This window comes from Oncorhynchus masou, chromosome 23 (assembly GCF_036934945.1).
Source record: "Oncorhynchus masou masou isolate Uvic2021 chromosome 23, UVic_Omas_1.1, whole genome shotgun sequence".
Lineage (NCBI taxonomy): Eukaryota > Metazoa > Chordata > Actinopteri > Salmoniformes > Salmonidae > Oncorhynchus > Oncorhynchus masou.
This window is the reverse complement of record NC_088234.1, coordinates 44,852,813-44,924,901: the sequence shown is the minus strand read 5'-3', so window position 1 is coordinate 44,924,901 and position 72,089 is coordinate 44,852,813. Positions and strand designations below refer to the sequence as shown.

At 42.7% G+C, this 72,089-nt stretch overlaps 2 protein-coding genes, 2 long non-coding RNA genes and 1 other non-coding gene across 5 annotated transcripts; 3 read left to right on the top strand and 2 right to left on the bottom strand.

Moving 5' to 3' along the window:
• Positions 1–14,829: 14,829 nt before the first annotated feature.
• On the bottom strand, positions 14,830–17,435 carry hcar1-3 (hydroxycarboxylic acid receptor 1-3). The gene is made up of 2 exons (XM_064932204.1): positions 17,287–17,435; positions 14,830–16,541 (listed from the first exon to the last, which is right to left on the bottom strand). The coding sequence occupies exon 2, from the start codon at positions 16,435–16,437 to the stop codon at positions 15,430–15,432; it is 1,008 nt and encodes a 335-aa protein (XP_064788276.1). The 5' UTR covers positions 16,438–16,541; positions 17,287–17,435; the 3' UTR covers positions 14,830–15,429.
• Positions 17,436–23,120: 5,685 nt separating this feature from the next.
• On the top strand, positions 23,121–33,850 carry LOC135510891 (transmembrane protein 229B-like). The gene is made up of 2 exons (XM_064932203.1): positions 23,121–23,250; positions 32,384–33,850. The coding sequence occupies exons 1-2, from the start codon at positions 23,127–23,129 to the stop codon at positions 32,866–32,868; spliced, it is 609 nt and encodes a 202-aa protein (XP_064788275.1). The 5' UTR covers positions 23,121–23,126; the 3' UTR covers positions 32,869–33,850.
• Positions 33,851–42,100: 8,250 nt separating this feature from the next.
• Positions 42,101–44,492, top strand: LOC135509990 (uncharacterized). The gene is made up of 3 exons (XR_010451037.1): positions 42,101–42,465; positions 43,028–43,064; positions 44,175–44,492. It is a non-coding gene; the product is annotated as an uncharacterized LOC135509990 (long non-coding RNA).
• On the top strand, positions 42,239–42,332 carry trnai-uau (transfer RNA isoleucine (anticodon UAU)). The gene is made up of 2 exons: positions 42,239–42,276; positions 42,297–42,332. It is a non-coding gene; the product is annotated as a tRNA-Ile (tRNA).
• A 211-nt stretch (positions 44,493–44,703) lies between the features above and the next one.
• On the bottom strand, positions 44,704–50,355 carry LOC135510890 (uncharacterized). Its single transcript, XR_010451174.1, has 4 exons — positions 49,940–50,355; positions 49,401–49,469; positions 47,407–47,965; positions 44,704–45,189 (listed from the first exon to the last, which is right to left on the bottom strand). It is a non-coding gene; the product is annotated as an uncharacterized LOC135510890 (long non-coding RNA).
• Positions 50,356–72,089: the final 21,734 nt, after the last annotated feature.

Below are 72,089 nucleotides of genomic sequence, written 5' to 3'. Positions count from 1 at the left end.
AATCAGTTAAAAAGGACAGAGGAACTTTTTTCAGTCACATTCCTGCATCCCAAGAAGCAAACACTTAGCTTCCTAGTTCGTATGGAAATGAAAAAAGTTTAGGAATTACCTTTTGAAGGGATACTGTCAAAATTATTTATAATTTTTGTTTCTTTTAAATGACATCGATATCAGGCGCATGGACCCCCAGAGCTCTTGGGCCCCACCACCTTATGGGAGCTGCAGGAGAGTCCAGTATACCAGTGGCAAAAGCATTCAGAATAATTGAATTTTAAACTTTTCTACACCAACGTGTGCTATAAAGAGTCAACTATTTATGTATTGCTCAGTTTGCAAAATTCTAGATAAATAATTGCCTCCTTATAAAGCATATTGTTAAAGAAAAGTTTCAAATTAAATCACACTGCAAGGTTCTAATGAGGTTTAAGGTATTTTTTTGCACTTTGGACTGCTGAAATATTGCTATGACATATGAATGAATCTCTTCTCGGATGCCTACACTACATGACCAAAATGATGTGGACACCTGCTCATCGAACGTCTCATTACAAAATCATGGGCATTATTTTGGAGTTGGTCCTCCCCACTCTACTGGGAAGGCTTTCCCCTATATGTGGGAACATTGCTGAGGGAACTTGCTTCCATTCAGCCACAAGACCATTAATGAGGTTGGGCACTGATGTTAGGCGATTAGGCCTGGAATGCAATCGGCATTCCATTTCATCCCAAGGGTGTTCGATGGGGTTGAGGTCAGGGATCTGGGCAGGCCAGTCAAGTTCTTCCACACCGATCTTGACAAACTATTTCTGTATGGACCTCACTTTGTGCACAGGTGCATTGTCATACTGAAACAGGAAAGGGCCTTCCTCAAACTGTTGGCACAAAGTTGGAAGCACAGAAACGTCTAGAATGTCATTGTATGCTGTAGTATTAAGATTTCCATTAATTGGAAATAAGGGGCCTGGCCCAAACCATGAAAAACAGCCCCAGACCATTATTCCTCCTTCACCAAACTTTACAGTTGGCACTATGCATTGGGGCAGGTGGGGTTCTCCTGGCATCGGCCAAACCCAGATTCATCCGTCGGATTGCCAGATGGTGAAGTGCGATTCATCACGCCAGTGAACGCATTTCCACTGCTTCAGAGTCCAATGGCGGTGAGCTTTACAACACTCCAGCCGACGTTTGGCATTTCGTATGGTGACCTTAGGCTTTTGTACGGCTGCTTGGCCATGGGAAACCAATTTTATGAAGCTCCTGACGAAAAGTTCTTGTGCTGACTTTGCTTCCAGAGGCAGTTTGAACTCGGCAGTGAGTGTTGCAACCAAATACAGACTAACACTGAGCCAATGTCGCTCCTAGACGTTTCCACTTCACAATAACAACACTTATAGTTGACCAGGGAAGCTGTAGCAGGGCAGACATTTGGCAAACTGAATTGTTGGAAAGGTAGCATTCTATAACGGTACCACATTGATAGTCACTGAGCTCTTCAATAAGGCCATTCTACTGGCAATGTTTGTCTATGGAGATTGCATGGCTGTGTCCTCGATTTTATACTCCTGTCAGCAACAGGTGTGGCTGAAATAGCCGAATCCACTAATTTGAAAGGGTGTCCACATACTTCGTATATCTGGTATCTAGATCTTTGGAACAGTCAACTTCAAAATTCCACAAAATGTGTTATGTTCCCAAGTTGTTCATTCATTCCCAAAGCCTGTGCATAGACAGGGGTGAAGAGGATCAAAGTCAATTAAATAAAATTACGATTTTTAAATCCCGCTATAGATCATATGGAAATACGTAGGAGTGAAATGATATCAAAATAACTTGTCTTTCATATGTCACACGTTGTCACGCCCTGACCTTAGTTATCTTTGTTTTCTTTATTATTTGTGTTAGGTCAGGGTGTGACAAGGGTGGTTTGTTTAGTTTTTGTATTGTTTTTTGTATGTCTAGGTTGCAAAGATTGGTTCTCAATCAGAGGCAGCTGTTTTTCATTGTCTCTCATTGGGGACCATTTTTAGGTAGCCATATTCCTTCGTTATTATGTGGGTTATTGTCTATGGAGAGTTGCCTGTGTCAGCACTCGTTGTTCATAGCTTCATGTTCGTTTTGTTGTTTTGTATATATTTTAAATGTTTTAAATTGTATCTGTTATTTTACCAGGTAAGTTGACTGAGAACACTGGTTCTCATTTGCAGCAACGACCTGGGGAATAGTTACAGGGGAGAGGAGGGGGATGAATGAGCCAATTGTAAACTGGGGATTATTAGGTGACCGTGATGGTTTGAGGGCCAGATTGGGAATTTTATCCAGGACACCAGGGTTAACACCCCTACTATTACGATAAGTGCCATGGGATCTTTAATGACCTCAGAGAGTCAGGACACACGTTTAAAGTCCCATCCGAAAGACGGCACTGGGATATTTTTTTTAGACCAGAGGAAAGAGTGCCTCCTACTGGCCCTCCAACACCACTTCCAGCAGCATCTAGTCCCATCCAGGAACTGACTAGGACCAACCCTACTTAGCTTCAGAAGCAAGCCAGCAGTGGTATGCAGGGTGGTATGCTGCTGGCAAAGTTTGTTTAGTGTTCTGCGTTTATTAAAAGAAGAATGTATTCTCATCACGCTGCGCCTTGGCCTCCTCCTTACGACGAACGTGACAGAATAACCCACCAAACCAGGACCAAGCAGCGTGAAAAGGAGGAACAGCGATTAATGAGGAAATGGACGTGGGAGGAGGTATTAGATGGAGCAGGACCCTGGACACAGCCGGGAGAGTATCGCCGTCCTAAAGAGGAGTTAGAGGCAGCAAAAGCGGAACGGCGATCTACGCGGAGAAATATAGGAGAATAGAGGAACAGCGACGATATGAAGGTACACGGCTAGCACGGAAGCCCGAAAGACAGCCCCAGGGGTGCACACAAGGAGATTGGCTGAGTCAGGCAGGAGACCTGAGCCAACTCCTCGTGCTTTCCATGGGGAGCATGTAACTGGTCAGGCACCGTTTTATGCAGAGATGGGCAAGGTGTCTCCAGTGCGCTATTCTAGTCCGGTGCGCTCTATTCCAGCTCCCCGCATTTGCTGGGCTAGAATGGGCATCCAGTACGCCCTGTTCCTGCTCCTCCGGAACCTCCAACGACGGGCCACAGTCCGGAACCTCCCACGACGGTCCCCAGCGACGATCCCCAGCCCGTGCCTCCGGTGATGATCCATGCAGTGATGGTCCCCAGCCCGGGGTCTCCAGTGATGGTCACCAGCCCAGGGTCTCCAGCGACGGTCCCCAGTCCGGGGTCGCCAGCGATGATCCACAGTAATGAGTCTCCGGAAATGATCCACGGGTCAGTGCTACAAGAGCGGAGGGCTCAATGTAAAGAAGGGGGGCGGCGTCCAGAGCCAGAGCCGCCACCAAAGTTAGATGCCCACCCAGACCCTCCCATATATGTTTAGGTTTTTGGCCAGGAGTCTGCACCTTTGGGGGGGGTACTGTCATGCCCTGACCTTAGTTATCTTTATTTTCTTTATTATTTGTGTTAGGTCAGGGTGTGACAAGGGTGGTTTGTTTAGTTTTTGAATTGTCTAGGGGTTTTGTATGTCTATGGTTGCCTAGATCGGTTCTCAATCAGAGGCAGCTGTTTTTCATTGTCTCTGATTCGGGACCATATTTAGGTAGCCATATTCATTGGGTAATTTGTGGGTTATTGTCTATGTATAGTTGCCTGTGTCAGCACTCATTGTGCGTCACGTTCGTTTTGTTGTTTTGTATAGTTTGTTTAGTGTTCTTCGTTTATTAAAAGAAGAATGTATTGTCATCACGCTGCGCCTTGGTCTCCCTCCTTACGACAAACGTGACACATGTTTGCAAAAGTTTTTTTTACTGTGGTTTGTATACGACGTGTTAATCTGATGTTATTAACCCTTTGTGGGTAAGTGAGCCCAAATCATGTTAGGTTGCCTCTGATTACCTGAACGGGTGCACATGCTTCGCTGCTCTTATAATGAGAGATGGGCGGAAGCGCCTTCCACTGACCAAGTGAGTGAAGCGAAACGGTGGGTGGTGGTTGGAAGAGCGAGTCTGTTTGAGCTAGAAAAGTGTTGCGGTAGCTGTATAGTGTTTGTGGGCGGTGCACCCATTGCATATAAAACACATGAACCATTACAACTATTAATATTGGAGTAATGTTCTTTTTCAGCAGGGTTTGCATGATTGAGTTGAGCACACTTGGCAAACAGCTGGCAGAGCTCACCAAAGCAGGGTCAGGGTCTTGTGGCATTTTGTACCCAGTCAACACACTAGGCTCAGGCCTATTCCGTTTGAGACCCTGTGGATTTGGCCTGGACTGTGACTCAGGGTGGGCTTCATGCAGGCCGAGCTCTTCCCAAATCCGTCAGAATCATAATACTATGGGCTCCGGCTAATGTTACTCGGTGTCACGCCTTGATCTTAGTATTTTGTGTTTTAGTTTATTAGTTGGTCAGGCCAGGGTGTGACATGGGTTTATTGTTTGTTGTAATTCTTAGTGGGGTTTTTTAGTTATTGGGATTGTAGCTGATTAGGGGTGTGTGTTACATAGGTTTGGCTGCCTGAGGCGGTTCTCAATCAGAGTCAGGTGATTCTCGTTGTCTCTGATTGGGAACCGTATTTAGGTAGCCTGGGTTTCACTTTGTATTTCGTGGGTGATTGTTCCTGTCTCTGTGTTAGTGTTCACCAGACAGGCTGTTTAGGTTTTTCACGTTCCGTTTGTCGTTTTTTGTTATTTCATGTATCGTCATTTGTCTATTAAAAACATGAGTAACCAACACTGTGCATTTCGGTCCGACTCTCTTTCGACAAACGAAGAACGTCGTAACACTTCAGCTTATCCGGGCCGATTCACTTTTTCAGGAGTCGTAACATTTTGAGGTTTTCATTCGGCAGGTGATGAAATGGCAATTTCTTTTAAACAAAGAAATATGATATATTTCACCTCCAAGTGAATTTGCTAGTTCATTAAAAGCTCAAATTTGTGATATTCTGTGGTCCTATAGCTATCAGATATGGTCCCTAATTTAGAGAATGCTATAAATTCAATGCTATAAATGCTTGTGTTTTCACTACAGGCTATGGCAGTGTGTTTTTCGTAGTTGCAGTCCACCCAATTGAAAAGTGCACATTCACTTTCATAACATTCATTCTAGGCTACCAGCATGTGAGTTAAACATGCACAATAATACAGGATACCCTTACAAAATGCAGTAAAACTGCAGTATAATGGTTTAATTAATGATATCTGGATTGCTTGCACTGTTGGCTTCTAATGGCAATCCTTTGTCTGTTAGCAATTGCAATGTTAATTGTGCTGCACATTTCCTTCTGTTCCACTAAATACTGTTTTGATGTTCTATTTTCACTAAATGTATCAAGTAACACAGGCCTGTCATTTATTTCAATATCCTACTACAATCCACCAATTTTTTCGCATTTATTTACATAAATAAATAGTACAATTATTGCACCTCAATTTGACCCTGAAAATATGACACTTGTTCCTTAAAGCCTTTAAGCAATTAACATAATGCATGCAGAAATTATATTTACATTTCAGTAGCTAAATAAGGAGGTAGAGTTGTTGCTCTTATTTGTGACTTCTGTAACCATAAAGGCATTGGTTTCATGCATGTTAACATTAGAAGCCTAATCCCTAAGTTTGCTTTATTCACTGCTTTAGCACATTCTGCCAACCCGGATGTCTTAGCTGTGTCTGAATCCTGGCTTAGGAAAACCACTAAAAACCCTGAAATTTCTATCCCTAACTATAACATTTTCCGCTTAGATAGAACTGCCAAAGTGGGCGGTTTTGAAATCTACTGCAGAGATAGCCTGCAGAGTTCTGTCTTACTATCCAGGTCTGTACCAAAACAATTCGAACTTCTACTTCTAAAAATTCACCTTTGCAGAAACAAGTCTCTCACCGTTGCTGCTTGCTATAGACCAGCCTCTGCCCCCAGCTGTGCTCTGGACACCATATGTGAATTGATAGCCCCCATCTATCTTCTGAGCCTGTGCTGCAAGATGACCTAAACTGGGATATGCTTAAAACACCCCGGCCATCCTACAATCAAACCTTGATGCCCTCACACAAATTATCAATGAACCTACCAGGTACAACCCCAAATCCATAAACACGGGCACCCTCATTGATATCATTCTAACTAACACGCCCACCAAATACACCTCTGCTGTTTTCAACCAAGATCTCAGCGATCACTGCCTCATTGCCTGCATCTGTAATGGGTCTGCGGTCAAACGACCACCCCTCATCACTGTCAAACACTCCCTAAAATACTTCAGCGAACAGGCCTTTCGATTTGACCTGGCTGGGGTATCCTGGAATGACAATGACATCATCAGGTCAATAGAGGATGCCTGGTTATTCTTTAAAAGTGCCTTCCTCACCATCTTACATAAGCATGCTCCATTCAATTTTTTTTTAACCAGGAATAGATATAGCCCTTGGTTCACTCCAGACCTGTCTGCCCTTGACCAGCATAAAAACATCTTGTGGCGTTCTGCATTAGCATCGAATAGCCCCCGTGACATGCAACTTTTCAGGGAAGTTAGGAACCAATATACACAGGCAGTTAGGAAAGCTAAGGCTAGCTTTTTCAAACAGAAATGTGCATTCTGTAGAACAAACTCCAAAATGTTCTGGGACACTGTAAAGTCCATGGAGAATAAGAGCACCTCCCAGCTGCCCACTGCACTGAGGCTAGGAAACACTGTCACCACCGATAAATCCACGATAATTGAGAATATCAAAAAGCATTTTTCTACAGCTGGCCATGCTTTCCACCTGGCTTCCCCTACCCCGGTCAACAGCCCTGCGCTCCCCAAAGCAACTCGCCCAAACCTCCCCCACTTCTCCTTCACCCAAATCCAGATAGCTGATGTTCTGAAAGAGCTGCAAAATCTGGACCCCTACAAATCAGCCGGGCTAGACAATCTGGACCCTCTCTTTCTAAAATGATCTGCCGAAATGGTTGCAACCCCTATTTCTAGCCTCTCTTTCGTATCGTCTGAGATTCCCATAGATTGGAAAGCTGCCGCGGTCATCCCCCTCTTCAAAGGGGGAGACACTCTAGACCCTAACTGCTACAGACCTATATCTATTCTACCCTGCCTTTCTAAGGTCTTGAAAGCCAAGTTAACAAACAGATTACCGACCATTTCAAATCTCACCATACCTTCTCCGCTATGCAATCTGGTTTCAGAGCTGGTCATGGGTGCACCTCAGCCACGCTCAAGGTCCTAAACGATATCATAACCACCATCGATAAGAGACATTACTGTGCAGCCGTTTTCATCAACCTGGCTAAAGCTTTCGACTCTGTCAGTCATAACATTCTCAATGGCAGACTCAACAGCCTTGGTTTCTCAAATGATTGCCACGCTTGGTTCACCAACTACTTCTCTGATAGAGTTCAGTATGTCAAATCGGAGGGCCTGTTGTCTGGACCTCTGGCAGTCTTTATGGAGGTGCCACAGGGTTCAATTCACGGGCCGAATCTCTTCTCTGTATACATCAATGATGTCGCTCTCGCTGCTGGTGATACTTTGATCCACCTCTACGCAGATGGCACCATTCTGTATATCTCTGGCCCTTCCTTGGACACTATGTTAAATAACCCCCAGATGAGCTTCAATGCCATACAACTCTCCTTCCGTGGCCTCCAACTGCTCTTAAATGCAAGTAAAACTAAATGCATGCTCTTCAACCGTTTGCTGCCTGCACCTGCCCGCCTGTCCAGCATCACTACTCTGGACGGTTATGACTTAGAATATGTGGACAACTACAAATAACTAGGTGTCTGGTTAGACTGTAAACTCTCCTTCCAGACTCACATTAAACATCTCCAATCCAAAATTAAATCTAGAATCGGCTTCCTATTTCGCAACAAAGCATTTTTCACTCATGCTGCCAAACATACCCTCGTAAAACTGACCATCCTACCAATCTTATCTCAGCTCACTGGTCACCATAACAGCACCCACCCATAGCACGCGCTCCAGCAAGTATATCTCACTGGTCACCCCCAAAGCCAATTCTTCCTTTGGTCACCTCTCCTTCCAGTTCTCTGCTGCCAATGACTGGAACAAACTGCAAAAATCTCTGAAGCTGGAGACTCTTACCTCCCTCACTGGCTTTAAGCACCAGCTGTCAGAGCAGCTCACACATCACTGCACCTGTACATAACTCATCTGTCAATAGCCCATCCAATCTACCTCATCCCCATACTGTATGTATTTTTGAAATCTAGCTCCTTTGCACCCCAGTGTCTCTACTTGCACACTCATCTTCTGCACACCCTACCATTCCAGTGTTTAAATTGCTATATTGCAATTAATTCTCCACCATTGCCTATTTATTGCTAACTCTCTTATCCTACCTCATTTGCACATGATGTTTATAGGTTTTCTACTGTAACGTTGATTGTATGTTTGTTTATTCCATGTGTAACTATGTGTTGTTGTATGTGTCGAACTGCTTTGCTTTATCTTGGCCGGGTCGCAGTTGTAAATGAGAACTTGTTCTCAACTAGCCTACCTGGTTAAATAAAGGTGAAATAAAAAAAGGTAGGCAAATCAGTTCCAGCTAAAGCTAAATATGTTTTGTTTCACTACCCCGTACAGTAGGTGGCAGCAGTAAGCCAATAGATGTAGTCTGCCATAAAACCTTACAGAAGCAGAAGTTCCTGCTAACACTTCAATTGGAATCTGTGCCTCATGCACAGCTATAGATCTCTGCGCTTAGGCAGCCTGCTCAAGAGCATCTGTCAACATTCCATATGAAAGTTGTATGGGATTATAATGATACCCAGCAGTTCAAGCAGACCACCATAGTCCCTGTGCCCAAGAACAATAAGGTAACCTGCCTAAATGACTACCGACCCATAGCACACACGTCTGTAGCCATGAAGTGCTATGAAAGGCTGGTCATGGCTCACATCGACACCATCATCCCAGAAACCCTAGACACACTCACGTCTGTAGCCATGAAGTGCTATGAAAGGCTGGTCATGGTTCACATAAACACCATTATCCCAGAAACCCTAGAGCCACTCCAATTTGCATACCGCCCTAACAGATCCACAGATGATGCAATCTCTATTGTACTCCACATTGCCCTTTCCCACCTGGACAAAAGGAACACCTATGTGAGAATGCTATTCATTCACTACAGCTCAGCTTTCAACACTGTAGTGCCCTCAGAGCTCATCACTAAGCTAAGGGCCCTGGGACTAAACATCTCCCTCTGCAATTGGATCCCGGACTTCCTGATGGGCCGCCCCCAGGAGGTAGGTGTAGGTAACAACACATCCTCAACACAGGGGCCCTTCAGGAGTGCGTGCTCAGTCCTCTCCTGTACTCCCTTTTCACTCTTGACTGCATGGCCAGGCACAACTCCAACACCATCATTAAGTTTGCTGATGACACAACAGTGGTAGCCACAACGACAAGACAGCCTATAGGGAGGAGCTCAGAGACCTGGCAGTGTGGTGCCAGGTCAACAACCTCTCCCTCAACATGATCAAGACAAAGGAGATGATAGTGGAATACAGGAAAAGGAGGGCCGAGCATGCCCCCATTCTCATCAACGGTGCTGTAGTGGAGCAGGTTGAGAGCTTCAAGTTCCTTGGTGTCCACATCACCAACAAACTATCATGGTCCAAGCACATCAAGACAGTCGTGAAGAGGGCATGACAAAACCTATTCCCCCTCAGAATACTGAAAAGATTTGTCATGAGTCCTCAGATCCTCAAAAGGTTCTACAGCTGCACCATCGAGAGCATGGTTGCATCACTGCCTGATATGGTTGCATCACTGCCTCCGACCGCAAGGCGTTACAGAGGGTAGTGTGTACGGGCCAAGCTTCCTGCCATCCATGACCTCTATACCAGCATTCCTCAAAGATTCCAACCACCTTAGTCATAGACTGTTCTCTCTGCTACCGCACTGCAAGCGGTACTGGAGTGCCAAGTCTAGGTCGAAGAGGCTTCTAAACAGCCTCTACCCCCAAGCCATAAGACTCCTGAACATCTAATCAAATAGCTAATATTTGCATGTTCCCCCCCCTTCTTACGCTGCTGCTACTCTCTGTTATTACCTATGCATAGTCACTTTAATAATTCTACCTACATATACACTTACTTTCAAATGTTTGAGGTCACTTAGAAATGTCCTTGATTTTGAAAGAAAAGCAAAAACAGTTGTCCATTAAAATAACATCAAATTGATCAGAAATACAGTGTAGACATTGTTAATGTTGTAAATCACTATTGTAGCTGGAAACAGCTGATTTTTAATGGAATATCTACAGAGGCGTACAGAGGCCCATTATCAGCAACCATCACTCCTGTGTTACAATAGCGCGTTGTGTTAGCTAATCCAAGTTTATCATTTTAAAAGGATAATTGATCATTAGAAAACCCTTTTGCAATTATGTTAACACAGCTGAATATGGTTATGCTGATTAAAGAAGCAATAAAACTGGCCTTTAGACTAGTTGAGTATCTGGAGCATCAGCATTTGTGGGTTCGATTACAGGCACAAAATGGCCTCTAAAAAGCACTTTTTTTAATGAAACTCGTCAGTCTATTCTTGTACTGAGAAATGAAGGCTATTCCATGCAATAAATTGAGATTTGGCTATTTCTTTGAAACTCTGCAAGGTCTACCTGTTGTCTTCGGCGTATGTGACAAATACAATTTGATTTGATTTTGATTTAATGATAGACCCAAAACTTTTGAACAAAATACTATTTGACCTCTTTTTTGCCTAATACAGTTGAAGTCGGAAATGTACATACACTTAGTTCAGAGTCATTAAAACTCGTTTTTTAACCACTCCTCAAATTTCTTGTTAACCAACTAGAGTTTTGGCAAGTCGGTTAGGACATCTACTTTGTGCATGACACAAGTAATTTGTTTGACACCAACAATTGTTTACAGACAGATTATTTCACTTATAATTTACTGTATCACAATTCCAGTGGGTCAGACACTAAGTTGACTGTTCCTTTAAACAGCTTGGGAAATTCCAGAACATGATGTCATGGCTTTAGAAGCTTCTGATAGGCTAATTGACATCATTTGAGTCAATTGGAGGTGTACATGTGGATGTATTTTAAGGCCTACCTTCAAGCTCAGTGCCTCTTTGCTTGACATCATGGGAAAAACAAAGGAAATCAGCCAAGACCTCAGAAAAACAATTGTAGAGCTCCACAAGTCTGGTTCATCCTTGGGAGCAATTTCCAAATGCCTGAAGGTACCATGTTCATCTGTACAAACAATAGTACGCAAGTATAAACACCATGGGACCACGCAGCTATCATATCGCTCAGGAAGGAGACACGTTCTGTCTCCAAGAGATGAACGTACTTTGGTTCGAAAAGTGCAAATATATCCCAGAACAACAACAAAGGATCTTGTGAAGATGCTGGAGGAAACAGGTACAAAAGTATCTATATCTACTGTAAAACGAGACCTATATCGACATAACCTGAAAGGCCGCTCAGCAAGGAAGAAGCCATTGCTCCAAAACCGCCATAAAAAAGCCAGAATACGGTTTGCAACTGCATATGGAGACAGAGATCGTACTGTTTGGAGAAATGTCCTCTGGTCTGATGAAACAAAAATATAACTGTTTTGCCATAACTGACCATCGTTATGTTTGGAGGAATAAAGGGGAGGCTTGCAAGCCGAAGAACACCATCTCAACCGTGAAGCATGGGGGTGGCAGTATCATGTTGTGAGGGTGCTTTGCTGCAGGAGGGACTGGTGCACTTCACAAAATAGATGGCATCATGTAGAAGGAAAATGATGTGGATATATTGAAGCAACATCTCAAGACATCAGTCAGGAAATTAAAGCTTGGTCACAAATGGGTCTTCCAAATGGACAAGCATACTTCCAAAATTGTGCAAAATGGCATAAGGACAACAAAGTCAAGGTATTGGAATGGCCATCACAAAGCCCTGACCTCAAACCTATAGAAAATGTTTGGGCAGAACTGAAAAAGCGTGTGTGAGCAAGAAGTGTTTTCAATTATTTTTATTTAACCTTTAACTAGGCAAATCAGTAAAGAACAAATTCTTATTTACAATCTGGACGATGCTGGGGTAATTGTGCGTCAGGAGCCCAAAGTGTATTTTATGTTGACTTTGACATGTTGTGGCTTTCGAGTGCCTTATTTGCCATTCATATAGATATTTCATTAGGGATTATAAACTCAGCAAAAAAGAAATGTCCCTTTTTCACTACCCTGTCTTTCAAAGATAATTAGAAAAAATCCAAATAACTTCACAGATCTTCATTGTAATGGGTGTAAACACTGTTTCCCATGCTTGTTCAATGAACCATAAACAATTAATGAACATGCACCTGTGGAACGGTTGTTAAGACACTAACAGTTTACAGACGGTAGGCAATTAAGGTCACAGTTATGAAAACTAAAGAGGCCTTTCTACTGACTCTACTGACTCTGAAGAACACCAAAAGAAAGATGCCCAGGGTGCCTGCTCAGCTGTGTGAACGTGCCTTAGGCATGCTGCAAAGAGAATGAGGACTGCAGATGTGGCCAGGGTAATAAATTGCAATGTCCGTACTGTGAGACGCCTAAGACAGCGCTACAGGGAGACAGGACAGACAGCTGATCGTCCTCGCAGTGGCAGACCACGTGTGACTACACCTGCACAGGATCGGTACATCCGAACATCACACCTGCGGGACAGGTACAGGTTGGCAACAACAACTGCCCGAGTTACACCAGGAACGCACAATCCCTCCATCAGTGCTCAGACTGTCCGCAATAGGCTGGGAGAGGCTGGACGGAGGGCTTGTATGCCTGTTGTAAGGCAGGTCCTCACCAGACATCACAGGCAGCAACTTCGCCTATGGGCACAAACCCACCGTTGGTGGACCAGACAGGACTGGCAAAAAGTGGTCTTCACTGATGAGTCGCGGTTTTGTCTCACCAGGTGTGACGGTCGGATTCGCGTTTATCGTCAAAAGAATGAGCGTTACACCGAGGCCTGTACTCTGGAGCGGGATCGATTTGGATGTGGAGGGTCCGTCATGGTCTGGGGCTGTGTGTCTCGGCATCATTTGACTGAGCTTGTTGTCATTGCAGGAAATCTCAATGCTGTGCGTTGCAGAGAAGACATCCTCCTCCCTCATGTGGTACCCTTCCTGCAGATTCATCCTGACATGACCCTCCAGCATGACATGCCACCAGCCATACTGCTCCTTCTGTGCATGATTTCCTGCAAGACAGGAATGTCAGTGTTGTGCTATGGTCAGCGAAGAGCCCGGATCTCAATCCCATTGAGCACCTGTTGGGACCTGTTGGATCTGAGGGTGAGGGCTAGTGCAATTCCTATCAGAAATGTCCGGGAACTTGCAGGTGCCTTGGTGGAAGAGTGGAGTAACATCTCACAGCAAGAACTGAAACATCTGGTGCAGTCCATGAGGAGGAGATGCACTGCAGTACTTAATGCAGCTGGTGGCCACACCAGATACTGACTGTTGCTTTTGATTTTAACCTCCCCCTTTTGCTCAGGGACACATTATTCCATTTCTGTTAGTGCCATGTCTTTGGAAATTGTTTGGTTTATGTCTCAGTTGTTAAATCTTATGTTCACACAAATATTTATACATTAAGTTTGCTGAAAATAAACACAGTTGACAGTGAGAGGACGTTTCTTTTTTTGCTGAGTTTATATACATAAATATATAGCATTCAAAGAAAATATTTCAAAAATCTCTCAAATGAATACTAAACAACCATTCAGCTGCGTTAGCTCGGATTTACAATATAAAATATAAATATAAATACTGGTATTTCACTTACCAGTCTAAAGGAGCTTCCCCTCCTTTAGCTGTTGTCTAAACTATATTCACTGAGTCCGTGACACTTTCCCGGTAGATTTCTGTTGGAATATCATCCAAAATCTGTATACCTGGACTTTGATTTACCTTTTCCAGAATGAGTAGCCATTTATGTTCAAAACGGGTTTCACTCAACGGGTTCCCACCTACTCACGTAAAGCACAGGTCATTGGCTATCTAGCTAGCTTGGTTTCAAAACGATCGTTTGGACAAAGATACAGTCAATCAAGTGAACACCGCCCATGTCAATGACGCGTCATATCTTCCTGGCTAAAATGGGCTTTCCAGTGGATATACTGAATGCAGAATGATATAGCAAAGGCTGGTTACTTTGTAGAGTGTCTGAGGAATAAATACAAACATAATTTGACTGGTTGAAACAACGTTTAGCATTCAATTTGCACAGATTTTTTTTGGGAAGTTCAACTTGTGGAAATACAAAATTCGTGCATACTAAATGGATGTTTTTAGGATATGAAAAAGGATTTTTATCAAACCACACTACATTTTTATCTCTGGGTCCCTTAGGATGACAAATCAGAGCAAGATTTCAGAATGTAATTCAATTATTTACCTTCAAACGTGAATGTATCAAACCTGTCACTGTGATACAAGTGTTTTGTTGTGCACTCAAACAATAGCATGTTATTTTTGCGATGTACTAGCTACGGTAAATTGGACAATGCAATTACATGAACAAGAATTGAAGCATCATGCCCATATAAGACACTTCTATGTACCAAATGTTTGGTTTTGTTTAAAACAATATTTTAGTCACATTATGCATATTGAGCATCAACTGTCCAGTTGACGGAACACCGATCCATAGCAACATTATTATACATCTGAACTTATTTAGGCTTGCCACAACAAAGGGGTTGAATACTTATTGACTCAAGACATTTCAGCTTTGCGTTTATTCATTTGTACAAAAAAAAACAAACAAAAAAAAACAATTCCAGTGACATAAAAAATGTAAATTGCTTTAACACAAAATGTGTAAAAAGTCAAGTGGTGGGAATACTTTCTGAAGGCATTGTATGGCATAATAAGCAACTAATTCTAAAACACTGATAAATATTAAAATGTAATCAATTACAAATTGCATGACCCTCCCCTGGACTGGATTTAGAAAATACTAAATCCTCCTCGACTGAAATAGAAAGCATGTCCCTCCCCCATTCTCCTCCTGGTCCCCGTTCTGTACCTTTTGAAACATCCCTTAACACTGCATCTGGTAAAAATGGTGTATTTGATAGACACGACTAAATCAAGACAAAAACATGTCACTCTACATCATTCGGTTCTAAAAAATAACCATTCAGTAGAATGAAGGCTTTCTTTTTCCTGTCTTTTTTTCACATACATATACACACATACACACATACTCAGTCCTTTCAAGTATGTATCCCACATAGCTACAGAATCGGATCGGATCCTCGAGCTGACAAGGTAAAAATCTGCCGTTCTGCCCCTGAACAAGGGCAGGCCTCGCTCTTCACCCATCGCTGGTCATGCTTCCCCGTCGACTCAGCCTCATCTCCACCAGGCCCAGCTTATTGATGGAGCTCTTGAGGGAGTTTCGGAACATGGAACTGGAAAAACAGTAGATGACTGGGTCCAGAGCACTGTTAAGGTAGGTAAATCCAATGGACAGGCTGAAGAGCTGCGCAGCCATGTTGTAAGACACACAGTCCCTGGGTCTGACCTTCTTGATATAAACCGTACTCAGGCCTGTGGCGATGCCGGGAAAGAAACACAGCACAAACACAGCCACGATCAGCCCAACCACCCGGATGGCCCGCCGAACCTTCTGCTCCTTGTCCAGTTGCCGTTGGCGTAAGATGCAGGCAATCCTGGCTGAGCAGAAGAGCAAGAGCAGCAGGGGCAGGAAGAACTCTCCGACATACACCATGTTGTGTATCTCGATTGCCAGGGGAGTCACAGTGTAGGAGCTGAAGCTGCGACACAGGGACATGTTGCCACCCTGCCTGAGGAGGTTGGTGGTCAGCAGGGGGAGCCGCAGGGAGATCACCACTGCCCAGATGCCTCCCGCCACCCATCCTGCCTGGGTAGATGTCATGTGGTTGACACGGTGGTGTGGGTGGACCACCTTGAAGTAGCGGTCGAAGGCCACGGTAGTCATGAAGGCGATGCTGGCCGAGCGGTTGACAGCGAGCATGAAGAGGTTGATCCGGCACCAAGCTTCGCCAAACACCCAGTGTTCCCCACGGAACAGGTTGTCAATGCGGAAGGGCAGGCAGATGAGCAGTAGGAAGTCAGCCAGGACCAAGTTAAAGAGGAACAGGGTGTTGGCCCTCCAAGTCTTCAGACGGCAGGTGAAGATCCACAGGGCCATTACGTTGCCTGGCAAGCCCACTAGGAGCTCTATAATCAGGACAGGAGGCAGTATGTCGGCCACCAGATTCTGAGTGGCCAGGCAGTGGAAGGGCTGGTTCAGTCTTCCGGTAGAGTTACTGTGCACTACTGTTGCTTCATCAACCATTGTTAGATTGAGTATGTTTTTGCTTCCAGGAAACCTCAGATGTTGGTGTTTTTCACACAATCTGCCTCTTCTTCTTCCTCTTTTCAGAGCATCTCAGAGGATATCTGCACAAACAAGGCAAATGTGAGAAAATAACATCAAATTTGCCAGGGTTATTTATTCAAGACAGATGAAGAGCTGTTTTCTACAAATAGTCTGTTCATATGCCTACCTCTTTGTAAATAAAAAGGAAGCTTATTGGAGGTTCGTCTATTACAGGGCTTTGGAAAGAGCTCAGCAAAACTGCTTTCAGTCAGGCTGTGTTCCTTTGACCTCATGGTTTGGTTTTTGCTCTGACATGCACTGTCAACAGTGAGATCTTATATAGACAGGCGTGTGCCTTTCTAAATCATGTCCAATCAATTTACCACAGGTGGACTCCAAGTTGCAAAAATACAATTAAACTGGATGCACCTGAGGTCAATTTCAAGTCTCATAGCAATACTTATGAATACTTCTGTAAAATTTGGGAATAAACTGTAATAAAACAATATATTTTCTATGCTCAAAATTGACTCCTCCCTCAGTGCATGTTCAATGAAAATGCTTGCCATGTTCGCCTTACACAATTGATGAGAAACATGAAACAAATATGACATTTTTTCAAAACGACATAAACACACACAATTCCAGGCATGCTGTCATGTATGTTTTTGATTCCAGGAAACCTCAGATGTTGGTGTTTTCTGGATTTTCTGGAATATTTCTTTTCATTTTGTCTGTCATAGTTGAAGTGTGCCTATGCTGAAAATTACACTGTATATATATATATATATATATAAGATAACTTTTCGCATATTCACTACTCACCAGTTGAGCGTTTGGGGTCAATGACTGCATTTGGGGTTGAAGAGCAGTTTAGAATCCTGTAGGTGACTTTGAATGTCCTCAACAGATCTCCTCTCTTGTGTTTCCACTGTTCAGGATTTTCTGTTTTTTTTTTAGAGAGGCGTCTTGACATACACTTTAAGACTGACTTCCTCTGAGGGCTGGCCAGAGCCAACATGACATCACACGTGTGATCTCTGAGCTAATTCAGGGAGTTTGCAATCACAACCAAACCCTCATTTGAGTGTCATCTGGTTCAGCCATGTCTGCATATACAGTGCCTTCAGAAAGTATTCACACCCCTTGACTTATTCCACATTTTGTTGTTTTACAGTCTGAATTCAAAATTGATTCAATCAATTTGTTTTCTCACCCATCTACACACAATACCCCATAATGGAAAAGGGAAAACAGCTTTGTCAAAATGTTTGCTAATTTATTACAATTAAACAGAAATACCTTATTTACATAATTATTAACACCCCTTCGCTATGACACTCCAAATTGAGCTCAGGTGCATCCATTTTCCTTTGATCATCCTTCAGATGTCACTCCAACTTGATTGGAGTCCACCTGTGGCCAACTAAATTGTTTGGACATGATTTAAAAACAAACACACCTGTCTATATAAGTCCCACAGTTGACATCACATGTCAGAGCAGAAACTATACCATGAAGTCCAAGGAATTGTCCGTAGATCTCAGAGATAGGATTTTTTTTAAATTTTACCTTTATTTTACTAGGCAAGTCAGTTAAGAACAAATTCTTATTTTCAATGACGGCCTAGGAACAGCGGGTTAACTGCCTGTTCAGGGGCAGAACGACAGATTTTGTATCTTGTCAGCTCAGGGATTTGAACTTGCAACCTTGCGGTTACTAGTCCAATGCTCTAACCACTAGGCTACCCTGCCGCCCCGGTGTAGCCTAGTGAGGTGTATATCCGGGGAAGGGTATAAAACCATTTCTAGAGTGTTGAAAGATTCAAAAAGCACAGAGGTCTCCATCATTGGGAAATTGAAAAGCTATGGAACTACCCAGACTCTGCCTAGAGCTTACCATCCTATCAAATTGAACAACCGAGCAAGAAGGACCTTGGTCAAGGAAGTGACCAAGAACCCAATTACCACTCTGACAGAACTACAGAGTTCCTTGGCTGAGATGGGAGAACCTGCCAGAAGGACAGCAGTCTCAACAGCACCTCACCAATCTGGGCTTTATGGGAGTGTGGCCAGACGGAAGCCACTCCTGAGAAAAAGGCACATGACAGCATGCCTGGAATTGGCTAAAAGGCACATGACAGCATGCCTGGAATTGGCTAAAAGGCACATGACAGCATGCCTGGAATTGGCTAAAAGGCACATGACAGCATGCCTGGAATTGGCTAAAAGGCACATGACAGCATGCCTGGAATTGGCTAAAAGACATGACAGCATGCCTGGAATTGGCTAAAAGGCACATGACAGCATGCCTGGAATTGGCTAAAAGGCACATGACAGCATGCCTGGAATTGGCTAAAAGGCACATGACAGCATGCCTGGAATTGGCACATGACAGCATGCCTGGAATTGGCACATGACAGCATGCCTGGAATTGGACAGCATGCCTGGAATTGGCTAAAAGGCACATGACAGCATGCCTGGAATTGGCTAAAAGGCACATGACAGCATGCCTGGAATTGGCAAAGCATGACAGCATGCCTGAATTGGCTAAAAGGCACATGACAGCATGCCTGGAATTGGCTAAAAGGCACATGACAGCATGCCTGGAATTGGCTAAAAGGCACATGACAGCATGCCTGGAATTGGCTAAAAGGCACATGACAGCATGCCTGGAATTGGCTAAAAGGCACATGACAGCATGCCTGGAATTGGCTAAAAGGCACATGACAGCATGCCTGGAATTGGCTAAAAGGCACATGACAGCATGCCTGGAATTGGCTAAAAGGCACATGACAGCATGCCTGGAATTGGCTAAAAGGCACATGACAGCATGCCTGGAATTGGCTAAAAGGCACATGACAGCATGCCTGGAATTGGCAAAAAGGCACATGACAGCATGCCTGGAATTGGCTAAAAGGCACATGACAGCATGCCTGGAATTGGCTAAAAGGCACATGACAGCATGCCTGGAATTGGCTAAAAGGCACATGACAGCATGCCTGGAATTGGCTAAAAGGCACATGACAGCATGCCTGGAATTGGCTAAAAGGCACATGACAGCATGCCTGGAATTGGCTAAAAGGCACATGACAGCATGCCTGGAATTGGCTAAAAGGCACATGACAGCATGCCTGGAATTGGCTAAAAGGCACATGACAGCATGCCTGGAATTGGCTAAAAGGCACATGACAGCATGCCTGGAATTGGCTAAAAGGCACATGACAGCATGCCTGGAATTGGCAAAAAGGCACATGACAGCATGCCTGGAATTGGCTAAAAGGCACATGACAGCATGCCTGGAATTGGCTAAAAGGCACATGACAGCATGCCTGGAATTGGCTAAAAGGCACATGACAGCATGCCTGGAATTGGCAAAAAGGCACGTGAAAGACTGAGAGCATAAGGTAAATGAGTCTGTGGTCTGAGACAACAATTGAACTCTTTGGCCTGAAAGCAAAGCATTATGTCTGAAGAAAACCAGGCATCACCTGTCTAATACCATCCCTACCGTAAAGCATGGTGTTTGCAGCATCATGCTATGGGGATGCTTTTCAGCGGCAGGGACTGGGAGACTGGTAAGGATAGTGGGAACAATGAATACAGACAAATAAAGGCAAATCATTGATGAGAACCTGTATCAGCGTGCAAATGACCTCAGACGAGGGTGAAAATTTACGTTCCAACAGGACAATGACCCCAGGTATACAGTCAAATCAATGCTGGAATGGCTTCAGTCCAAGAATGTGAAAGTCCTTGAGTGGCCCAGCCAAAGCCCAGACTTGAATCCCATTGAAAGTCTGTGGAAACACTTGAAGATTGCTGTTCACCACCACTCCCCATCTAACTTAACAGCGCTTGAGAAAATCTGCAAGGACGAATGGGAGAAAATCCCCAAATCCAGATGTGCAAAGCTGATACTGACACACCCAAGACAACGCAACGCTGTAATCGGCACCGAAGTTGCTTCTACAAAGTATTGCCTTAGCACCTATTTTTCTAAGTGTGTATCTACAACAATCCTTTATTTAGATGTCACCATAGGAGAACCGTTTTGAGTTCCATGTACAACCCTTTACACAGAGGGTTTTACATGAAAGCCAAAATAGTTTACCTGGAACCAAAAAGGGTTCTACATGGAACCATGTTTCTCCTATGGGTACAGCTGAATAACACTTTGGAACCCCTTTTTTTCTACAAGTGTGGTGGTGTGAATACTGTTGTAAATGAGATTTCTGTATTTACTTTTCAATACATTTGCAAACATTTCTAAAAACACGTTTTCACTTTGTCATTATTGCGTGTAGATGGGCGAGGAGAAAATATTTCATCATTTTTTTTAGAATTCAGGCTGTAACAGAAAATGTGTAATAAGTCAAGGGGTATGAATACTTTCTGGAGGCACTGTACTTCTGCATGACTGGGGGTCTTTGCTCAATCTGAGGTATCATTGTGGTTATTTTAACATGCAACTGTTTGTTCACAGCAATAGGGGATGTTGGTCAAAATACAAGTGAGTCAAGATATAGACATATTATGAGGAATAAGAGAAGGTCAAATGTGGCATAGAAATGGGGGAATACTTTTTCCGGAAGCATACAGTTCCACTATTCCCCATGAGTCATGACATATGAGCAACATATACTGTATCAACTCAGAAGCTCCTTTTCAACCTAATTCCCCCTGGATCCCGCTATACTGTAGTCTATGAACCAGTCCATGGATTGCACCTGGCTGAGAACAGTGATTAAGCTCGTAGCAGCGATAGAGGACTACTTCAATTTTTCAAGAATGAGTTTGGGTGTCTTAAAGGAGCATTCTGGGATTGCTACATCCGTTTTAAGACTTTTAAATGAATGATATATAGCCATTGATTCTTGAAGAAGAAAAAAAGAAAAGAAGAAAAATTGTCTGCTCTATGAATAATGTTTATAGCATTAACGTCATAATATAACCATATATCTCAAGGTAAAAAATCCCCTAGTATGTGACAACAGACGGTGTCACTCTGAACAAAGTCCAGTACTCTGATCAAAGTCCATAGGAAATGATGGATGACAGCACTATCTGTCAGCGTTGTCTCAAGTCCTCTGTCATCAGTCATTTTGAGGTTGCCAGTCTCACTAGCTCTATTTCACAAAGCACAGAACAGAAGTAGCACATTGCAAAAAATAAATAGGGCACACAACCGCACCCACTGACTTTCACACTTTCAAAGCAACACTTCTCCATGCACAAATACTCTGCAATACATTAGTGTATCGGTGTTGATAGGCAGATGTTAACCCTATGGTGGTGCCACTTTTACGGCCTCTGTTTGTTTTGTGTGTGGTGTAATAAAGTAGGAAAATAAGAGACCAGAGTTCAGCTTGCACACACACACGCACGCACGCACGCACACACACACACGCACGCACGCACGCACACACACACACACACACACACACACACACACACACACACACACACACACACACACACACACACACACACACACACACACACACACACACACACACACACACACACACACACACACACACACACACACGCAGCAGCAGGCAGCAGGCAGCAAACACTGTGTGAGGCCGAGGAGGTGGACCACACTCACAGTGTGGGAGTCAATTACCACTAAGTCATTCCCCTCTGTCTGTGAATGACTGTAAAAGTAGTTGAATCGTAATGTTTTGAGAACCTTCCGAGGGGAAGCGATGTGGTTTGTGAAAAGGACCTGTGCTAGATAACCTATGACATTTCTGGCACAGAACGGAAAGATATTATGCAAACTGTCTCGAAAGTGTACTTCCATTAGCTTTTTAAAACTCACAAATGTAAATTGTTAGATATTGGACAGATCAGCTTTGTATCAATATCTTGGTCACTGTGTAAACAGAGTACAGTGTACTACACTCTTAGAAAAAAGGGTTCCAAAATGGTTCTTTAGCCGTCCCCATAGGAGAACCCTTTTGGGTTCCAGGTAGAACCCTCTGTGGAAAAGGGTTCTACATGGAACCCAAAAGGGTTCTTCAAAGGCTTATCCTATGGGGACAGCCAACAAACACTTTTAGGTTCTAGAAGATAGCACCTTTTTTTGCTAAGAGTGTCGGCCCTACTTGCATGTTAGACATCCCACATTAACACATACCCACAATTCTCCCATCCCATGTAAATGTACACATCACACATTAAACCAGCCTGGGAGGCAGACAATGATGATCCTCTCTGTAATTCCAGAGGACCTAGATGTAATATCAGGGCTAGCCCATCCTTATCAGTGTCCCATAAGGTCATGTCCCTCACTCCCTTCGCCTGTCCTCAACTGATAAGCCTCACGCAGCCTGCTCTGAGACAGTAGAGAAAGGACCCCCAAAGCCTTAGTAAAGTTTACTTTGGCGACAGTGACACACACACACACACACACACACACACACACACACACACACACACACACACACACACACACACACACACACACACACACACACACACACACACACACACACACACACACACTGTTTGTCACTGATGGCCCAGGTGAGTGGGCCCACCGCCTCCGCACTCCACCCTGACCTTAGACTGGAGAAGAGATGTCGCTCTGTACGTCTGATAGCATGGACTGGCTTAATGTTTAGCCTAGGGTCTAAACACACACACACACACACACACATGGACACAACGAGGCGGACCGGGAAGCAGTATAAAAGGCAACGTAACCACAGAGACATACACGGCTCAGGGATGGAATCAGGAACACTACACGTAAGGAGGGCACTAGGCGGTAAAACTTTGGGTGAGTCATTGAGTCATTTTTTGGGGAGTTGGTTTTATAGGATTGCATTTTTATCACAAATAATTTCAGATAACAATCATGACTATCAGCTAATCAATTTGTTACAGTGGACCTACAGCCATAAATGTTTCTATGCTGAAATAAAACTTGTTCTTTCCTAAGCTGAGTCTTTTACAGTAACAGCCTGATCCATAACAATCACAGATAAGTCAATTGTTTGTCTGTTAAATTGAGAACAATAGACTCTATAGACCATAACAATGCTGACATAGTATAAGCACATTTCTTAAACTTTGCATGGAATACCATAGAGACTTTTTAATAGGAAAGCATGTAGTGATATCGTCTGTGTTTCCCCCGTGAGTCAATAGAAGACAAAGGTTATTGACTTGCACTCCCCTCCCCAACGTCAAAAATATTTTCACATGACACTCCCCTTTGTACGGTAAAAAAAGTAAAAAATGAAACCAAGGTAAAAACAGTTTCAAGTTGGATATTCAACGGATATTCGCTCTTTCAAACCTCAATAGCTTTCAAACTATTTGAGCCACAGACTCCAAATAATTGTCATGATGTTGGAAAAATTGCGCACAACATTGCACAGGTCTTATTTTCACGATTTGGACATTCATTTGCTTTCCAAAGCTAATAAACATGTGGAAATGTGAGCAGCATTTTGAATTCCTCATTGAATTAGGAAGTACAAACTTTGTTTACATTTGAATTTCAATAGCTCCTTGGTCATGTGACCTACTGACTTCAAACAAGGTGCAGAATGTACACCGACTACCCTTCTATATTGCACACTTCTTGGTTGTATACTGTAAAATCATGCGGTGTAACGTACATTTTTCATAGTTTTAAATTGCAATAGCTTCTTGGTCATGTTAATTACACACCTAAGAAGCATACAGTGGATATACACCCATATTGCATAACCTCTAGTTATGTATCTTCTACATTGTTGTACATTAATATTAGTTTGACAATTAGGGGGTTCAGTCCAGGGTTGTGTTTACCATTTTCTTTAAAATTTATCTATAATAATTGGTAGTTCTAAGTACTTATTTTCCGTGTTTTTTTATTTTGCCACAGTATGTAACAGCGGTACACAATAGGAGAGAGACAGATAATATCTCCTTTCGTCGTTAATATCAACCATAAAGGAAAAGGGCAAAGTACGAGAGTCATGCTATTAATTGTCCAAAGCAGGGATGGGGAGGGAGCTTGTGAGGTAGGCTGCAGTGGGCTTGTTGGTTAATACATATACTGAACATGTAACCATAGTAATGGTGGCCAGTAAACCAATGAATCAAAAATGTATATTGACAAATTAAACAGAAATTGTAGATCTTTAATATTTTCCAACATGTCAACAGAGACTTTACTTCAATTAAGTACGAAACATTTCACCGTGTTAACTTTCTCTTTATCCCTGGTTGATGTACATTTCAGAGCCTCGTCAGTGTGGATGGGGTATAGCATACATTTTCAACAACAAAGACAGCACTTCCAGTTTGTGTTCTTTACTCTGTTGAACTCTTTTTGTCTTCATTCCTCGGCACAGCACATGGAACCACCGTTAACACGCAAAACATTCAATCTAAAACAAAACAAAGCTTAACACGTTGTAAATAATATCAAATATCAATGCAGTATGACGAATTAACCATCCATTGTGTTACATCATAAATTGTCTTACATGTTACTAAGCCAGGCAGTCTTTGGGCCACATCCAGGTTCTTTATCAGTGGCCCACATGAAGCAGTTGTTGAACTCTGAATCATAGGTATGACCTGAACATATGGCTGTCCCACACAACAACATAAAAATATACATAACATAAAAAAATATTTACATTTACTTTGAATTAAATGTCATTTTACATACCAGACATTTTTTAGTATAACCTCAAGCCATTTCTTTTCGCAGTTGCTCCATGTGTTTTTGAAGGTTCAATATCAATTTGGGAGGGGATGTTGGGGAAGTTCTGTGCAACTTCCTTGGCCATCTACACCAAAAATAAAATTGAGTTTTTGACCTAATTGTCACATAACAGCTAAACATCCCTTATTGAAAATATAACTCTCAACCATGCATTATAAAGACCCCACAGCTGAAGGTGTCCTGCTGCGTGGTGGGAGTTATTTCCCCTCCTTTCCACTTTGTCCACCCAGCTGTCTTTTCCATGGCAGGATCTTCTCATTTTGAGGTAATTCTCTTTTTTATTTAAACATAATGGGATTCTGATTAATATAGGCATATTAATACACAGGCCAAAAATGTATGCTGTTTTCATTATCACTGTAATTTAGTAGAGGTATATATTCCTTTATGCCCCATTCTACACACAGCCTAAATTATAGGCACTGAACCATTTACAGGACAATAATAAAAGTAGCATATAGGATCCAACCCTATCACAGAGTGAATAAATGTAGAGCGTTTGTAGACTTTATGGAAAAAAATTATTAAGGGACAGTTTCATCAGTACGTGCTTAAAGAAAGTCATATCACAAAGATCACAAATGACAGTGCCCACCAAATCTATGACAATGGAGAATGAATTGTAAGCACCAAAGTGTGTTAAAGTGTGTTTGTCAAAATAATATCTGAAAATGTCAGTTTTTGAACATAATACCTCTATTTGCAATAACAATTTATGATATATACAGATGAGGAATATTCCATGTACCAACATGAAATGTAGGACAGACATAAGACATTCCCACATACAGTAAACACGTACATAGAGGCATTTTTCAGCTCTGATTTTACCACTCGGAATCCAGAATGAATACGACAATGGGGCCAGCACAGGACGTAATACACCCTTACAACAATCTACTTTTTGATCTTCTTGACTTCTTATCTGGTAAACTGCTACTGGGGGTCAAGAAAAGAGCCCCAATTAGGGGTTAGTGTACTCCAGTTAAAAGGTCTGGTTTAGATGAAAAACTATTGCCCTGTGTCCCCATTCATAGGGGCATGAGAGACTAGTCAGTGGTAGAATTGAGTTGCCACTTTATTGGCCCAAACATCCACAGACCCACAAGGTTGAGGTTACTCATTGCCAGTAATTAGTAATATAGATGTTTTTGCATTGTGTCTTCTAACTGTCCAAGAATAGGATCCAAAGCGATAGAAAACATTTGTTCCCATAAATACAATGGAGGATGTCTCTCCTCATACCTCTGGCACTTTAGTCAGACTGCCAGACTGTGTAAAAACTTAATGATGGGGCCAGCAACGGAGATCCCATTGACTAAGCACCACGGAGACCAATCAGGAGAGAATACACAGGTCAAGGGTGCCAATTGAAAGTCAAGGCATGTGTCTGTGCCTTTTGGATTACTCTCTCTTTACAGAGAAACCTTGTGGTTCAAGTCAAGAGCTACCCATCCCCTTTCAGTCTGCTCTGCGCATGTCTGAAAGTGACAGAGCTAGCAGCCAAGACAGTTTTTCACAGTATGTCATAAAAAAATGAGGGACATAAATATTAAAGTGTACGTCATCAGAAACATTCAGCTCCATTTCCAGTGAACTACATAATGATATTACATGTCCTTATACTTAGGTTAGGTGCACATCTAATGTTCTTCTATGTTCATCCTTCATACTGTATGAATTATTTTTTACACAATATGTTTAGAATTGTGATTAAAAAAAATGCTTATTGTCATGTTATGACGAGTATTTATTTACCTCACACACAAGTATTTGTGGGGCTGCAGAGTTTTAAACTCTGAATGATGGAGAAGGAAAGAGGGTCTTTTTGTCTGTAGACCTCACGACAGCAACCACCACCTCACAATTGTTTCTTCGCCACAGAGCTGTGACCTGCAATATGCAAATAAAACACATTTAGAAGAGTTATTATCCTCTTAAACATGAATCGAAAACAAACTCACAATTCTTTAACATTTGAACAAAAAAAAACATTGTCACTTCGTGATCGTTTGTCATCTTTCCTGTCCTCTAGAGTCTCTCTGCCTCACCTTCTGTCCCTCTGTCTCTGGAGTAAAGATCTAGATGGTGTTGACTGAACTTCTGGCCACCATCATTATTTCCCTTTCCATTGTCATCTTTATTTGCCAGTTTCATGACACGCTCCGTTTCCAATGTGTTGTTAATAACTCAATCATTTTGTTGTCGTTGTATGTTTTCTGTAATGACATTAAAAGTTGATTTCATCACTATGTTGATACCTTGATCACTTCACAGGAAAAAAAACAGTAGTTTCAACGTGTAGTTGTGGTGCGAATGTTATACATTTTGGTGATACACAAAAGACACATGAATCTATTTTCCCAGTTAGAAATAGTAGGCCATGCATCAAGTAACTATTTTCATCAGAAAAACGAACCCTCAAATGCACTATAGTATTTTGTAAGTTGTCTGCAGGTGGCTTGTTGTGAATGCACTCAAATATCAAGTCATTATCAGGTTATGAAAAATGCGTGCTAATAATCACAGTACAAGGATTTCTGTTAATGTACAGTATATGAAAGTGATGCTATGAAAATTATTATTTCGCGTTATCAAGCTCACTCTGACTGACAAATCCCTGCCTATTACTGTGAATATAAAGAGCATATGTTTTTCATGAGGCCTACCTGTGTGCCTTCCTTTAAGCACCTCTGTTCGAACACCTCTCCTGTCCTTGATCCATTCCACATACAGCCATTTGTGGATCTTTTCAGTGTCCATGTGAACGATAGTTATTGTGAGGCTGGAACATTTGTTAACTTCCCCCAAAAATGTTGAACACCCATGTAAAATGAAGGCCTGCAAAGCTTACAGATTTAAGTCTAATAACATGAGATTAAAGTAGACAAACTAAAGGGTGTGCAATGTGTAGGCCCACCGAGTGGACACTCTGAACCTTGTTTGAAGTAAGTAGGTCACATGACCAAGGAGCTATTTAGATGTAAAATTGAGAAATATTCATATAAAATCATGTGAGATGAAAATGGACAAACTAAAGGGTGTGCAATATAGAAGGGTGGTTGGTGGACATTCTGAACATTGTTTGAAGTCAGTAGGTCACATGACCAAGGAGCTATTGAAATTCAAAAATGTAAATAAATAATTGAAAATAGTGCGAGATGTAAATACACTTTTTTTTTAAAGTGTGTGCAATGTGTGTCTATGCCACTGGGTTAGCTACAACAAGTTTTGAAAGCTTTAGGTGTAATGGTTAAAGAGCTATTGAAATGTTCAAAATTTGATTTGTTACTATGTTGACGGACCCTAACTGCTGTTGGTGGTCGTAAGGAAAACTACAGGCAAATATCCGTTGAATATCCAACTTGAAACTGTCTTTACCTCTGTAAAAATGCACACCCTCCCCCTTATACTTATAGAATTAACCAAAAACAATGTTTATGACCACAAATAACAATAACTGTAGTGACCCTGTGTTTTTAAACGTGGATATCGTCTTCGCCACTTCACCATGCTTTTGTGGCACAGTCGATACCATGCAGGGCTACGGGCCAGAAGGTTGAGGGTTCGCAGACCACCACGGACAAGTTAACTCTCCCCACCTGTTTCATTACGATCAGAGCCGGCTGCAGACAATGATCAGCTAGGTAGGAATCCGATTTACAAAATGTTGCTGCAATATTTATAATTATATAAACATATGCAATTAATTTTCCACCAACAGGTTTCTGTGCCAAACGCACCACAGAACCAATAAGCCAAGCATATCGACTTTGGACACTTCAACATCATGGTTTGCGTTTTCAACACCACAATCAAATAGACTTGTCAATCTCGACAAACAGAATATACGGGTCTACATCCCTCCCTACCTTGTAGGCCTACCCAGTATCAAAGGCTTGGCTTGACAATCTCTGAATGTCATTACACTTTTTGGTGTTTTGTAACAGATGTCTCTTTCCATTGAATTAGCCTAATCAGATTAGAACATTGTGACTGTTTGTGTTTGTGTCACACATGAAAGGTAATACATTTAAAAAGTGAAAATACAAATACAGACTATATTAAAGCTTAAGTTTGTAGAGAGGAAGCATAGCAATTTAAGCTTACCTTTTTAAGACTTTACACAGCCTTGAGGTTTGTTGGGTCATTGTCCTGTTGAAAAACAAATGACAGTCCCACTGAGCGCAAACCAGATGGGATGGCGTATTGCTGCAGAATGCTGTGGTAGCCATGCTGGTTAAGTGTGCCTTGAATTCTAAATAAATCACAGACAATGTCACCAGCAAAGCACCACCACACCATAACACCTCCTCCTCCATGCTTCACGTGTGAACCACACATGTGGAGATCATCCGTTCACCTACTCTCCGTCTCACAATGACATGGTGGTTGGAACCAAAAATCGAACATTTGGACTGATCAGACCAAAGGACAGATTTCCACCGATTTCCACCATTTCTCGTGTTTCTTGGCCCAATCAAGTCTCTTCTTCTTATTGGTGTCCTTTAGTAGTGGTTTCTTTGCAACAATTTGACCATCAAGGCCTGATTCACACATACTCCTCTGAACAGTTGATTTTAAGATGTGTCTGTTACTTGAACTCTGTGAAGCATTTATTTGGGCTGCAATTTCTGGTGACTTTAATGAACTTATCCTCTGCAGCAGAGGTAACTGGGTCTTCCTTTCCAGTGGAGGTCCGCATGAGAGCCAGTTTCATCAAAGCGCATGATGGTTTTTGCGACTGCACTTGAAGAAACTTTCCAAGTTCTTGAAATTTTCCGGATTGAGTGACCTTCATGTCTTAAAGTAATGATGGACTGTCATTGCTTATTTGAGCTGTTCTTGTTTTTTAACCAACTATATACCACCCCTACCTTGTCACAACACAACTGATTGGCTCAAACGCACTTAAGAAGGAAAGAAATTCCACTAATTAACTTTTAACAAGGCACACCTGCTTATTGAAATGCATTCCAGGTGACTACCACATGAAGCTGGTTGAGAGAATGCCAAAAGTGTGCAAAGCTGTCATCGAGGCAAAGGGTGGCTACTTTGAAGAATCTGAGATATAAAATATATTTTAATTTGTTTTACGCTTTTTTTTACTACATGTTTCCACGTGTTATTTCATAGTTTTTCGCTATTCATAGTCTTCGCTATTGTTATACAATGTAGAACATAGTTCAAATAAAGATTGAGTAGTTGTGTCCAACCTTTTGACTGGTACTGTATGTGGCCACATTATTATAGGACGACTTGGGAGAATGATGATCCACAAAATAGAGCAGACTGGCCTGCTACTGTGCCTTTCTAGACCTTATAAACCTTCGAGAGCAGACCCACAACTGATCCAAATGGAAGGCAATATTCAAATCACAGGGCTTTTGCGCCGTTGTTCAAATGACATTATCACTGCAGTTTACAGCCTTGGTGCAGCTTTGAATGATTTTACAGTTAAGCCTATTGCAGATGTGGACAAACGATCCACCGACCACTGTTGTCACTATGCATGGTGGATGGAGGGCAGGATAGACAGACTTGTAGACTATATTGACCTGTGGTGAAGTTAGCGCCCGGAAAAGCATAGTGCATAAGGGAAGTAACAAAACATGTTTACATAGGGGAGGAGCATGAAAGCAGGAAAGTTGTGATGAGGAAATTTGTCTAAGATGGACTCAATGATATAGTAAAACCTGCGAAAGGGAGAATGCAAACCAGGGAAGAAACATTCTCTTCAACATTTACACTCATCATAGCATCTTCAGTGGTGGTTTTCTTCTTCTTTAGCTGACAGTACCAAGTGAGAAAGGGAATTAAAATAGCTTCCCTTATCTCAGTAGCCCACCACATGGCTGGGTTTGCAGGATCACTCATGGGTGGAGCTACAGTAGTAAGCATATATCTATTATGTATAACTATATCATTTTAGTGGTAGAATATTTGTAGAGTGCATCCTTAAAACCATTTAGTAAAGGGCAAACTTTACTGGGTGTAAGGGTCACACTGGGTGTATGGGTTACACACAAGTTGATGCTGTAACTCGTGGGAATGACTGTCTTTCTCGATCTGACAACTGGGGTTTTGTGTATTTGCCTGGTGAACCTGCTGTCAAAATGACATTTCTAATATTGCATAACTAAATAGTTATCATACTCTAGGTATCACAGAGCTGTAACTAAACATGGAGACACAGAGTGAACCATCTCAAACCATTCCATTTGGACATGCTAAGACATCATGAAGACAACAGATGATGAAGAAACATAAATGTGACAGAGAATAGTAGAGTTGTCTCCTGATATGCAGCTGCATGGGTCTATGACTATGTACATTTAACCAGAGCATGCAGATATGTGGAGCAAGTATTTTGTGAGACTGTTAAACTGCTCTGTTTGCATAATACTGTAACTGTATCACGGAACCCAAACCGGCTGCGCGCGAGTGACATCCTGCGCTATCGTGCATACATTTATTTTGTCCCTCTACACCAAACACGATCACGAGACGCAGGTTAAAATAGCAAAACAAACTCTGAACCAATGACATTAATTTGGGGACAAGTCGAAAAGCATTAAACATGTATGGCAATTTAGCTAGTTAGCTTGCACTTGCTAGCTTTTTGTTTAGCTAGCTTGCTGTTGCTAGCTAATTTGTCCTGGGATATAAACATTGAGTTGTTATTTTACCTGAAATGCACAAGGTCCTCTACTCCGACAATTAATCCACACATAAAACGGCCAACCGAATCGTTTCTAGTCATCTCTCCTCCTTCCAGGCTTTTTCAACTTTGAACTTATATGGTGATCGGCAAAACAGTTCGTCTTTCAATCATCCACGTGGGTAGAAACCAATGAGGAGATGGCACGTGGGTACCTGCTTCTATAAACCATTGAGGAGGTGGGAGAGGTAGGACTTTCAGCGCGATCTTCGTCAGAAATAGAAAGGAATTCTATTTTAGCCCTTGGCAAAGCAGACACTTGTTGGCGCCTGTGAGCAGTGTGGGTGCAATAATTGAATAGCATGGATTTCAAAATGTATTTTGCAATGCTCGCACACGCGACGTGTCCGGTCTGGTCGGCATGTAACGCTGTGCACCCATCACTCGTAATCGACTGTACTGTCTGGACAGGTGAGATATACTTCATAGCGTGCGACAAGTCTTGATATTCTCTTCCTGTGACAGAGGCTGGTGATGACGAGGAGGCCCCACCAGAGCCACCAGAGCGGGTGACCCATCGTCCCCTGTCCCCTCTGGCCCGCCTCTATGTCTACGCCCTGCACGGCTGCCTGTGTGAGGTGGGCTTCACCGCTGTATGGGACTGGTGGGAGACCAAGGACAGGAGGCTGGCAGGACACACCAGCCTTTGGGCCCTCCCCATGTATGCCTTGGCCATCTTCCTCATAGAGGGCCTGCGTGGCAGGCTGTTGGCCCAGCGCTGCCCCCTGCTGCTACGCATGCTGGTCTACACCCTGTTCATCTACCTGTGGGAGTTTAGCTGGGGCGTGGTGCTGAGGTTTTTAGGAGCCTGTCCATGGGACTACTCTGGGTTTAGCTATAACCTGGCAGGGCTGGTGACTCTTGAGTATGCCCTGCCCTGGGCCCTGGCCTCACTAATAGCAGAGCAGCATGTCATCAGAAAAACTCTGAGAGTACGACTGGCTAACTGATGACTCTCTGTAGAGGATTACCAAGTCATACAGTCTCACCTACATCCTATTATATACACAGCATACTTAAGCAATAAGTCCCGAAGGGGTGTGGTATATGGCCGTTCTTACGCATGCCGCAACGTGGAGTGCCTGGAAACAGCCCTTATCATAAACCCCCGAGGTGACTTATTGCTATTATAAACTGGTTAACAATGTAATTAGAGCGTTAAAAATAAATGTTTTGTCATAGCCGTGGTACAGTCTGAAATACCACAGCTGTCAGCCAATCAGCATTCAGGACCTGAACCACCCAATTTATAAATGGAAACACACCATGTAATTGACAGTGTCCTCACAAACCCTTAAGTCCATCCTTTTCAGTAAGCATGGTAATAAACTGTCAACAAGGTAATACCGGCAAGCATTTTTACTGAGAGAGCACTCGTCGGTTGCCATGGCAGCGAATAACAAGTGCACTATCAAGCATCAAATGAGGCAAGCTGGAACATGACAGAATGTATCAGTCATCTGCTCTGTGGGCAGTACACTGTGCTGGGAAGAGAATCTACTGTAGGGCCACTGTCACAAACCCACACACCACATTCAGTTGAACAACCTGAGTACTGTTCAAACATCATAAAGGATCAAAGGCTTCATATTAAAAAAAAGGTTTTAATTAGTAGGCCCGTCAAATATCTCGACTAACGTTCAGTGAATTGCTGATTTCTATTTTGTTCTGCTATCTTACATACATCAGGTTTGGACTACAGAATGAGTTATTCTGAACTTTGGGTTTAACTTGGTTAAATGGATGTTGTTCAAATGAGTCTAATGCAGCATTGCATCAATGGAAGATACAAGTTATTCTTCAGTGTGTGGTTTCCATGAAGGGAAGTATTACAGGAAGTACGTGTCAACTTCCTCACTCAACCATCCTGACTGCTGGTAAGTGCTAACGAAACCATTTGGTGTGTTAACAAATAAAAGATCACGTACCATATTTGTATTTATTTATGAACACTTGTACAAATGTACAATTCAGTTTGAATACATTTCAACACTGATTCAGGTGTTCATGCAATGGTTTCATTCCGAAAGCATGAAAATATATTGTTGTTGCTATGTTTATTTGTCAAGATGTTCTATTACAGTTCGTTTTGACTTCCTGTTTTAGTCAATACCTACCCAAATCTTATCTTCGAGCTCATTACACAGTGTTAATCTTTAACGTCATTTATGACTCAGGGTTACAAACACGCTCTCTGCAGCAAAAGAACATGCAAACTCTTTCGCTGACCCTCCTTTTTCCTTTGTGCGTCGCAGCAGAGTTTGTGCTCGTCAGAGGTCATGCACTTCTCCTTCCTGGGTTTTGAGTGACAAACAGGCAAATTCTCCCCTCCACTGGTACCGGAAGCACCGGAATCATACAAAAACAGAAATTCAAACAGATTCCTCTCGCAAACCACTAAATAATAGCATCTACTGTATGAGTGGCGACCTCCTTCTTCTTGTGTTACTTGAATGCAACATTCTTTCTCTAAAGCCATTATATATTGGGGCAAATCACAAACATGCACATATCCACTCTATCTTCCGTTTCCTTTTCTTATTACCACACTCATCATCCCACTCACTGGCTGCGTCCCAGAATGAGTAGGCTGTCTCCTGTGGACCGAGGGAACTCTTGGCCATCCAGAGTCACATGGGGAGGGATCCCTCCTGGGAGAGGAAGAGAAGGTGAGGACGAAAGTGCAAATAGACAGAAGGAAGCGGAGCGAGTGAAATGAAAAGAGAGAAATACCACACGTTTAAATAAATAGTGAAGGCATGATGACGTGACAGAAATGCACATTCTCGAATAGATTAGTGATACTGTACCTGCTGCCATAACCAGACATCAGTTTCTTGTTTACAAACCTCTGTCTGCCCGGGCCCACACAGCATGGTCTGTCACAGAGTAGTAGAAGTAACATTAGCACCACCATCATCATCTTTACACTCACTAGTCTGATAAACCAGAACGATAGCTCACTTTCCTCCTACTACACTAGTGAGCAACTTACTGTAACTTTCAATACAAGTCATGAGTTTGAATCAGTGGGGAGCTCAGTCTGGACTGGTTGTTGGTCGCTTTGAAAGGTTTCAATGAACGTAAAAGGTCAACAAATAGCTAAGTCATCATTCCAGATATTCCAGGGTCACCTCCGTCTCAAACTGGGCCCCGAACATGTAGATGGGGTGTCAGCTGGCCAGGGAGGGACGCTGTTTTTCCACTCAGTCTCTGAAGTGGAAGGGGGTCATCACATGCAAGGTGTTCTGAGGCTGTCTGAAGTCTAGACAGACAGAAAATGATAGCACATTGGCCAACAGGTTGCTCGTGTCGTGGGACCCACTTGCACAGCAAAATATCCACAAACCCGATGTAAAACCACACACATTGTCTCTTTGTGAGAGGGGGAGTCACCTGGGTTTAACTTGCCTGTTCTGTGCTGCTCCGATGCAAAAAAAAACAGAGGACCGCAGCATCCGCTGAGTACTCCCTGCCGAGCACTAATGTTCACAAAAAAGTGTTCTGTTTAATGCCGCACTAAACTCAATGACATGCGTCTCACTTTTGAATCACTGGCACCAGCTGGGTCCTCAGGTTTTCACAGTAAAACACTCTTAAAATGTCTGTAGTGTCATCTACACATTACCTGAAACCACAGAGGCATGATTTCTTTCTCTATCTTTCTTTCTTTCTCTCTCTCTCTCTCTCTCTTTCTCTCTCTCTCTCTCTTTCTCTCTCTCTCTCTCTCTCGTAGGGGGGTCAAGGGGATGTGAGATGTGAGATGTGTGTAAGAAGAAGGCATGGTGGATGTTGGTACCTTAAACAGTCTGTCTTTGAATGAAGCCTCCTTCTCTCCAACACCAGCCCCACAGTGTTATCCAGTCTCTGGGGGGAGTGGGGGATCCGAGCTGGGAGCAGAAATGTCTGAGGACCAGATATAGACACAGGAGGACATGGGGTGTGAATGACACAAACACAAACCTAAAAAATCTGCATAGTTTTTATGGCACTATCACTTATGTTAAACAGTGGACTTGGCGAGAGAAGCTTGGAATAACTGTTGTTTCTCTCACCGGTGCCTTGTGGATATGCACAAGCTCATGAGTGGTGCAGGGGTCTAAGGCACTGCATCTCAGTGCAGGGGGTGTCACTACAGTCCCTGGTTTGAATCCCGGCTGTATCACATCCGGCTGTGATTGGGAGTCCCATAGGGTGGTGCACAATTAGCCCAGCGCTGTCTGGATTTGGCCAGGAGTAGGCCGTCATTGTAAATAAGAATTTGTTCTTAACTGACTTGCCAAGTTAAATTTATGTTTTCCATTCTCTACCACCTTCAGACATATGTCCCCTTCCACCGAGTAGAGCTGCACAAAACAAGACAGGAAGAGGACATGACAGTAAAAAGCAATACCTTCAGACTAGAAAAAACACAGATATATCATACGGAGGATATCTTAGGCTTCACATCACATTCAAGTGCTCACTAAGCTGTGAATGTGCTTCTACTGACCTCCAGTGGCTAGATTGTGTTCTTGAAAATGCAAGTGCAATCCTCTCTGCTTTGTAAATACACTGAGTACACAAAGCATTAGAAACACCTGCTCTTTCCATGACATAGACTGAACAGGTGAATCCAGGTGAAAGTTATGATCCCTTATTGATGTCACCTGTTAAATCCACTTCAATCAGTGTAGATGAAGGGGAGGAGACGGGTTAAAGAAGGATTTTTATGCATTGAAACAGTTGAGACATGGATTGTGTATGTGTGCTATTCAGAGGGTGAATGGGCAAGACAAAATATTTAAGTGCCTTTGAACGGGTTATGGTAGTAGGTGCCAGGCGCATCGGTTTGAGTGTGTCAAGAACTGCAACGCTGCTGGGTTTTTCCACACTCAACAGTTTCCCGTGTGTATCAAGAATGGTTCATCACCCAGAGGACATCCAGCCAAATTGAAACAACTATGGAAAGCATTGTGGTCAACAGCCAGCATCCCCGTGAAACACTTTTGACACCTTGTAGTCCATACCCCGACGAATTGAGGCTATTCTAAGTCGATATTAGAAAGATGTTCCTAATGTTTTGTACACTCATTGTATAAAGTCTTTACATAGCGCAAATAAGTCTGATACATCTTATATCACATACATAATATCTCTTAGTCATTTGAATGCCCATTTTCTGCAAGTGCTTGAGATAGCATTCCTATGCAATGTCCCTATCTGAAAGTAAGCAACTGATCCAAGGACATTACCACGCTAGTTAGTTAGCAATCAGTCAAGCCACCGTAGTATCTTTCCTAACCCACGTGCCTAACCTTCTCACATGAACTCAGTCACCCATGCGCCTAACCTTCTCACATAAACTCAGTCACCCACGTGTCTAACCTTCTCACATAAACTCAGTCACCCACGTGCCTAACCTTCTCACATAAACTCAGTCACCCACGTGCCTAACCTTCTCACATAAACTCAGTCACCCACATGCCTAACCTTCTCACATAAACTCAGTCAAAACTCAGTCACCCACGTGCCTAACCTTCTCACATAAACTCAGTCACCCACGTGCCTAACCTTCTCACATGAACTCAGTCACCCACGTGCCTAACCTTCTCACATAAACTCAGTCACCCACGTGCCTAACCTTCTCACATGAACTCAGTCACCCACGTGCCTAACCTTCTCACATAAACTCAGTCACCCACGTGCCTAACCTTCTCACATAAACTCTACATCACTCTATCCTTTGCCACAGTATTTGGTCAATGTCATAGGTGAATGTTGGCCTTTTCTCCTACCTCCTCCCCTTCCTCTATGTGTTAATCATTGCTGGTGTTGGGACCTCCAACAAGCATGATGTTCAGCTGACAAAAATGCCTAGAGGAGAAAGAAAATATGAAAGCATGCACTTTGCTCACATTCATTACCTTTGTCAATCTTTGCCAACAAAGCGTGAATTATTCATATTTGACTACTAAAGATAATCAGGGGGTAAACAGAGCTTATTTTACAGCTCAACATGATGATAGCATGGTCCCATTTTAAAATAACAACAGATGCTTCATATAAATCTTATAGATGATTTGTGAAGCATCTATGCTTATGAACACTTTATATGAAGACTTTATAAGTTATAGTTTGTTTAATCTAGTGACACCGGAGTGTGCCCAGGCTGCTACTCACGTGAGTTTGTTGCACACTGGTGGTAGAAAGGCCTTTTCATTCTCTGCAATCCATTTGTCCACGTTCACAAGAAGTGGTTTCCCACTCATTATTGCAAAGTGATGTGAAAATTGTAACTGAAAAAATAACTCTTTGTGTATTGAATCACTTAGTTCTGTGTTGTTTTTTTTTGGGGGGGGGGGGGGGTTCAGAGACTGAGAGTCCAAAATACAGAAGTGGGATAACTAGGGTAGGAGTCCGGTGTGATTGGTGAAAGGTTGCTTACATTCCCACAATAAGAAAACTAGTGACAGTGATGTGGGCGGTCATATAAAACCAAAGCAGAAACACTTGTCAGTAATGTGATGGAGTGAGTGAAGTGATGAGGGGACGAGGGGTGCACATGTTAATGAGTAGGAGAAGCAGGAATCACATTAAAATTAGCACTGCAGTCTCATAGAATGTACATGAATAAGCAATGTATATTAGGTACAATTAAATTAGTTGTATTTTTTATGTTTTAAAAAACATTTTAAATTGACTGGATTCTATGTTTGAACCTGTTTTATTGGCTGAGTTCATCACCTTAAAATCCCCTTCTTTTACCACTTACCACTTTTCGCAAAATCAGCAAGACAAAGGAGCTGATCGCGGACTACAGGAAACAGAGGGCCGAGCACGCCCCCATTCACATCGACGGGGCTGCAGTGGACCGGGTTGAGAGTTCCTCTGTGTCTACATCACTAAGGAATTAGCATGGTCCACACACACCAAAAAATGTGTGAAAAAGGCACGACAACGCCTCTACCCCTCGGGAGGCAGAAATGATTTGGCATGGGCCCTCAGATATTTGAAAAGTTCTACAGCTGCACCATTGAGAGCATCTTGACTGGCTGCATCACCGCTTGGTATGGCAAATGCTTGGCATCCAACTGCAAGACGATACAGAGGGTAGTGTGTACGGTCCAGTACATCACTGGAGCCAAGGTCCCTGCAATCCAGGACCTGTATACCAGGCGGTGTCAGAGGAAGGCCCTTATAATTGTCAAAGACTCCAGCCACCCATAGACTGTTCTCTCTGCTACTGCACGACATGCAGTACTGATGCACCAAGTCTGGAACCAACAAGATTCTGAACAGCATCTTCCCCCAAGCCATAAGACTGCTAAATAGTTAAGCAAATAGCTACCAGGACTATCTGCATTGACCCCCTTTTGCACTAACTCTTTTGACTCCTCACATATGCTGCTGCTACTTCTCATTATCTATCCGGTTGCCTAGTTGCTTTACCCTTACCTATATGTACAGATCTACCTCAATTACCTTGTACCCCTGCACATCGACTCTGTACTGGTACCCTGTGTATATAGCCAAGTTATCTTTACTCATTGTGTATTTATTTGTGTTATTTGCATTGTTGTGAATGGCCCTTAAGTAAGCATTACACTGTTAGTATAAGCCTGTTGTTTGTGAAGCATGTGACAAATACAAGATCAAATGATTTGATCTAAAAAGGTGCATAGGACTTACTATTCTACTATCAGCTCTTACTGTCTGGGTCCAGATTGATGACACACAACCAGGGTGATGACATCAGAGGTCAGGGCTCTGTAAGATGAATAGGGCAACCCCCTCAGCCCACCCCAACTGTTAACTAAGAAATAAACAATATACCTGATTACTTCTCTTTTACTTTCTCATACACGAGCTAATTCCTGTATTCTAAAGAAAACTGACTCACTGGCTGTGTCCACAAATGATCAGACTCCTGTAGACAGAGGGAATCTTGGCTAGAGTCATAGAAGACCTCTCCTGAGGGAGGAGGAAAGGGTGAGAGGTAGAGAGAGAGAGAGAGAGAGAGAAAAAAAAAATGTGAGCAAAGTAGCATTAACAGCTAAGTAGCTGAAAAATGGTGATCAAATCAAAGTTTATTTGTCACGTGCGCTGAATACAACAGATCACCTTACAGTGAAATGCGTACTTACAAATGCGCATTTTCTTGGTACCATTTGAACGGAAACACTTTGACGTTTGTGGAAATGTGAAAGGAATGTAGGAGAATATGACACATTAGATCTGGTAAAAGATAATACAAAGAAAAAACAACCTGTTTTTGTATTTTTTTGTACCATCATCTTTCAAATGCAAGAGAAAGGCCATAATGTATTATTCCAGCCCAGATGCAATTTAGACATTGGCCTCTAGATGGCAGCACTGTATGTGCAAAGTTTTAGACTGATCCAATGAACCATTGCATTTCAATTCACAATGACGTATCAAGACTGCCCAAATGTGCCTAAAATGTTTATGAATAACTTTTCATGTTCAAAACTGTGCACTCTCCTCAAACAATAGCATGGTATTCTTTCACTGTAATAGCTACTGTAAATTGGACAGTGCAGTTAGAATAACAAGAATTTAATCTTTCTGCCAATATCAGATGCGTCTATGTTCTGGGAAATGTTCTTGTTACTTACAACCTCATGCTAATCGCATTGGCCTATGTTAGCTCAACCGTCCCACCAATCCTGAAGAAGTTAATGAGTTCCATCTCTCCACACTACATCCCATCTCCGTCGATATCCTGGAGCTTGGCAGGAGCCACAGTCTGCTGGGAGCTCAGTCTAGACATGCATTTGTGAAATCAGATTAGTTCTTGCTAATCTGCCTCCTTGGAGATGAAGGTCATGTGACAGATTTATCTCCCAAGCATATGTTAAAGAAGGCTGCTACATATGCTACATTTCCATCCCTCTCTCCCTCCATCCAGATACAAGACAGATGATTGCTTAAATTAGTGGATAGATGATAATGATCTGAATTCATGTTGTCAAGTATGGTTGTTGACATGTTGAATTGTGATCCTCCAATAAACTATCCCTACCATACATGTCTGGACTAGCAGTGTTTTTCATTCAGTTTACAATGTTAACATAACCATACTACAATAAAACAATGGACTCTTTTTCAAACTAGATTTTTATACACAAGCAAAACTGCATCATGTTATAGAGGGTAGCCTGAAGAGAAAGAACACGTTTAGTCAACATAGCTTCGGGAAGTAGTTTGGGGTGGGGGTGCTGCAGGACGAACACAGGACTAGTGCACTACTTTTGTGAAAAATGGTTAACTAAATGTATTTGAGTGTTTACCAGCATGTGTAACTTCAGTCTGATAATTATCTGTGCAAAACAGTTAATACTTGTGGAATATATAAATACTTGATTGATATTTATTTTCCAGTTTCTTGAAATACTTTGCAAATGCAACTTATTTCTATCAGTCGTTTTACAATTTAGTAGACACCCTTATCCAAAGCAACTTACAGTAGTGAGGACATGCATTTCTTACTGGTCCCCCATGGGATTGAACCCACAAGACGAGAGTTAAAAGCATCATTCTCTACTACCATCTGATCCACATCATCACATCACAAACCAGTTGATGTGTCAATGTAGTCAATCAATTACTGTATTGTGCATTGTCTTTATGGTGATCGAAAGTCCACAGGGACAGTGCAACAACTCTTACAATTCCAATGGTTGAATCCTGCAAGATACTGTTTTATACACCTACCTTTTTTTTCTCCCAAACCAGCAATGCTGACATTGTTCCTTAATTTAAGGTTAGGGCTAGAATTAAGGTTAGCCGTGTTGTTAAATTAGGGTTACGGTTAGGAACATAAACTGTAGAACTATGTGGGGTTTAGCCATAACTTTGTGGCTGTGGTAACTAGTTAGGACCCTGTAGCAGCCAAGATTTCACAGAAATTAGCAACTTGTTATGAAATTAATATTCATACTACAACCACACAATACTATATCACTTTCCAGATTAGCTGTCAAATACACACGGCCAATATAGGAAAATACAATTTAGTCACAATAGACTCGACAACGGATAGCTCTCTATCCATCCAATGAGCAGTTCAGGCGAACTGACGTTAGCAAGCCAGTTAGCTATGTTCAAACAACGCAAACGACTGATTCGGCAAATCAGTAATTTATTAAAGCTTAGTCGGGTCTTGATCGGTTTCTATGGGTGTTGCTGTATGGTTGTGGTTGTGTTGTAACACATAACAGACAATATAATTACCGACAAATAAATCATTAAAAAAAAGAGAAGATAGCATCCGGTTGAGTCTGTTCATAATCTCTATTGCTGAGCCGTAGAAGTGGAGCTCCAGTGGCGCAATCGGTTAGCGCGCGGTACTTATATGACAGTACATTGTAGAGCTATGCCGAGGTTGTGAGTTCGAGCCTCACCTGGAGCAGTATTTTTACTGCTGCAGAATAGGTATTAGCCGTTGAACTTGAGATAACGTTGAATACATGAAACAGACGCTCAGTACCTACCTCGACTGTCAGTGACTGACAATTAAGCAGTGTAGACAAAGACGGTATCAGGTAGGGACTTTCTTCTCTAACATATTTTTTTGCCTAAACCTAGTACAAATATAAAAATGTAGGTAGAGTAGCCTAGATATTACTTGTTAGATATTGCTGCACTGTGGGAACTTGAAGCACATGCATTTCGCTACACTCGCAGTAACATCTGCAAACCACGTGTATGTGACCCATACAATGTGATTTGATTCGATTTAATCACGATTTGTCATGCCAGATACATGCTATTTCTTAGCTACATGTTATCATTAACATATATTCCTGCTGTTTTATGAAGACATACAACAAAATAGCTATCATCCACACTCCCATCGCGGGGGCCAGTCGTGTATAGCCATAACGGACATTTTGGTGACCTTATTTGACTTTTTCTGCTGCTTTTGAGACATGGTTCGATCCCACCTTGGGACACTACTTGATTGAGTATATAAAACACAAAACAATCATACTATTGATTACTCTATTATCTATTATTATTCTAATATGTATTCATTATAGAATTGTCAGTATTTATGATAAACCTTTAAACTGCACTCTTCCTCCCTGGCTCTCTATTTTTTAGCTCCAGATGACAAACCTACACTGTCCAAGGGTTGCAGGTCTGCCAACTTCCTCCTGGTCACGCATTGTATTCAGAGAAATATCCAATAAACCAAAGACATTGCTTTAAGAACAATCCAACATTTATTTTGATACTGTCTCAAAGCTAACTAAAAAGCAGCATTTCCCAAGTGAGGATGGCTTTCACTTCAGCAGTAATAAATTCATGAACTTTGAGGAAAAGATCATGATTATTAGAAAGCAAATTACGGTCTCCTCTTTAAATCTGCATATTCCTTCAAAGCTCAGTTGTCCTGAGTCTGCACAACTCTGCCAGGACCTAGGATCAAGAGAGACACTCAAGTGTTTTAGTACTATATCTCTTGACACAATGATGAAAATAATCATGGCCTCTAAACCTTCAAGCTGCATACTGGACCCTATTCCAACTAAAATACTGAAAGAGCTGCTTCCTGTGCTTGGCCCTCCTATGTTGAACATAATAAATGTCTTTCTATCCACCGGATGTGTACCAAACTCACTAAAAGTGGCAGGAATAAAGCCTCTCTTGAAAAAGCCAAACCTTGACCCAGAAAATATAAAAAACTATCGGCCTATATCGAATCTTACATTCCTCTCAAAAATGTTAGAAAAAGCTGTTGTGCAGCAACTCACTGCTTTCCTGACAACAAACAATGTATTCGAAATGCTTCAGTCTGGTTTCAGACCCCATCATAGCACTGAGATTGCACTTGTGAAGGTGGTAAAGGAGGGGTGCGTCACTTGAGTGGGTTGAGTCACTGACGTGATCTTCCTGTCTGGGTTGGCGCCACCCCCTTGGGTTGTGCCGTGGTGGAGATCTTTGTGGGCTGTACTCGGCCTTGTCTCAGGATGGTAAGTTGGTGGTTGAAGATATCCCTCTAGTGGTGTGGGGGCTGTGCTTTGGCAAAGTGGGTGGGGTTATATCCTTCCTGTTTGGCCCTGTCCGGGGGTATCATCGGATGGGGCCAGTGTCTCCTGACCCCTCCTGTCTAAGCCTCCAGTATTTATGCTGCAGTAGTTTATGTCGGGGGGCTAGGATCAGTTTCTTATATCTGGAGTACTTCTCCTGTCTTATCCAGTGTCCTGTGTGAATTTAAGTATGCTCTCTCTAATTCTCTCTTTCGGAGGACCTGAGCCCTAGGACCATGTCTCAGGACTACCTGGCATGATGACTCCTTGCTGTCCCCAGTCCACCTGGCCATGTTGTTGCTCCAGTTTCAATTGTTCTGCCTGCGGCTATGGAATCCTGACCTGTTCACCGGACGTGCTACCTGTCCCAGACCTGCTCTTTTCAACTCTCTAGAGACAGCAGGAGTGGTAGAGATACTCTTAATGATCGGCTATGAAAAGCCAACTGACATTTACTCCTGAGGTGCTGACTTGCTGCACCCTTAACAACTACTGTGATTATTATTATTTGACCATGCTGGTCATTTATGAACATCTTGGCCATGTTCTGTTATAATCTCTACCCGTCACAACCAGAAGAGGACTGGCCACCCCTCATATCCTGGTTCCTCTCTAGGTTTCTTCCTAGGTTTTGGCCTTTCTAGGGAGTTTTTCCTAGTCACCGTGCTTCTACAACTGCATTGCTTGCTGTTTGGGGTTTTAGGCTGGGTTTCTGTACAGCACTTTGAGATATCAGCTGATATATAAATACATTTGATTTGATTTAACTGAATGTAGTTTATTGCAGATATTTTCCTCAAATAAAATGTAGCATACATAAAATAAACAAGTTATTACAATTTATTTACATTGGGCCTAATGTGTGTGTGAGAGGGAGACATGTTTTTCAACTCAGAAAAAAAGCACACAGAATATCACCAAACTGTAAACATTAAGCCATAGCCTTTTACAATATTATCAATCACACTTTGATTTGATCGATATTTAGAGTAATTATGTAGATATTGACAATGGATATGAAGGAGTAGATCTCTCCAATCCTAAAATAAAATGGACCAAACATTAAATGAACAAGTAATTACAACTTATTTACATTGTGGATAATGTGTTTGAGTGCATGTTGTTTTATTTTTCCTTGTCAGCCACCCATCTCTGCTTTGTCAGTCTTGCTAGGCCCCGTGTATATGCACTTCTGGGTGAGGCTGTCAGGCAGTGGTGGAGTACATGGCAGATCTGAAAAAGAGATGCACAAAGTGACAGTAAGTAATCAGCTCAACAACATGTCTGTGTGTACACCTGTTGGTGTGGGTGAGCATATGCAATATAATTCTGAAGAACCTGTATTCATCTGGGTATCGTAAAAATAGTTTCTTCCTTAACGGCCAGTGTAGCAGGACCTGGTGCAGCTGGTAAATTAAATAACACAGCAGTAGACTGCTGTGACTGCAGCTGAACTGCTGGGGGTGGCAGATGTAAAAGAGACGGGCACAATTTTCTTCACTGAAAATACAGTGCCTTGCAAAAGTATTCATCCCCCTTGGCGTTTTCCTATTTTGTTGCATTACAACCTGTAATTTTAATGGACTTTATTTGGATTTCTTGTGAAGGACATACACAAAATAGTCCAAATTGGTGAAGTGAAATGAAAAAAATAACTTGTTTAAAAATATATATATTTTTTAAAATGGTAAAGTGGCACATGCATATGTATTCACCCCCTTTGCTATGAAGCTTCTAAATAAGATCTGGTGCAACCAATGACCTTCAAAAGTCATATAATTAGTTAAATAAAGTCACCTGTGTGCAATCTAAGTGTCACATGATCTCATATATATATATATATATATATATATAAACACCTGTTCCGAAAGGCCCCAGAGTCTGCAACACCACTAGGCAAGGGGCACCATGAAGACCAAGGAGCTCTCCAAACAGGTCAGGGACAAAGATGTGGAGAAGTACAGATCAGGGTTTGGTTATAAATAAATACCTGAAAATTTGAAAATCCCACTGAGCACCATTACAAAAAAACCGTAAAGAATATGGCACCAACACAAACCTGCCAAGAGAGGGCCGCCCACCAAAACTCACGGACCAGGAAAGGAGGGCATTAATCAGAGAGGCAACAAAGAGACCAAAGATAACCCCGAAGGAACTGCAAATCTCCACAGTGGAGATTGGAGTATCTGTCCATAGGACCATTTTAAGCCGTACACTTCACAGAGCTGGGTTTTATGGAAGAGTGGCCAGAAAAAAGCCATTGCTTAAAAGAAAAAAATATGCAAACACATTTGGTGTTCACCAAAAGGCATATGGGAGACTCCCCAAACATATGGAAGAAGATACTCTGGTCAGATGAGACTAAAATTTAGATTTTTGGCCAAAGGAAAATGCTATGTCTGGTGCAAACCCAACACCTCTCATTACCCCGAGAACACCAGCATGGTGGTGGCAGAATCATGCTGTGGGGATGTTTTTTTTTTTTTTAAATCAGCAGGGACTGAGAAACTGGTCAGAACTGAAAGAATGATGGATGGCGCTAAATACAGGGAAATTCTTGGGGGAAACCTGTTTCAGTCTTCTAGAGATTTGAGACTGGGATGGAGGATCACCTTCCAGCAGGACTATGACCTTAAGCATACTGCTAAAGCAACACTCAAGTGGTTTAAAGGGAAACATTTAAATGTCTTGGAATGTCCTATTCAAAGCCCAGACCTCAATCCAATTGAGAATCTGTGGTATGACTTAAAAGATTGCTGTACACCAGAGGAACCCATCCAACTTGATGGAGCTGTTTTGCTTTGAAGAATAGGCAACAATCCTAGTGGTTAGATTTGGCAAGCTTATAGAGACATACCCCAAGAGAATTGCAGTTGTCATTGCTACAAAATGTGGCTCTACAAAGTGTTCACTTTGCGGGGGTGAATAGCTATGCACGCTCAAGTTCTCTGTATTTTTGTGTTATTTTTTGTTTGTTACACAAGAAAAAATATTTTGCATGTTGTATAAATCAAATGATCACCACCACCCCAACATCTATTTTAACTCCAGTTTGTAAGGGAACAAAATAGGAAAAAGGCCAAGGGGGGTGAATACTTTCGCAAGCCACTGTAATCATGCACTCATTCAATCTATTTAGTTGTAAGGCCTAGATTCAATCAGATAAACTAAATAATGAGGAATTCTGTCAGCCTCGTCGAGATGTAGATTACATCTCAAATTGCAATGTTCTAACTTGTAAACAGGGCTGCATGAGATTTCTGTCAATGCAATGTCCGCTTTTAGGTATAATGCCAGGAGCCGCTTGTGAATTTGACAGCTCTAACACAGTTCCACATCAGACACCTCCAAAACAACCGCTACGTGGATGTCGGCTAATTCGGATCTGACTGAATAGAGCACCAAGTGAGGGACAGTGTGCATGGGTGTATGCATGTACGTGATAATTACCTGTATCACCTGTCGTGGCCGGTGTAGCAGATGCAGGGGCAGACGACTGCAGCTGTGAAGACTGTGGTTGAGCTAATAGGGGTGTCAGATCTCAAAGAGAGAGGAACCATTTTTTAAGTTAAAATTATACAACAAAACAGAGTGAGTGAATGTATATACGTGTATTTGACCACATCACACTGCTTCAGGTCTACAAGCCCCTGGAAGTTCCAGCGTGCCACTCCAGGCCTGGCCTAGCTTGGTTGAAAGAGGGTTACCTGTCACCCACTCCAGGCCTGGCCCAGCTTGGTGGAAAGAGGGTTACCTGTCACCCACTCCAGGCCTGGCCCATCTTGGTGGAAAGACGGTTACCTGTCACCCACTCCATGCCTGGCCCATCTTGGTGGAAAGAGGGTTACCTGTCACCCACTCCAGGCCTGGCCCAGCTTGGTGGAAAGAGGGTTACCTGTCACCCACTCCAGGCCTGGCCCATCTTGGTGGAAAGAGGGTTACCTGTCACCCACTCCAGGCCTGGCCCATCTTGGTGGAAAGACGGTTACCTGTCACCCACCGAGCAGGTCTGAAAAATGGGCACAATATAATTTCAATAACAAAGCCTTGACTACACACTAACCTAAACAGAACAGACTATGGGAGGTGCACAGTAATACACAGAGCCATGACTACATGGAACTCTATTCCACATCAAGTAACTCATGCAAGCAGCAAAATTAGATTTAAAAAAATAGGTGGAACAAAAAAACACTTTATGGAACAGCAGGGACTGTGAAGAGACCCATGCATACACACGATAACATACGCACTGTACACACACGTACACAAGGATTTTGTGTTGTAGATATCTGGTAGTAGAGTAGTGGCCTGAGGGCACACAGTTAATGTATTGTAATGTTTTTCAAATTGTATAACTGCCTTAATTTTGCTGGACCCGAAGAAGAGTAACTGCTGTCTTGGCAGCAGCTAATGGGGATCCATAATAAATACAATACAACAAATTAAGTTTGTGTGTGTGTGTCTGGCAACCCACGCAGCAGACTTCATTTTCCCTACTGCTCATTGTACTTGCCCATGCAATCTGGTGTGTGTGTGTATGTTCTGTGTTATTACCAATTTGTAAGTCGCTCTGGATAAGAGCGTCTGCTAAATGACTTAAATGTAAATGTAATTATGACTTAGAAGTATCAACCTGACGACATCCTTGTCGTAGGCCAATCAGTGATTAGCTTGGGAGAAATTACTATCAACCGTGTACAGTAAAAAGGATCTGGATTTACAAGTATGTTAAATCATGTGAAGTTACAAACCTCTAGGGCTTAGTCTACACTCAATTTAAATAAAGGATGCAGGACATGAGTTCTAGGACTACCTGGCCTGACGACTCCTGGCTGTCCCTGTCTCCAGTCCACCTAGTCGTGCTGCTCATCCAGTCTCTGCTGTTTCTGTCTACAGCTATGAAACCCTGACCTGCTCAAGGCACTAACTTGTCCCAGACCCGCTGTTTAATCCTGTCTCTCTCTACCGGACCTACTGTCTCAACATCTAAATGCTCAGCTATGAAGAGCCAACTGGCATTTACTCCTGAGGTGCTGAACTATTGCACCCTCTATAACCCTCTATTATTTGACACTGCTGGTCATCTATGAACGTTTAAACGTTAGTCTTGAAGACTAATCTGGCTAAATAGCTGGACTCTTATAATCTCCACCAGCACAGCCAGAAGAGGACTGGCAACCCTTCAGAGCCTGGGTTCTTCCTAGGTTCCTGCCTTTCTGGGGTGTTTTTCCTAGCCACTGTGCTTCTACGTCTGCATTGCTTGCTCTTTGGGGTTTAGGCTGGGTATCTGTATAAGCACGTTGTGACTACTGCTGATGTAAAATGGGGTTTAATAAAATACATTTGATAGATTGCTTGTATATGCTTCTATTCATGTCAGTAACTCTAAATCTAAATGTGACATTGAGTTGTCTTATATTTCCTCAAAATGGAAGTTGTACCTTAAGCTAGCTCTTTTTCCTGGTCCTTCCTGCTGGGGACAGGGGGCTTCAGGTTTGGGAATAGAGGGCCTAGAGAATTGGAATATTAACAATAATTAGTGTCTGCATGTATGAATGAACTTCAACATGGCTTCGCTGTGTATCTGAACTGATTGAGAATTGCTGATCATGTACTGTATATGTCTATTTTCTTTAGAAAATCTGCCACCAAACCACACAATTCTATCCAGCTAGAGTGCACACAACCATTATGTTTTATTTTTGACCTGGTAAAATAGGCTAACAACGACGCTAGCACACTACACCCCATATCAACCAACTAGTTGTAACAAGGCTATATTATACTGTAACGTTGTGGTAGCCAACTACATTACATTATTATCCACCTAGCTAGCTAGTGATAGCTTAGCTAGCTCCAAAGAAACAACCAATGAATGACATCAGGCTTTTTAACAAAATATCTATCTATCTAGCTTGTATGATTGCATGTAAAACAACTTTACAGATGATTACAAAGCTTGAAAGCAAAGTTGACTTACCAGTATGCTGCTCTCTCGGGAACTAGAGTGAGGCATCCAGATATGAGGTTAGGTAGCGCCGTTAGCATTAGCTAGCTAGCAGCGCCAGCATATTAGGTATGAAAGTATCTATCCACCAACAATGTCGAAGTCAAACACGAAATAAACTATGTTAAGCCATGCTGACTTCGTAAGATGAATAATCATCAGGCTGAACGTACATTTATGTGACTAACTAGCTAACTTTAGCTTGCCAGCTCAGTGACCGGTGATGCACCTACTCCTGTTTACAGAGTTACCAGTTATCTTGTAGCACACCTCAATGTGTTGGTGGGAGGACTTTGCTAAGGCCTAATATAAAGTGCAAATATATTATTCGTTTTTAGCTGTAAATGTAAGAAGTGTGTTTCTGACCCGCACAGTATTTCATCAACTGAGCTGAAGTTGTTCCCTCTCATTATCTATATATAGGAGCCAGCATGAAGGAATTTCTACACAAATCTATTGGGCTGTAATAAGACTTGCTGTTTAACTTCACTAAAGGGGATGGTATTTGATAATTAACTGCATTTGAACTTGAACAAGGTGAGAGTGACAGTAGTTGACGTAATTTACCAGTATTACATTAGAATGGTGTATTTAGTATACTTCTCTGGCCAGCCTGCAATGTACTGTATCAAGTTCCACTCGGGGGCGCTGTTGTCCATGCTATGAGTTGGGTGTAAACATCGCTTGTTAAATACATCAATGAGGCTTGGTGGCTGGTGGTGACTGGCCACGCCTCTCTTTCGTTGAATGATTTTGACACATTTGATTGATGCATCATTCGCAACCTTTGTGTTGACATGAATACAGTTTATTTTAAATATCAGAATGTTGATTTATACTGATTTGTCTGTGTGCTCATGTTTGAGAATGCTCACTGAACTTGATCAGAATGTTTTCCTATACTGATTCAATGTTGAATACATCCTACTGTATACATCACACTATAGAAAACATGGTCAAATGTAAATGTTGCGGGGAAGAACGTGTAAAACAAATGGATGTTAGGGGAATGTCAAAAAGCTGATAAGAAAACTCTTTAGTAATAGGCTATAAGCTGTTATTTAGGTAGCACCTAATTAATTTAGACAACCGTGTGTGAGTGGATGGATCCATTATGAAGAAAAGTAACACATGATAGAGGAGAGAGATTTTACAGTAGAGAAAACTGAGCAGAGAGAGCTTTGGCAGCTGGCCTCCCCCTCCACTCCGCTCAACTCCCCTCCCCTCTCCCCCTCCTCCTCTTCCCAACCCCAATACAAACACTCAGGATTTGACATCATCTCAAATTAAACGACTCCAAGTTTCATATAATTGACTCATACACAGAAAGAACACAGCTGATTTAAAAAACATTCGGTGTCGAGGGATTTAACCTTTTGTCCATTTAGTGCCCTCCCAGGAACACTTAAACGCTAAATGCAATCAGCATGAGATCAGTGGAAACAAGGTCACAGCAGGTGATGAACTTGTCCCTCTTGTACTGCAAAAATGAAAAGTCTTCTCCCCACCAGTACCCTCAAGACTCTCACAAGCTCTGTAGCTGTATGGAGGACTTTTTCAATTTAACATCAGGCCCGAGGACCCCAGCAAAAATCTGCATTTTTATCACTGCTTTATATTTAGCGTCCCAGTGAAGTATTTTACTTTCAGGAAAACCAGGCCAACAAGTACAAAATAAAACAATTACATAAACTTGACATAAACTCTTGCATTCATGAGTTTTATTGACAAATGTCAACAACAACAAAAAATAAGGTCCACCAAGCAAAAACCTGATAAGAATTAATTTAGGAGAATAGAAATGGTTTGCTAGGTAGAAAATTAACATCCAACTTGTCAGTGGCAACTTTGTGACAGCAACTATGTGAGTTTATTACAGTATTATAGGCACTATGTCCTGGGATGTCCAATTACCTTCTATGTAGAAGAATATCTTACCTTCTAACTACTCTGAGCATCATAGAGCAAGACAGATCACATGTACGTGTTTGTGAGAGTCTCAGCTTTTCATAGCTGGGTCATAATATAGCACAAACCATTTGGGACTCTACAGACATTTTTTTGTGAGAAGACACACACTCATCCTAAATTGAATGACTAAGAACTATATAATTGACTGCCCTTGTCTCACCAAAACCCCTCTAGCTCAGCCCCCGTTTATCACACAGACTAATGGCTGGTATCTATGGATGCAAAATAAATAGACACATTCAATGGTACAACCCCAAAGTCTGTAGCGCAAATGTTTAAAAGGGGTCGGCAATACGGTGGGACTCAAGGAGTTTAAAATATTAGCCTAAACAACATATGCTGTCAAAAGCACATATCACACCATACAGATGGAGCTACAATTTTGTTTGTGGGACATATGACTGTGAGATGGTCTAAAATATAATTTCCCCCTTCAGAATTGAGCCCAATAACATTTTGATCCATGTTATCAGGGAGGTGTGCTATTCAACAATAAACATTATCACCTGCTGTAGCCCAACTGATGAGGAATATTGGCTATAAATGAATAGTCTGAGGGTTGCCCATCTGCATTTAGCTAGATCAAACTCTAAGCATTGTCTTGTTGCTAGACAGCAACATATTGAAGGCTTGAATGTCCCCCCCCAAAAAAAAAGTTCCTCTGGCACTCAGCCAAGGATCATGCACTGTGAATATACTGTAGGCCTCCATGTTACACCTGACCCATGTTACATTTAGTAACATGCTAGGTGCGCATAAACCATGCAGCTGCTAAAAACTCCGGTTCTAAAACGGTTCCCAAATTTGGGGGATTTGAGAAATAAGTGTACACTAGAACGCTCTGTGATCCTCCTCTTTTACTAACAGTGGCCATCAAAACTGCTTTCAAATGTGTTTTCCCTCGACTGCATTAAGAATGTTGTAGCCTACAATGCATGTTTCTCTTCCCATGCGGCCCTCGAAATGAACACCATTTTCTTGCATACAGTAGAATGCGAAAAGCTGACCAATTGAATAGTTAAACGATTTTACTATGGGGTTGTCTAATTTTGCTGTTGCTTACTTGTGTTGTTGGGTGAGGAAAATGAACAACAAATTTTCATGAGAAAATTCTAATTTTGTATTACCAAAGGAAATGGGTCTCAGCCTCCGTCTGGCTCTCATTTGGATCATAGGTGCCAGGTCCCGGACCCAGCGGGACCCGGCCCAATTTAATACCTGGTTATCAAGGTAATTTCCTTAGTCGGTGACGTTAGAGGTCAGCATGTGGGAGAAGTTGTAGCTCAGGAATGATAGACAAGTTTCCTACTAGTAGGCTAATTACCAGTTGGAGGGTGTTGAAGTGGATTTTTCCCAGTCATATGTAGTAAATACAACCTTCCCACTTGATTATGAATGCAGGGTAACCCCATTAAGACACATGTTCTTGTACTGTACTCTGGGAGTCGTAGGCCGATCTGCTGCTCTCTGCCTAAATAGGCCTTCTCCTAAGTCACACACACACCACCATATCTCCATTTGTGGAGACAGTGTATTGTATGAAAGCTTGTCAGTTCAGCATAGACAGGTTTTGATGGAGACATGCCAAACACACCATCATAACCACAACACACTTGTTTGTCTATCCAATCATTTCCAGGAATGTTTTTTTTCTCAGATTGTTCTTTTTTTCTCTCAACACTCCACGCTCAACTCAAATGTGCCCTTGGGTAAATTAATCCTGAGTTTCTTCTCTGACATATTTTGTGTGGATTGTGTTGGCTAAATGATGAACAGGACTGTGGTGAAACACTGAATGTGTGTTTGTGTTGTTCATGTCGTTGCTTGTGTGCACATCTTTTGTGACACAGGTATGTGTTCCAGTGAAATGGCACGCATAGTTTTCCCTTTCCAGTTTTATCATGTTGGAACAGTACTTGTTGGATGGTGTTCTGTCACATTGATTTCACAAGGTCTCCATATATCAAAGCTAAATTCCTCTCAAAATCTCCTTCCTCAGTCTGACGACAAAATGAGGCAAGATGTAGGCCTAGCAGCATATGTACAGGGTTTGGTTCGTCATCATATCGGTATAGAATTTTAATTTTACAAAGTTAATCTCATTGAGATTAAAAATCTATGTTTTAAGAGCGACCTGGCTAAAATAGCAGCATATAACGTTTTATACAAAGACACATTTACAACAAACAGAAAGCACAGTTGGAAAACAGACATTTACCACTTGATCAGGCATGATGCTTTGGAGAGGTGTGGTGCATCTAGGGGGTCAAAGAGAAGCTCTATCTTTTTTTCGGTGAAAAAAGACCTGTGAAAGGGTGAGATAGTGGTGAGACTTGGGAATGAACAGCAGGTGAAGGGTTTTTGAGCGTGGTGGTGGGGCCTGTTCCTGCCCTGGGGTGACCGAACTCTCATTCATTGGAAAATAAATCACTTTCTCCGCACTGACTCATCTTTCACCCCAACAACACCGAGAATACTATAGTGAAGTAACATATTCATGGACAGGGCTCTAAAGTGCGACCATTTTTATCACATATACTAATAATTATTTTGCTGTGCGACTTGGAATTTGGGAGCACCAGTGCGCCTAGTAAAATAATCTGCCAGAATAATTAGGCTTCGCTCTAGGGGAGAGTGGGGTAAATTGAGACATTTGTTTACATTCAGAAATACAGAATTCTTTCTAACAAAGTTATCTACATACAGTACCTTCAGAAAATATTCATACCCCTTGACTTACTCCACATTTTGTGTTATAGCTTAAATTCAGAATGGATGAAATAGATTTTTTCTCGCACTCATCAACACACAATACCCCATAATGACAGCGTTTCTAGAAATTCTTGCAAACCTATTGAAAATGAAAAACAGATATCAAATTTACATGAGTATTCAATACTTTGTAGAACTACCTTTGACGGCGGTTATAGCTTTGAGTCGTATGTCTGTATCAGCTTTGCACTTCTGGATTCAGGGATTTTCTCCTATTCTTCCTTGGAGATTTTCTCAAGCTCTGTTACGTTAGATGGTAGTGGCGGTGAACAACAATCTTCAAGTTTTTCCACAGATGTTCAATGGGACTCAAGTTTGGGCTTTGGCTAGGCCACTCAAGGACTTTCACATTCTTGTTCTAAAGCCATTAAAGCATTGCTTTGGATGTATGCTTGGGTTCATTGTCTTGTTGGAACGTAAAATCTTTGCCCCAGTCTAATTCTTCACAGTAGGGATGGTGTTAGACGGATGGTGAGCTGTGCCTGATTTTCTCCAGACATAACGCTTTGCATTCGGGCCAAATAGTAAAATATTTGTCTCATCAGACCATAGAATCTTTTGCCTTATGATATCAGAATCTTCCACGTGCCTTTTTGCAAACTCCAGGCATGCTGTCATGTGCTTTTCTCTTCTTCTCAGAAATGGCTTCTGTCTTGCCACTCTGCTATAAAGCCCAGATCGGTGAAATGTTGTAGAGACTGTTGTCCTTCTGGCAGGTTCTCACATCTCAGCCAAGGAACGATGTAATTCTGTCAGAGTGGTCATTGGGCTCTTGGTCACCTCCCTGACCAAGGTCCTTCTTGCCCAGTTGCTCAGTTTGGTCAGACAGCCAGCTCTGGGCTGGGTAGCTCCATATTTTGAGACCACTGCGCTCTTGGAAACTTTCAATACTCTAGAAACTGTTTTATACCCTTCCCCAGATATATGCCTCATCCCAATTCTATCTTGGAGATCTATGGACAGTTCCTTGGACTTTATGGTATAGTTTCTGCTCTGACACATTCTGTCAACTGTGGGACCTTAAATAGACAGGCATGTTTCTTTTTAAATCATGTCCAAACAATTGAATTGGCCACAGGTGGACTCCAATCAAGTTGGAGTGACATCTCAAGGATGATCAAAAGGAAATTGGACGCACCTGAGCTCAATTTGGAGTGTCATAGCGAAGAGGTGTTAATATTTATGTAAATGAGATATTTATGCATTTCATTTTCAATACATCTGCAAAAATCTGTAAAAACACATTTTCACTTTGTCATTATAGTGTATTGTGTGTAGATGGGTGAGAAAAAGGCTACATTTGTGTAGCAATTGTGCACAGGTGTTGCCCTGTGCACGCCTAAATACAAGCTTTGAACAACTGCTTTTTGGGGGTCACAGGTTAAAAAGTTTGAGAATCACTGAGCTAGCAAACAGATTTCTGATGTGCTGTACCTCTATAGGATCAGTCATAATACCTCATTAACTAGTTAAAGAGCTTCTCCAGTACTTTTATATACTTTTTAGACAATAGTTCTGAAAGGAGGGCTCATGAGCCAAACGTGGTCCCTGAAAATTGCACACTACGTCACATATGTGCAGATATGTGCCCCACATCATTGCTTTCTCTCTCGCTCTGCTGAGTGTAAATCTTGCTAGCTGTCACTCAAATGGCGAGGGGCTGAAGCTCATTGGCTCAAACTCAAATTGCTAGGGGGGCTGGCCACGTGGAGGAAAATGTAGGTAAAATGGCGCAGCACAACTTCCAGAGAAACAGTCACTGTCAAACTAGGGATTTCGGGGCGAATTGAGGTAAAACAGTAATTCTGCTCATAGATTATGCATCTATCAACTACACATTGGCACATCCAGCCCCAAAATACTTACTAGTCGCCAAAGTTCTGTAGCATGTCTCTACCAACCTGGTAAATTTGGGGTAGCAGGATAGCCTAGTGGTTCAAGTGTTGGACTAGTAACCGGAAGGTTGAAAGTTCAAATCCCAGAGCTGACAAGGTATAAATCTCTCATTCTGCCCCTGAACAGCCAGTTAACCCACTAGGCCATCATTGAAAATATGAATTTGTTATTAACTGACTTGCCTAGTAAAATAAAAAATGAAATTAGTATCCTAATAAATGTTAGTAACATTTTGAGGCACAGAAATAATGGAAAAGGGATAGCTTCTTCAGGAAATCAAGGATCATAGCAATGAATGAATGACAGATTTGCACATCATCGTTCTTAAAGAGACAATGTACAATGTTCAATGAAATGCATCTCAATGGACGGTTTAGCTGACAACCTCACGAAAACTATGCGCACTCTTCAATGGGGCAGAAGTCCATGTGTTGTTGTGATTCTCGATGGCCAGATAGCTCGCAACAATGTCAAGAAGCTGCCATGTTGGAATTGTAGATGGATCATTTCAACCATACTCAACAAAAATAGAAACTCAGCATGCAACAATTTCAACAATTTTACCGAGTTACAGTTCATATAAGGAAATCAGTGAATTGAAATAAATTTATTAGGCCCTAATCTATTGATTTCACATGACTGGACAGGGGCGCAGCCATGGGTGGGCCTGGGAGGACATAGGCCCACCCACTGGGGAGCCAATCAGAATGAGTTTTTCCCCACAAAGAGCTTTATTACAGACAGAAACACTCCTCAATTTCATCAGCCGTCCAGGTGGCTGGTTTCCGACAATCCCACAGGTGAAGAAGCCGGATATGGAGGTGCTGGGCTGGCATGGTTACACGTGGTCTGCGGTTCATTGTCTCCAGCACAAGGTGCACCTGTGTCATGTTCATGCTGTTTAATCAGCTTCTTGATATGCCACACCTGTCAGGTGGATGGATTATCTTAGCAAAGGAGAAATGCTCACTAAAAGGGATGTAAACAAATTTCTGCACAACATTTGAGAGAAATAAGCATTTGTGCGTATGGAAAAGTTTGTGGTCATACGCACATCCTTAAAAACATAGGTGCTGGGCTAATAAAGAATACTAGTCTAGACAAGAAGACCCGCACACTGTTTAAAGCTCCCAATTCACTGCTTTATTGACAACGTTTCAATATTTCATTTCAGCTCATGAAACATGGGACCAACACCTTGCATGTTGCGTTTATATTTTTGTTCAGTATAGTTTTATCCTGTTTTTGATGCCATGTCTTGTTTTGAGGTGTTTTGACTAATGTCACGTCTATGCTAATATGGCAAAATGTTGCTAGCTGGCTTACCAACAACTATAACAATTCTATTTGAGAGACATTGTGAAAATGTATTTATGTTTTCAATAAACACCGGAAACAAACTATAATTTACATTTTGTCAACTATCTAAGTCCACCCTGTCTGTTTTGCCCCATAGCTGCACACACACTGGTTTTGTTGCTAAACAACCAACCTGTCTATTGGAAACCTAATATTCCACAAATGACTTTGTAATTTCAATGACAGGTGTTTGTATCAACATTTGAGCTTTTATAGTAAACAAATGTCTTTACAGGGTTACATATTAGTTTCTAGGGCACAACAAGTAGGCCCAATAAAAGCTGTATCTTAATCAAGTAAAACATATTTCCTGGTGCTCCTAACGTTTATGTGGTGCTCCTAACTTTTTTTTAGGAACATTTTAACTTAGAGCCCTGGTCATGGGGAAGTATATGCTGTATGACAGAACGGTCAATGTGAGTAGCAATGTAGTGAAGTTTTGCACAAAGAGGAAATCCTATAAGGATTTAGTTGTAGATAAAGTTACTGGAAAACCTTAAGTTGTGGCTGTTTAGTTGTCACGATCACTCCTTTATTCATAGAACAGATGGTTAAAATATTAATTTCCCAATTTGATCTGAGCCCACACTGGATTCAAAATAGCTATTTTCACCATGCATAGTATTTTTTTTCGAAGAGCAGTGAACTAGCTGTATAAAATGGATGTGGGAAATGCATCCACTCTAGAAAACAGAACCATTATCACATATTTTACAGTCAAATGAAACAAAACCCTTCACCATACAATGTCGGGTCAGTTCCCCTAATTGTCGAGAGAAGATGTTCCGCAACTCCGTGGTACATAATCCAGGTGTTTCAACGTTTTTCGAAGGCCTCTTGCAACTATATGCCAAAAATCGTTAGTTCTCTGTCCCTTCGTGATTAATGACAGAACTATGTGTCATGAGCTATAATTCATGTGTCTTTGGTTAGCGCTGAGTGCTAGCCGTCTGGGAGCAGTGACAGCTCATATAGCCCTGCTGTTATGTATAGCGGCCCGTGGGGCTGTACTCATTATGTGTCAAGGTATAATTATTGTGATTTCTTTCCCACAGAGCCCTGTCAGGTTGGTGATGAGGCTTCTGTCAGAGCACCAAGGGGAAGTTCTCACACCCTTGTTTCACCTGTCTTTGTGATTGTCTCCACCTCCTTCCAGGTGTCGCCCATCTTCATCATTATCCCCTGTGTATTTATACCTGTGTTCTCTTGTCTGTTGTCAGTTCATCTTGTATCTTCAAGCCTACCAGCGTTTTTGTTCTCAGCGCCTGCTTTTCCCAGTCTCACTTTTCTCGCCCTCATGGTTTTGACCCTTGCCTGTCTTGACTCTGAGCCCACCTTCCTGACCACTCCGCCTGCCCCCGAGCCTGCCTGCCAACCTGTACCTTTGCCCCACCTCTGGATTGTTGACCTCTTCCTACCCTGAGCCTGAGCCTGCCTGCCGTCCGGTACCTTTGCCCTCACCTCTGGTTTACTGACACCTACCTACCTATTGCCTGTCCCTGTTGGAATATTAAACCATTGTCAATTTGACGTGTGTGCATCTGGATCTTACCTTGATTCCTGACAGAAATAATACATTTGGAATCAAGTTGCAACCAAAAAAGTGTTACTCAAATCAAAATATTTTTTATATTTGAGATTCTAGCCACCCTTTGCTCCGTTCATCTTTGCCTCGATCCTGACTAGTCTCCCAGTCTCTGCCACTGAAAAACATCCCCACAGCATGATGCTTCCACCGCCGTGCTTCAAAAAAAAGGTATGTCAACAACAGCTCATATAAGCAAAGAGAAATGACAGTCCATCATTACTTCAAGACATGAAGGTCAGTCAATACGGAACATTTCAAGAACTTTAAATTTTCTTCAAGCGCACTAGCAAAAAATATCAAGCGCTTTGATGAAACTGTCTCTCATGAGGACCACCACAGGAAGACCCAGAGTTACCTCTGCTACAGAGGATAAGTTCATTAGAGTTAACTGCACCTCAGATTAAAGCCCAAATAAATGCTTCACAGAGTTCAAGCAACAGACACATCTCAACATCAACTGTTCAGAGGAGACTGCGTGAATCAGGCCTTCATGGTTGAATTGCTGCAAAGAAACCACTACTAAAGGACACCAATAATAAGAAGAGACTTGCTTGGGCCTAGAAACATGAGCAATGGACATTTGTTGGAAAAGCATTCCTCATGAAGCTGGTTGAGAGAATGCAAAGAGTGTGCACAGCTGTCATCAAGGCAAAGGGTGGCTACTTTGAAGAATCTCAAAAAGCCATTTTTTGGTTACTATATGATTCCATATGTGTTTTTTCATAGTTGTGATGTCTTCACAATTATTCTACAATGTAGAAAATAGTTTTTTTTGAATAAAGAAAAACGCTTGAATGAGATGGTATGTCCAAACGTTTGACTGGTACTGTATATGTTTATTTTCTTTTGAAAATCTGCCACGAAACCACACAATAAAAATAAAAAAATCAAGGGAGACCTGTCAAACAGGGTAGAGCACTCAAGTAAAAGGCAAATCCATAACATCAGCTATGGTATGGATAAAGACAATGCGACACCACCACAGCTGCATGAATGTGTTGTCTCTCTATAATGTTGGCTAATTCAACAATTTCCAGACCCAACGAATAACAGAACAGTATGACTGTTGCTGTAATGTTGTACTGTACCAACCAACTTGCCAACTAGTAGTGACAAGGCTGTATTGTTGTCATTCACTAATGCTGTAATGGCACTGTAGCCTACTGTACACCACTGGAACGAACTGCAAAAATCTCTGAAGCTGGAGACTCTTACCTCCCTCACCTCCCCAATGAAGCTGCCAGTTGAGGACTTGTGAGGCATCTGTTTCTCAAACTAGACACTCTAATGTACTTGTCCTCTTGCTCAGTTGTGCACCGGGGCCTCCCACTCCTCTTTCTATTCTGGTTAGAGACAGTTTGCACTGTTCTGTGAATGGGAGTAGTACACAACGTTGTACGAGATCTTCAGTTTCTTTGCAATTTATCCCCTTGAATAGCCTTCATTTCTCAGAACAAGAATAGACTGATGAGTTTCAGAAGAAAGTGTTTTGTTTCTGGCCATTTTGAGCTTGTAATCGAAGTCACGAATGCTGATGCTCCAGATACTCAACTAGTCTGAAGAAGGCCAGTTGTATTGCTTCTTTAATCAGAGCAACAGTTTTCAGCTGTGCTAACATAATTGCAAAAGGTTTTTCTAATGATCAATTAGCCTTTTAAAATGGTAAACTTGGATTAGCTATCACAATGTGCCATTGGAACACAAAAAAAGTATTTTGATGGTTGCTGATAATTGTCCTCTGTACGCCTATGTATATATTCTATAAAATATCATCTGTTTCCAGCTGCAATAGTAATTTACAACATTAATAATGTCTACACTGTATTTCTGATCAATTTGATGCTATTTTAATGGACAAAAATGGGTTTATCTTTCAAAACCATTTACATTTCTAAGTGACTCAAACTTGTGAATGGTAGTGTATATATATATTTTTATGAATTTTGAAATTATGAAAAATATTAACATTCCACCTGTGAGGTCACTAGAGGGCGATTTGGCCATTTGACCGCAGGAAAGGGCTACAACAATATAATAATATTACCATCAAGTATCATCATCAAGAATTCTCACAGCTGGGCCTCCCGGGTGGCGCAGTGGTTAAGGGCGCTGGACTGCAGCGCCAGCTGCGCCACCAGAGACTGTCGTAACCGGCCGTGACCTGGAGGTCCGTGGGGCGATGCACAATTGGCCTAGTGTCGTCTGGGCACAGTGCATGCCAACCAAGGTTGCCAGGTGCATGGTGTTTCCTCCGACACATTGGTGCGGCTGGCTTCCGGGTTGGATGGCGCTGTGTTAAGAAGCAGTGCGGCTTGGTTGGGTTGTGTATCGGAGGACGCATGACTTTCAACCTTCGTCTCTCCCAAGCCCGTACGGGAGTTGTAGTGATGAGACAAGATAGTAGCTACTAAAAAAAAAATTGGATATCACGAAATTGGGGAGAAAAATAGGTAAAAAAAAGATTTATCCCAGCTTGCAGCATTGTGCATTGTGAACCGAGCTGGCAAAGAGTTCTGAGTAGTGCTGAGCAATTGTTTCTTCCGTTTTTTTTGTGAGCTACAATGAGCTACAATATATTGATGTTTTCCGGACCTTTTCAAAGGTCCACAATCAAAGTCTATTTCTGGTGATTAGTCTGAGCTAGATACCTACAATTTTGCTGCGATACTTTCGCTCCCCCGTAACCCTCCAGTTGCAGCTCTATACATAACTCTCTGTGGCAGTGCTGTTGCTATGCTTACTACTGGCTTTTAGTGGCCCAAATTTCCAGGCCATTTATCAATAAAATATTGTTTTGGAATGCTGTCTGGCCAGTGAGTTTGAACTGGACTGCAGACCACATCCTCTGGCAGAGGCTGCCCATCCAGATACATGCCATGAATAATGGGTTGCTCATTGGAAGTAGCTGCTTGTGATTTATGTGCGTGCGGGGTCTCTGGCAGAGGATGTGTGTGTCCTGATGCAAGTCCAGGATCCCCCAGAGCATTTTTCTCCTGCTTTCCCGGAGTGTGTTGCTGTCAGCGCCCCTAGACGGACCCGAGCTCATCCGAGCGAGGCCCCTGTTAAATCGTGTTAATACCTGGATGGCAGGGTGACAGTCGGAGCTACCTCACACACACACACACACACACACACACACACACACACACACACACACACACACACACACACACACACACACACACACACACACACACACAAAGGCACACATACACACACACACACACACATAGACAAAGTATACTCTTACCACACACACGCACACAGATGAGCTTGTATAAACACACACACTCACAGACATTTGCGCATGCACACACACACACAAACACACACACACACACACACACACACACACACACACACACACACACACACACACACACACACACACACACACACACACACACACACACACATAAACAACACACACATACACACACTTGAGTTTGATTTTGAACATCTGTTTTGGCCACAAACAGACTCCCTCTGGTCAGTATGAGTTGTGGGCTTGTGGCTTTAGTCTTTTTGCTTGGTGTTTGTAACTTTGTTACTATGACAAACTTCATTAACATCACTATGACTTGTGCAGGTGTATTTCGTAAATGTATCAAATGGTTAAAGGGATAGTGCGATATTTTGGCAATTAAGCCATGCATACCATTTTTATGTCTCTGCGTGCAGTTTGAAGGAAGTTGAAGGTAGCGCTATTGGAAGTTACCAGCACAGCTTGCACTATCCCTTTAATATGGTATCAATGTATTATAATGTATCCACTGTGTGTCCACAATGAAGTGAACCAGATTGGGATGGTCTCATAGAATAGGCTACAGTGGTTGATGGCCTTGGCGATGATTCGGAGAATATACAGTATCCAGTGTCTGTGTGTGTTGGGGGGCGTAGAAAGCAAACAGACTGGTACGGGTAGAAGGTAGGCAGATCTTTCGGCGCCCAGGCTGTCGCTCCCCATGGGCACATCAAGGCCGGTATGGCGGCTGGGCCAGGAGCTGCTGACACCGCCTCCAGATTCAAAGAGATCCTCCAGTAAGATCCTGGCAGAGCAGGGCCGGCCTAGCACAGGGAACAACACTTCCCATTCAGAGCTGGGCCTGGGAAAACACAGGGTTAAAGCCTTGCACGGATTTCCCCGGCTCTCTGGGCTCTCAGGCAAGTGGACTTACAGGTGCTGCACACCCATCTCCTCCTCTCCTCTCCCTCCTCCTCTCCTCCTCAGGGATTCATTCAGAGTTGGCAGGGCTGGTGGCTTAGTGCTGTTGCTTTTTCAATTGATTGCGTCTTGTAATAGCCAGAGCATTGCTGTAACATTGTTATTCCATTGGCTGGTATAGTGGAACTGCTGCGCCCGACTAGACCTGCCCCCCCCCCCCATCCCCCAATTTGCTTGTCAGAAAAGTCCGTAGGCCTATAACCTTCTGCTAGAATGAACAATATGCATCTTCTAGTGACCGGGCCCTCTGGACCCACCCTCTGCCCCCCGCTGTGCTCTGGACACCATATGTGAACTGATTGCCCCCCATCTATCTTCAGAGCTCGTGCTGCTAGGCAACCTAAACTGGAACAAGCTTAACACCCCAGCCATCCTACAATCTAAGCTTGATGCCCTCAATCTCACACAAATGATCAATGAACCTACCAGGTACCACCCCAAAGCCGTAAACACGGGTACCCTCATAGATATCATCCTAACCAACTTGCCCTCTAAATACACCTCTGCTGTTTTCAACCAAGATCTCAGCGATCACTGCCTCATTGCCTGCATCCGTAATGGGTCAGTGGTCAAACAACCTCCACTCATCACTGTCAAATGATCCCTGAAACACTTCAGCGAGCAGGCCTTTCTAATCGACCTGGCCGGGGTATACTGGAAGGATATTGATCTCATCCCGTCAGTAGAGGATGCCTGGTTATTTAAAAAAAATGCCTTCCTCACTATCTTAAATAAGCATGCCCCATTCAAGAAATTTAGAACCAAGAACAGATATAGCCCTAGGTTCTCTCCAGACCTGACTGCCCCTTACCAACACAAAAACATCCTATGGCGTTCTGCATTAGCATCGAACAGCCCCCGTGATATGCAACTTCTCAGGGAAGCTAGAAACCAATATACACAGGCAGTTTGTAACGGCTGTTGGAAGGAGAGGACCAAGATGCAGCGTGGTAAGTGTCCATGTTAGATTTATTTGATAAGCTGAACACTGAAACACAAAGTAAACTAAATAACAACCAAACCAGTTCTGTCTGGTAGAGACACAGAGACAGAAAACAACTACCCACAACTCAAGTGGGAAAAACAGGCTGCCTAAGTATGGTTGTCAATCAAAGACAACGATTGCCAGCTGCCTCTGATTGGGAACCATAACAGGCCAAACACATAAAAGGAAAATATAGAACACAAAACATAGAATGCCCACCCCAACTCACGCCCTGACCAAACTAAAAAAAGAACTAAGTTCAGGACGTGACACAGTTAGAAAAGCCAAGGCTAGCTTTTTCAAGCAGACATTTGCTTCCTGCAACACAAACTCAAAAAAGTTCTGGGACACTGTAAGGTCCATGGAGAATAAGAACACCTCCCAGCTGCCCACTGCACTGAAGATAGGAAACACTGTCACCACCGATAAATCCACTATAATTGAGAATTTCAATAAGCATCTCTACAGCTGGCCATGCTTTCCACCAGGCTACCCCTACCCCGGTTAACAGCACTGCACCCCCCACAGCATTTCGCCCAAACCTTCCCAATGTCTCCTTCTCCCAAATCCAGTCAGCTGATGTTCTGAAAGAGCTGCAAAATCTTGACCCCTACAAATCAGCCAGGGTAGACAATCTTGACCCTTTCTTTCTAAATGTATCTGCCGAAATAGTTGCCACCACTATCACGTGTCGTCTGAGATTCCCAAAGATTGGGAAGCAGCTGCGGTCTTTGCCCTCTTCAAAGGGGGGGACATTCTTGACCCAAACTGCTACAGACCTATATCTATCCTACTCTGCCTTTCTAAGGTCTTCGAAAGCCAAGTCAACAAACAAATTACCGACCATTTCGAATCCCACCATACCTTCTCCGCTATGCAATCTGGTTTCAGAGCTGGTCATGGGTGCACCTCAGCCACGCTCAAGGTCCTAAACGATATTTTAACCGCCATCGATAAGAAACAATACTGTGCAGCCGTATTTATTGACCTGGCCAAGGCTTTCGACTCTGTCAATCACCACATCCTCATCGGCAGACTCGATAGCCTTGGTTTCTCAAATGATTGCCTCGCCTGGTTCACCAACTACTTCTCTGATAGAGTTCAGTGTGTCAAATCGGAGGGTCTGTTGTCCAGGCCTCTGGCAGTCTGTAACGGGGTGCCACAGGGTTCAATTCTTGGACCGACTCTCTTCTCTGTATACATCAATGATGTCGCTCTTGCTGCTGATGAGTCTCTGATCCACCTCTACGCAGACGACACCATTCTGTATACTTCTGGCCCTTCTTTGGACACTGTGTTAACAATCCTCCTGGTGAGCTTCAATGCCATACAACTCTCCTTCCGTGGCCTCCAATTGCTCTTAAATACAAGTTAAACTAAATGCATGCTCTTCAACCGATCGCTGCCTGCACCTGCCCGCCTGTCCAACATCACTACTCTGGACGGCTCTGACTTAGAATATGTGGACAACTACAAATACCTAGGTGTCTGATTAGACTGTGAACTCTCCTTCCAGACCCACATCAAACATCTCCAATCCAAAGTTAAATCTAGAACTGGCTTCCTATTTCGCAACAAAGCATCCTTCACTCATGCTGCCAAACATACCCTTGTAAAACTGACCATCTTACTGATCCTCGACTTCAGCGATGTCATTTACAAAATAGCCTCCAAAACCCTACTCAATAAATTGGATGCAGTCTATCACAGTGCCATCCGTTTTGTCACCAAGGCCCCATATACTACCCACCACTGCGACCTGTATGCTCTCGTTGGCTGGCTCGTCAACAAACCCACTGGCTCCAGGTCATCTACAAGACCCTGCCAGGTAAAGTTCCCCCTTATCTCAGCTCGCTAGTCACCATAGCAGCACCCACCTGAAGCACACGCTCCAGCAGGTATATCTCTCTGGTCACCCCCAAAACCAATTCTTCCTTTGGCCGCCTCTCCTTCTAGTTTTCTGCTGCCAATGACTGGAATGAACTACAAAAATCTCTGAAACTGGAAACATTTATCTCCCTCACTAGCTTTAAGCACCAGCTGTCAGAGCAGCTCACATATTACTGCACCTGTACATAGCCCATCTATAATTTAGCCCAAACTACCTTTCCCCCTACTCTATTTATTAATTTGTTTTGCTCCTTTGCACCCCATTATTTCTATCTCTACCTAGCACATTCTTCCACTGCAAATCTATCATTCCAGTGCTTTACTTGCTATATTGTATTTACTTTGCCACCATAGCCTTTTTTGCCTTTACCTCCCTTATCTCACCTCATTTGCTCACATTGTATATAGACTTATATTTCTACTGTATTATTGACTGTATGTTTGTGTAACTCTGTGTTGTTGTATGTGTCGAACTGCTTTGCTTTATCTTGGCCAGGTTGCAATTGTAAATGAGAACTTGTTCTCAACTTGCCCACCTGGATAAATAAAGGTGAAATAAAATAAAAAATAAATTGGACACAAAGTGATCGATGACAGGGAAACAGTACTGGTTTGTCAATCTGCTGTCTGTCCCGCCTCTCGATACCTGTGTTACTTTTGTGTGCTCTGATTGGCTACAATCATAATGTGCGTGGTAACTTTGAGTTGAAAGCCACTTAATTATTATTTTGTGGCACGTTCATTTATTTTCTTTGGCGTGTTTCATTGGCCTAATAGCTAGCTACGGTGTCGGGCGCATAGGCTATTTAAGCCACTGTGCTTTGATTAACAACCTGACAGCAAGTGTTGACTAGTTTATAAAAGGTGCCAAACTGACTGAATAAAGTCAATCCCCTATATCCTTTTGCTATTCATAAATCCTACAACGTAGTTACAGTTTCTTCAGAAACTATTCAGACATTTTGTTACGCTGCAGCCTATACTAAAATGGATTCATTAAAACAAATCCTCATCAGTCTACACACAATGCCCCATAATGACAAAGTGAAAACAGGTTTTTAGAATTGTTTAGGATTTTTTTTTTTAAATGGTTAATGAAATACCTTATTTAAGTAAATATTCAGACCCTTTGCTAAGAGACTTGAAATTGAGCTCAGCTGCATCCTGTTTCCATTGATCATTCTTGAGATGTTTTCTACAACATGATTGCAGTCCACCTCTAGTAAATTCAATTGATTTGATATGATTTGGAAAGGCACACACCTGTCTATATATGGTCCCACAGTTGACAGGGCATGTCAGAACAAACACCAAGCAGTGAGGTTGAAGTAAATGTTGTAGAGCTCTGAGACAGGATTGTGTCGAGGGGAATCTGGGGAAGGGTATCAAAACATTTTGGCAGCATTGAAGGTCCTTAAGAATACACTGGCCTCCATCATTCTTGAATGGAAGAAGTTTGGAACCACCAAAACTCTTCCTAGAGCTGGCCACCCATCCAAACTGAGCAATCGGGGGTGACCAAGATCAGGGAGGTGACCAAGATCCCGATGGTCACTGACAGAGCTCTAGAGTCTCCTCTGTGGAGATCCTTCCAGAAGGACAACCATTTCTGCAACACTCCACCAATCAGGCCTTTATGATATACTGGCCAGACGGATGACACTCCTCAGTAAAAGGCACATGACAGCCCGCTTGGAGTTTGCCAAAAGGCACATAAAGATTATCAGATCATGAGAAACAAGATTCTCTTGTCTGATGAAATGAAGATTGAACCCTTTGGCCTGCAGGCCAAACGTCACGTCTGGAGAAAATCTGACACCATCCCTACAGTGAAGCACAGCGGTGGAAGCATCATGCTGTGGGGATGTTTTTCAGTGGCAGGGACTGGGAGACTAGTCAGGATCGAGGCAAAGATGAACGGAGCAAAGTACAGAGAGATCCTTGATGAAAAGCTGCCCCAGAGTGCTCAGGACCTCAGACTGGGGCGAAGGTTCATCTTCCAAAAAGACAACGACCCTAAGCACACAGCCAAGACAATGCAGGAGTGGCTTCAGGACAAGTCTCTGAACTTCCTTGAGTGGCCCAGCCAGAGCCCGGACTTGAACCCAGTCGAACATCTCTGTAGAGACCTGAAAATAGTTGTGCAGCAATGCTCCCCATCCAACCTGACAGGGATTTAGAGGATCTGCAGAGAAGAATGAGAGAAACTACCCAAATACAGGTGTGCCAAGCTTGTATCGTCATACCCAAGAAGATTCAAGTCTGTAATCTCTGCCAAAGGTGTTCCAAAAAGTAATGAGTAAAGGGTCTAAAAACTTACAGTATGTAAATACCATATTTCAGGTTATTATTTTTAATAAATTTGCAAAAATGTCTAAAACAGGTTTTGCTTTGTCATTATGGGTGATTGTGTTTAGGTTGAGGGAAAAAACTATTTCATCCATTTTAGAATAAGGCTGTCATGTAGCAAAATGTGGAAAAAAGTCAAGGAATGCACTGTCTATGTCCATGGTATCGCATCAAGAAAAGTAATCCAAAGATCTTGTTCTATTTTCTTAGGATTTGAATCCAATGTCTAGACAAGCCAGTGACCACTAAAGTGACGTGGCAGTGTTGCCTAAATGTCATGATAGGCCTACTGATGTGATTAAAGTGTTGTCAAAAGCTGCTTTCTGTGCAGCAAGCCCATGTTTAACACCTGCAACATTCTTCAATCATACCTGGTCTATTCACAATCTGGCGAGGGGTTTGACATTTGTGGCATTTTCTTCTCAACAGGAAATCCATGTTTTACTTGACAGCACAAAACCTATGTTACAATGATGCTTGTATGAACTCGAACCCAGGCACAGAGAAACACAGCAAGCAGAGGTAAGGGTAAATCCAGTCTTGACAGAAACAAGGTAACCGCACAAGAGTGCACTAAACAAAAATAAGACCTAAGCAAGGATACAGGCCAACAGAGGAACCTAAATAGCCAGGCAACCAGCTGAACAGAGAGGACAATCAAACCAAACCAACCCAATAAAAAACAATCAGGGTAACCTGGAAACTAGAAACAAGATAAAGGTATCCTCCCAAGGAACGGCTGCTGGGGTAACTGAATGGGGATGGAAGTCCCGAATGAGTCCTCAGGACCATAACCCTCCCAGTCCATGAGATGCTGAGTCCACACCGGAACTAATGACAGGAGAGGATGAGTCACACTGTGTAGGCTGGCTATCCTACTATCACGCAAGGCAGAGGTGGAGGCCGAGTGCCCAAAACCAGAGGAATGAACATCACAGGCTTGAGTCTGGAGATGTGGAAGGTGGGATGAATCCTCATGGACCAGGGAAGACAAAGACAATAGGCCACTGGATTGGTGCGCCATAGAAACTTGAATGGCCCAACGTACAGGGGTGGCAGATCCCTAGTAGAAAACCAGACCATCTGGCCTGGACGCAGGGGGGGACGGACTTGAGCGGCGATGATGGTTGACCTGTTGTTGAACCCGAGCTGAAGACCTCAGGAGCGCTAAGCCTCTTCCAGGTCCGGCGGCAAGGAGAGATGAGATGGAAGACCCGTGATGAAATCTATGGAGAGATGAGACCATGGTCAAGAAGGTGTTGGCAGAGGATGAAGAAGCCCCAGAGACTGCTGATTAGGAGTCTTGTTCTGGGGGCATGTCGGACAGGCATCCAAAGCTTAGGAGAGTCCACCAGATGTAACTGGATAAATTCCACATGGTAATCCAGAACTAGTAGCTGAATTGGCATGGTGAGTTGCTTCACCTTCCCAGACCATAGGGGTTGACCATCCAGCGCAGTGACCAACAACAAAATGTCAAGTTTAGTGAGAGGCAGCCCCTGTTGGCGAGCTAATGTGTGATCCAGAAAACAGCCGGTAGCCAACTGCCCATTGTCTCACCACAGGTTGGCCAGAAGCAAGGTGCGTACCGTATTCTCCCGTCTACTGATGAGTCATCCTGTTTCCCGTCAGCTCCTCGAGGCAGGAGGATCGGAAGTGTCCAGACTGTCCACAGTAAAGACAATGTTGTTCGTTAGTCTTGCGGCTTCTCTCCGGAGCAGAAAGTCTGGAGCGTCCCAATTGCATTTGCTCCTCTGAAGGATATGAAGGGGAACCAGAGCCGAATTAAGAACTCTGACAGGGTACAGAACCAGCAGACGCAGCATAAGGCAGTGGAACAACTGAAGGAGCAACTCCCTCAGCGGGACCTGAAACACTGGAGACCACTCGGAACCCCTCCGTCCTCTCACGATGACGTTCCTGAAGCCAGTTGTCAATCCGGATGGCCAGAACGATGAGCTCATCCAGAGTGTCAGGGTTGTCCCGGGAAGCTAGTTCATGAGAACCTTGCTGAGTGAGGCCTAGACCTAGACGATATCCAAAACAACTAACAACACACTGAATTCACACATTTCATTTGAATTATAAAGTCATGTCTTTCTGCTCAATACGACAAATAATTTTACCAATCTGGGCGGTAAACTAGATAAAGTATTCAATCATTTAGCTGTGTATTTCTGATGGATCAAGGCATTAGAATGTACCAGAGGCCACCAAGGGGCATGCACCGCCAATATCCCCAAGCCTGAAAATCCTTGGCTGGCTACTTTTTCTATTTGGCATGTACTTTTGGAAAACACTGGTCACCGAAAACAGTTGATCACTTCTCTTGTGTCTTTGACATGATCATTTATCTAACACCTTGCGACTATGATAACACTTGTTACTGGACGTGTATACAATATGTATTGGTAGCACTGGCACCACATTCATCCACCAGCTGTTTTATTCATGCTGTTTTATTTGTACATGAATGGCCTATTCAGAACACCCGCTTGTGCCCAACTCGGTCAGGCCCTAGAGCAAAGAGAAGGAAGAGTGCGTGTTTTTAGTTTCTGCTAAGGTAGCCCTCTCTCCCCACTGTCAGCGTGCCAGCGTCTGATCTGATCCACCCTGGCTAGTGGGGGTGTGAAGGGGGAAGGAGAGGGCTGACATGACATCACTTCTTCCACTGCTGTGGGGGTTGTTGTCCCTGCCATAATAGATCCGGGTGCTGGAGCTAATGCAAACATTCTGGGGACTTCACAGGGGCTTTGTCATTATGCCACCCACGGATGGCATTCACACACAAACGCACATGCCCGCCAGCACACACATACAAACATGCAAACATGTGCGCACACTAACACACACACGTCGTGGGTCCTACATGGACATTAATTACAGTCCACAGGGACCTGTGGCTGACACTGTTGCATTATCACTCCCAGAAGAACTGCCAGTTACGGCAGAGGATGAACTGCAAATCTGCTCGTCTTACTAAGCCAATGCTGCTGTTGCTATGCTGCTGGTGCCAACTGCCTGGGCAAAACATGCCTGTGTGCGTTAATTAATCACACACACAGACACAAATAAGCACTTGCACACG

Bases quoted from the DNA above. Each gene is read 5' to 3' on its own strand.
- LOC135510891 (XM_064932203.1), top strand. From the start codon at position 23,127: ATGGACACAACGAGGCGGACCGGGAAGCAGTATAAAAGGCAACGTAAC. The intron at 23,251-32,383 runs GTGAGTCATTGA...TTCCTGTGACAG, and splicing joins ACTAGGCGGTAAAACTTTGG to AGGCTGGTGATGACGAGGAG.
- hcar1-3 (XM_064932204.1), bottom strand. From the start codon at position 16,437: ATGGTTGATGAAGCAACAGTAGTGCACAGTAACTCTACCGGAAGACTG.